General features: G+C 38.0%; 3 protein-coding genes and 1 pseudogene across 3 annotated transcripts; all 4 read left to right on the top strand.

Moving 5' to 3' along the window:
- Positions 1–12,999: 12,999 nt before the first annotated feature.
- Positions 13,000–14,939, top strand: LOC112165668 (berberine bridge enzyme-like 18). The gene is made up of 2 exons (XM_024302271.2): positions 13,000–14,661; positions 14,692–14,939. The coding sequence occupies exons 1-2, from the start codon at positions 13,074–13,076 to the stop codon at positions 14,697–14,699; spliced, it is 1,596 nt and encodes a 531-aa protein (XP_024158039.1). The 5' UTR covers positions 13,000–13,073; the 3' UTR covers positions 14,700–14,939.
- A 27,021-nt stretch (positions 14,940–41,960) lies between these two features.
- On the top strand, positions 41,961–43,877 carry LOC112163702 (berberine bridge enzyme-like 13). The gene has a single exon (XM_024299982.2). It carries the CDS (start codon positions 42,010–42,012, stop codon positions 43,645–43,647), a length of 1,638 nt encoding a protein of 545 aa, XP_024155750.1. The 5' UTR covers positions 41,961–42,009; the 3' UTR covers positions 43,648–43,877.
- Positions 43,878–45,335: 1,458 nt separating this feature from the next.
- LOC112163703 (berberine bridge enzyme-like 13) lies at positions 45,336–47,200 on the top strand. The gene has a single exon (XM_024299983.2). The coding sequence runs from the start codon at positions 45,460–45,462 to the stop codon at positions 47,080–47,082; it is 1,623 nt and encodes a 540-aa protein (XP_024155751.1). The 5' UTR covers positions 45,336–45,459; the 3' UTR covers positions 47,083–47,200.
- A 15,030-nt stretch (positions 47,201–62,230) lies between these two features.
- LOC112203172 lies at positions 62,231–66,107 on the top strand (annotated as a pseudogene).
- The last annotated feature ends 5,982 nt before the right edge of the window (positions 66,108–72,089 follow it).

Genomic DNA, 72,089 nt, shown 5'->3' with positions numbered 1-72,089 from the left:
ACGTGAACCCTAAATTCTTTTAGGTTTTGGATTTCCTAACCTCTAAGCATATAAAAGGAGATCAATCTGCTGCAGCTCGCTCTCTCTTCTTCTTCCTCCCTTTTTCATTATTTTGTGTTTTTGATTCCAATTATGTGTAACTAAATTTCCAGTAGTTAGGGGGCAGTTGAAACCCCTAGACATGATCCATAACATGCTTTGACATTCAATTTATTTTCCAATTAATAAAGTTGAGGTTTTGTTTACCGTATTTCTCATTGATGAATTCTATGTTTGTATGCTTTGGAGGCCTACTTAGTATGCATGCTAGGGTTCTAATACTTTGATTGTTTGATGCCTGGATCAATAGTTGGATTCCTCAAATTGTCTAGAGAAGTAATTGGTAGTTTTCACTAGCAAGTAAACAAAACCCTAGGTTTAGCAAGGCTCTAAGTTATTTGCGATGCCTAGTGATTGCTCAAACTCTTTTCAAACTTAATGATCTCTGCATGTTTAATCTAATAAGAGTACCTTTAGGTTGCATTGCTTGGGAATAGTCTAGGTGTAGAGCACTTCCTGCCTAGCGTACAAAGTAAGAAAGAGTAATAGGTTGTGTTCAAGCGTACCGAGCCAATCTGAGTGTCTTTAACTAAGTTAATTGGAAGTAAATTGGACAAAGTGTGTTGTGTGTGATTGTTGGGGGTGGATACTTCCTTCCTAGCTAGTTTCATCATCTTGATATCAACCAATCTTAAATCAGTTCAGTTTCGTTTTTCTTTCTGTTCTCTGTCTTGACGTATTTTATTCTCATAGTAAAAGAACTCTAAAAATTCCCAAATTTTGTGTGCCGGATGCCTTGTGTGTCTAGTACGTCTCTGTAAATTTTCATATTTTTCTGGGTTGTTTTGGTTAGGATTTTAGTTTGTTTTTCAACTGCTGTTCAGTAGGAGTTGCAGTCACGTTTTTGTGATTTTTGTTGAAGCACTTAGTTTAACTTAATCCTCTGCGGGAGACCCTTATTTCTCTGTACTACGATTGACATATTTGCAGGAGAATAAGGAAAATCAATAGCTTATAAATTTAGCTATCAAAACTCTCCCTAATTCTCCTCCAACGCCATCTTCCATATATTCTCTTGATTTCGACATTATTCTCTCTTGATTTTCACGGCAACCACACAATTATCTTTCAAGAATATCTCTTTTCCCTCAAAACTCTCTCCCAGAAAATCTCCAAGGCAATCCTTCCTTTTGTGGCGTCAATCTCCTTGATATTTTCTGATTTTCACATTATTTTCCCCATTCCTCCTTGGCATTTAACTGCAAAGCACAATTAAATCTCCAAGAATATGTCTCATGCATCACAAAACCCTAACTTGTTGGGTTTTCATCCATTTTGCCGAAATCCATAATACTCTAGAAGATTCTTGGGCCACCTTGCGTCATCTTCAAGCTTTATAGTTTCCTAGTGCTACCAGGAATCTTCTTCCAACGTCAACTTCCTTTATTTTTCTGCTCATGCTTCCTTGTTTTCTCAGGAGTCTTGCTGTGACAAAATTTCCTTTTCTGGACAAGGTTTCCTGGTTGAAACAGGATTTTTTGGTTGGACCAGGAAAACTTCATTTCTTCGTTTCAGCTCACTTAGGCAGTCCTTGAGCTCTTTCCAGCGTTCTCCAGCTTTTTTTCCCTTTTGAGCTTATTTCAGCTCATTTATTCCAAGAACCTGAAAATAGAAACTATTACTAAAAATAGAAACTTTCCTAAAACAAGAAATGGCAACTTTCCTAAGCTAAAATGGGAAACTTTCTAAAAATGAAAATAGAAACTACAAAACGGAAACTTTCTACAATTAGGAACTTTCCCAATCGAAGAATGTAAACTTTCCTAAACAGGGTTTCTTTAAGGAAATAATGCAGGAAATGTAGGGAAATAGCAGTTAAAACGTCGCATTAAAATGCTCCTATCACTCCTCCCCTCCATCAAAGACAACGATGTCTTGATGGGTTTTGCTGATGCAGGGTATCTCTCTGACTCTCACAAAGGTCGCTCCCAAACGGGTTATGTCTTTCCCATGGGAAGTACTGCGATATCTTGGAGGTCTACAAAGCAGACCCTTGTTGCTACTTCCTCAAATCATGCAGAGATTATTGCTCTACATGAAGCCGTGCGAGAATGCATATGGCTAAGGTCTGTAGTTAGACACATTCGAGGAACTTGTGGTTTGAAGTCTACCACAGATGAACCTACATGCATTTATGAAGATAATGCAGCTTGTATTGAGCAAATGAAATTAGGTTTCATTAAGGGCGACAACACCAAGCATATATAGCCTAAGTTCTTTTACAATCAGCAACAACAAGCACTTTTAAATATTGAAGTGAACCAAATCCGATCAAAGGATAATGTAGCGGACTTATTTACTAAGTCGTTACCTAAATCCTCCTTCGAGAAACATGTGAAGAGCATCGGATTAAGAAAGTTATCCGAACTCCCATGATTGTAGCAATCAGGGGGAGATATTGACATCAGGGGGAGGTATGATGTCTACATGTTCGATCTCGAAGAGTGAATGACGTGTTGTGCTCTTTTTGCCCTTCGACCAGGGTTATTTTTGTCCCACAGGGTTTTTGTTATGATGTCTATATGTTCGATCTCGAAGAGTGAATGACGTGTTGTGCTCTTTTTGCCCTTCGACCAGGATTATTTTTGTCCCACAGGGTTTTTGTTACCTGACAAGGTTTTTAGTGAGGCAACGATCAAAGCGTCATCAACAAGTTTGAGAGGCACAAGGGGGAGTGTTGAAGGATGTCGACATAATGTGTGCCTCTACAAACTAGGGTTTAGAGTTGTAATAGGAAAGTGTTCTAGGTATTCAATTGTATTCGGATTCTATTACCTTTTGGGTACCTTGTAACTCCCTATTTAAAGGGCTCCTATTATCAATAATAAACATAATTACAATTCTCCTACAACAGTTCCATCAATTATGTATTTATTTTCTTGTAAAGAGAACTGAGGGGAACCTCAAGATCATTATATTATATGCATTTTATCCTGAAATCATGGCGAGAAATTAATGTGTTGCATGTATTATTTTCATGATCAACACATATATACTGTACTCATGCACCTATTATAGTACTTGTATGAAAAGAGAGCTATATCGTTGCAATAATTAATGGAGGAAACTAAATATATACTCATATATACTGTACTCATGCACCTGTTATAGTACTTGTATGAAAAGAGAGCTACACCGTTGAAATAACTAACGGAGGAAACTAAACTAAATTTTAAAAAATTTAAAAGTTAGCTTTCATGTATCAATCACAATAACAAATAGGGTAAAAGTTAGAAATGGTCCATGTGATTAGAGGTGATACACAATATTAACCTTATTGTTTCAAAATGTTTAATTTTACCCTTGTATTTTGCGAAATTGATCAAAGTTGGTCCAAAAGCTAATTTTAACAAAAACTTGCCATGTGCAAGTCATGTGTAAGGACAAGTTTGTCATCTCAATAAAAAAATAAAACGAAAACAAAATAAATTAGAAATTTTATAGGAAATGAAATTGAAAATAAATAAAAACCAGAATTCCACAACCTCCTATTTTTTAAATTTCAATTTTCAAATAATATTTAACTTAATTTCTTTAACTATTTTAAATTGAAATGATAAATTTATCCTTGCACGTGAGGGGTTTTTGTCAAAAATAGCATTTTGACCAATATTAATTAGTTTCGCAAACCACAGGGGTAAAATTAAGGGTTATTATCATAAATGGTACCTGAACTATACCTCAATCTTATCGATGGTACCTGAACTTCAATTTTGATCACAACCAGTACCCGAACTTTTCGATTTCATTTTAAATGGTACCTAAAGTCACCTCCGGTCACTATTCCGACTAAAAATGGCATGGGAGGCAATCATAGTGATGATTTTTGATGATTTCAAGGGTTGCAATCATATATAGTGATGATTTTTTTGGTAATAGACTTGCCTTGAACTTGGTTTTTTTTTTGAATTTGGCTTTTTTGGCCGGAATAGTTACTGAAGGTAGCCTTAGGTACCATTTAAAATGAAATTGAAAAGTTCGGGTACTGGTTGTGATCAAAATTGAAGTTCAGGTATCATTTGTGATAATAACCCTAAAATTAAATATTTTTAAACTACAAGATTATTTTTGAGCATCATTCCAAACCACCCCTTGTTGGTCCCGAGGACGGAGGAGGCTAAGGACTATTTATAACTTTTACCCAAACAAATATAAAACATAAATGGTCAAAGAATGAAAATAGGAGTTAAAAAATTACGAAAGCATTTTGTCTTTAACATTCTAGCGTTGTTTTTTGTAGAAATTTCAATATTAGCCTAATACAATTTTTTTTAATGAATAGCCAAATTACCCCCTAACTTTTCCCATAGCTATTAATTTACCCCCTGACATTTCAATTTTGATTATTTACACCCTAACTTTTCTAATTCTTACCGATTTACACCCTACCGTTAACTTTTAGATTTTCCATCCAATTCCCTGTTAATTTGCTGGGCGTTTTCGTCTTTCCAATTTTCACCAAAAAAAAAAAACTTAATAAACCACTTGCTCAAGAATATCAGTACATTCAAAACATAATTACATGAGGGTAATTTTTTTTTTTACTCTTAACACTAACAAAAAAAACATCAACCCTAAAACTGTAAATCATACTCCCTCTCATCCAAACCATAATTGTTGGTTCCTCAATGCGATTAAATAATAAATTATTTAATAGTTCATTACAATTAGAGCTATCTCAGCCAAAATAATCAAGTCTAAAATCCAAATATTCAAGTCATGATTAACTTTCAAACAAAACAATACTAGAATTTTTACATAAATAAATTAATTTGCTCCCTTCACTTAAATTAAAGAGCTACATCTACGATGAACGCTTCATTTCTTCTCTTTATCCTTTGATTTCTCTCGAAAAGAAAAGAAATGATTTATTATTTACAAACCTCGCTCCTTATAAAACTTTTGTTATATAATATGATGGAGTGTTATGGCGACATCATCCCCATTATGCAATTTTATGTATGAATGATTTGACTGATGACTTGCATGTAATATTTTCATGATTGCATATTTGCATCATATAATTTCTAGTTATTTTTGGTTATATATTAGTCCAAAACTCCTAATGCTATAGCTAGAAACAATAAAATCATAGGATTTTCTAACTTTTTCTTGGTTGAGAGACTTGAAATAATGGAGAAAATTAATATGACAATATTTGTAAAATCAGAAGCTGTCATTACTCCGCTTCATGAATCTCATGTTCAAGCAGCAATTATATGCTCGAAGCAACAAGGCATACAAGTAATGCAGTTCCTGTAATGATGATTCCACCGTGGAGGCTTCGCAAATTGATTGAAGACATTAGAACCATTGCAGCTTACTTTTCTCAAATTACCTTTAAGCATATATATAGGGAGGCAAACTTTGTAGCTGATGCTAGTGCAAATTTAGGACATGATGTTGCTTCTCCTATGTCTTGGAGTGATAGGGTCCCAAGTGAGGCTTCTAGAGCCTTAATTTTTGACGTTGTAAACTTTGCTTGCCCAAGAGGCTTCCTTCTTTAAATAGTTTTCTTTTCTTATAAAAAAAAAAAAACAAGGCATACAAGTAAGATTCCCAAGCGGGGGGCATGACTACGAGGGCCTATCTTATGTATCTGATGATCCTTTCATCATTATTAATCTTGCCAACCTTCGTTCTATGCATATTGACATAGAAAGTCAGAGTGCTTAGGTCAAGTTAGGAGCTACTCTTGGAGAAGTGTATTACAAAATTGCAGAAAAAGGACAATTCTTAGGTTCGGGTGAACAAGCATATTCACCCCATTGTCGATTAACATACTTTTACTTAAGAAAATTATAATCCAACGGTCTATATCTTAAATTATCCTTTAAAGAACATTTAAAAAAAAAAACAATCGAATTGGAAATCGTTTAATTATCTAATTGAATCAAACAAATGGATGGTTCCAACATACTACCATTATGATAAACCGTTCATGTATTTCGTAGAAATAAATAAAAGGTCGTCAATTTAATTGATTTTTTACAAATCTAATCTTTGTATTTTGTTATACAACATGAATGGTTCGATTAGAAAATTATAAATTTATTATGCGTTGATCGCAAGAGAGAGTGAATATGCTCATTCACGCTAGGGGTGAACCTAAGAATTGTTCTTCAGGAAATATGGTCTAGCAGTTGACAATGTTGTCGATGCTAGGATAGTCGTTGTTAATGGAAAAGTTCTGGACAGGAAATCCATGGGAGAAGATTTGTTTTGGAGGCTCAAGCTTTGGAGTCATTCTTGCATGGAAACTTACACTGGTTCCAGTTCCCCCATCTGTAACTGTTTTCCAAATTGAAAAAACCATAGAAGAACGTGCTACCAGACTTCTTTCTAAGTGGCAAGTCATAGCATATAAGCTTCATGGAGACCTGTTCCTCCATTTATTGATAGGTGTTGCAGATAAAGCTGGCACCACTGGCGGCAAAACTATCTCAATTTCATTTGATGCATTGTTCCTTGGACCAGTTGAGAAACTTCTTCCTTTGATGCAAGACAATTTCCCATACTTAAGTTTAAACTGCAGTGATTGCACTGAAATGAGGTGGATTGAATCTGTTATGCACCATGCTGGCTTCTCAAGAAGTGAACCTCTGGAAGTTTTGCTTAACTGGGCTCAACCATCTAGGTACTTCTTCAAAGCAAAATCAAACTGTGACCTGTTTGAATTTTAGATATAATATTTTAAAATAAAATATTATTTATTGAGTTTAATCATAGCCAATTATTTGGTGCTTTGTTTTCCAATAAAACCTTCATTGCATAAGTTGATATATCCTTTATTGCTCATTACATCCGTTACAATTGTGAGACATGTTAATTGCTTTATTATCCATTATTGACCAGTAAAGTTTTTCATATCAGTTACAAAAGCCAACATTATGAATATTGATGATCATTACCATACCTTAATTACTAGTCTTCTTTACTGAGCTATATATATACCCTCGTTTCCTTCCTATTATGGATGTATGTTGTACATACCTCCAACAATATGGAGGATTTGCTACATCACCAAGCATAAGTAACATCCTCTTAGGGAGGCCCACAAGCCATGGTGGGGCCCAACGAGACATGCATCCTGTAGCCCGATGTCCAAGCTACGCCACGGTAGTTAGAAGCGACCAATACCTCGCCTGGAAGCCACCTTCTCGGCCTTGCCAACATACCTTCACAATATGACTTAGAATAGTGGTTTTTAGATCCCACATTGAAAAATATGTAAAGGAGAGGGGTTCCCTTACCTATAAAAGGGACCCTTCCCACTTAAACACCATCCCATTACATCTCATGTAATCCTCTTGGGCCGCAAGGTCCAACACACATAGTTAAACTTTCAAGTGGACGTAGTCTTCCGCTAAGGCGGGAGACGAACCACTATACTTCTTGTGTGTCTCTCTCTCTCTCTCTCTCTCTCTCTCTCTCTCTCTCTCTCTCTCTTTTATATTAATTAGATCCCCACGGATCCAAACATTAACATTGGTGCCGTTTGTGGGAAGCCGACACAAAGGCTTTGTCACTTACCATTGAGTTAAGTCATCTTAAGTCATTATTTTTCTTTGGGCTCAAAATAATTTTTAGCGGCAACTTGTGCCATCTGCCAAGTCAACGCTTATAATACTGGTCAACGCGGAGCTATCCTGGTCAACGCCAACTCAAAAAGGTCAACCCTGCACCACTAAAAAAAAAAAAAAAAATCTAGGCAACTTGGGTGTTTAGCCTTATGCGAAGATCAAACGGTGTGGACACTAGCTTCCAGCGGCAAACGTTCTTAGCAGTAATCAAAAAGAAAATTTCGAAATAAAAAATGTCGATTTACTTTGGACACCCAACCTTCCTCTTTCTTTTGCACCCTGCTCTCTTTTTTGGTGCATTAATCGCTGACCACCAAGCGACACCCTTAACAACCAAACAAAAACTTTCAACCACCAGGCATCATCCGCCAAGGGCCCTCCGCCAACCGCAAACCGCTGATCAAGCACCGCTGACCAACCAAAAGTTTCCGCTGAGCTCAGAGCCTCCGCTAAACTCCAAGTATCCGCTGAGATTAGAAGCCTCCGCTGAACTCCAACTCCGCCAAGCTCTGAGTCTCCACCTAGATCTGTGTCTTCACTGAACACCAAGTACAGCTACCTAATATTCGTGGTACCACCAAGCTTTGAACACCCAGAAATATGCTCTGGGCACCGAGCAGATCTCTCGACTCGTTGCTCAACCTCCGCCAAGCAAGCACCGCCAGACTGTACACTGCCAAATCATAAACCATACGAGGCAGGGTTCAAGCATGAGCATCATGCTCAGCGTCGGCATAAAAGCCAATGCATTTTTGCAGCAGTTATGCTCAGCGCACAGTAGTCACGTTAATACTGTTATCACGGCCAAACAACTGTCCTCATGATTCTGCGTCTGACCATAACCTGACCTCTACAGGCATCGATCTTGAAGCTCCGCCAAAAGTGCAATCTTGATGAACCGCCAAGGCATGCACCGCCAGAGAAACCTTGATGCAGTGCCAAGTCCGCCAGTGTCAAGAACTGGAGATTCTTCATATGTTCACATCCACATGTTCAGTGACCACATGATTCTCGGAGATTGTTCTCACTCACCATCTACTATGGGCACCCATGTATTTCATCTTGACAGTCAACTTGTTTCCTTCAAGGAATTCAACGAGTTGCTCTGACCATTCGACGGTAGTCCGACGCTTTGCAGCTAAACCGCCAAACAAGATAAGTTTTCTTGCAACAATATAAAATCAAAGCATGTTCATGCCCATTATAATTATGCAGAGCATGTTCACAAAGCTACATGTCATGTTCTCCTTATTGCATATCTGCTATGCTCACAGTATTGCCCCACGTACATATCAAAGACGTGATACACTTGCTATCTTTCACATACAATTATCAATGTCACTATCTTGTCTTCTCCTGGAAACCAACTTAATTGTATAGCTTATATGAAAAACCTGGCTCACCAACCTTATAGGCAATTGATAGGGCGTCACCGGTGACCTCACATATACTACATATTCATGTCTTTCACTTTATGCAAAGAACCTAACTATCCAAGCATGCCTCTTATTCTTCCAGTAAGAATAAGTCGAAATTCTCATAAATGCTTATGGCCCATGCTTAAATGGTCTGTCTAATCCACTTGCCAATATTTGACATTCATGCTACATGTATATCCATGGGCTCCAATTGATTCAGGTCCACTGTATCTCACGTATATGCTCCTACGGACATATCTTGTTATCTATTACACATACACATTTGACATGTTAATTAGCAAACGAATCATATATAATAACTTCGTCAAAAATTCTTCTCCAAATTTCATTGCCAAATTTGAAATTTGTATATTAGGCAGTCAAACAGGTCATCTGTTGACAACTTATACACTTTGCTTACAATTCTATCAAAGTACATATGCAGGCTATGGGTGTTGATTTTACAAATCCACATATTAATCACCTATTTTATTCTAAGGAAATTCAATTATTTCTATGGAGCATTTAGCCTCAACTACAAGTTGACATACATTATCGGAACGCTTTATCCGCCAAAGCAATGGAGCGTCATGCTTGGACAACTCCAACATGATTTGGGTATTTGTATTGATTCCAATTCCAACCTACTCCAAATCGGCATAAGATAAGTAACTATATCTTATCTTTTACGCGCTTGTAATTAGAGCTATTGCCATGTCTTTACATGGTTTTACTACTTTTAAGCATGCCTACAACATTTTGTACATTTACAAAAACCACTTGCTATGCCTTACAGCCAATTCCATGCTTTAAATATTGATCTCAATGACCTTAGCATGTTTACAACAAATACAAAATGTTATTAGCAACTTTACTACAAGTACATGATATACACATATGTCAAGCTTTTATTTAATTCCAACTCAATTAAATAACCATGTAACGCTTAGCTAAACAAACTATGCCATGCTTATTTGTTGTTCATACAATTAAGCAAAACTTTACATATACTCTACATGTAAAATATTTTGTCTAGCCTCTTGGCCACCATATTTTGTCAAACTTTCCCCACGGTAAAAAGACCTAAACGAGTCTATGGTCCACGACCAACCGCCAAGCGGTAAGACAACGCCTCATGATGACAATGACCGCTACACGGCATTGCAGTCAAGCTTTTCTCCTCTGAGAAAGAGTAAAGGGATCGGTTAACGTAGCCCACGGCAGCTATTGATCCTGCATTTAACCCCCGACACTTAGGTATCAAAGATTAGGTTCGCTACCTAACACCCACTGCTTCAACGCAGCTCCCCTCATCAAACAATTTTTCGACCATACGGAGGTCTAAAGCCAGGAGTGGGGGACTTCTTGGAGGGCCTAGCAGGGGCCCACCCGAAAGGGCATCAGCATTCGCTTCGACCAATTCTAGATTTCTAGATGGACGATGCACCTCCACTAATTATGCTCGCAATACGGCACAAAGCCACGCTTTGGTATCAACCCAGCTGAAAACCCTCCTTGATCAGGGACTTCGGGGACTTGTATATACAGCCTAGCATAATTAGCAACTGTCGCGCTCTTGCCTCAACGGCACCACCGAACTTTCACACTCTTACCTCAGGGCATCACCTACGAGCTCCGCGCTGACGCACCCCTGAGCTTCCCTCTCACGAGCTTCCGCTCACATATTCCCGGCACCTTCGAGCTTCCGCTCACGCCTTCGCGACACCTTCGAGCTTCCCGCTCAAACCTTCGCGGCAACCCCTGAGCTTCCCGCTCAAGAGCTTCCGCTCACGCCTTCGAGGCACCCCTGAACTTCCCGCTCACGCCTTTGCGGCAACCCTTGAGCTTCCCGCTCACGAGCTTGTATTGGGTAAAGAGGGAATTAAAAAAACTTAATGGGGTTAGTGGGAAAAAAATCTCTAGAAATTGGGTAAATGGACAAAAACCCTTCTTTTATTTTGACTACTCCGCCACCAACTTCATCAATTTTTCAAGAATTCAAAAGGAGAAGCCCAAGCATCAATAGCTTTATCACAATTAAATTTGGGTAAAAGTGGGGAGCCATAAATCAAGGCTAGCTATAATTGCTCTATAGCAATTTGTGGTTTGTTCTTGTTACTCCTTACTTCTCTTCACTTTTTCCTCTTTAAATTATGTATATTGATGTTAGTTTAATGATGGTAGTGAATAGTTTTATTGCTGGGGGCTAGGGTTGTGTACCCTAGTCCAAAACTTGTGTAAAATATGCTTATTTTAATGTAATGATACAATTTTTTTATGATGGATGTTTATATCGATTTTTGTTGGATTAAAATGCATGTCTAGGAGCCTAGTCAACTCTAGGGTGTGTATTTTGAGCATGTCTAGGATGGAGTTAGGGGCTTAACCTCTTCTAATTCCTAAGCTAGAAACCTTCAATTTCATATTTGAGTGGTTATAAGCATGGCGATTTACACCCGTTGTGTGATTGCGCTGGCGGGTCGCTTAATATTTTAATTCCTCGATCTCTAGGCCTCTTGATGTGAATTAGTGACCCCTTGAATCGGCTCTAATTCATGTCAAGTGAGTTCCTACGACCCTTGAACCGGAGTAGGAATACAATGAAAGAGAATTTTGGTCCTTGAACCTTGAACCGCCTTGGATACGACTACCGCCAAAGGAGGAAATTTGCATCTACATTAGATTAGCTTCCGACACATGAGATTTACGTGAAAGAACCTCCTTAGCACCTGGCATTCTCATTCATATTGTTTACACTTTTATTAATTTCTTTGCATTTTTAGTAATAGCTTTACACTTTATTACTTTTTGTTAAGTTCAAATCAATTCTCAAACATTGAATCCATCAACTCATTTGTGTATACCCATCTTGAGGCTACAAGTTTGTGGCTTTGAATAGGCTTGGTGAGAGTTAAGCTGAGCATTGTCAAGACTTGATGCCTTGATTGTTTATAGTTTTTATTTTACTTTATATTTTTCTTGTGTGCTTTTAGTATCATACCGCTAATTATCTTGATTAGGTCCAACACATAATCCCCAAGGTACGATAAACTAAGGTCCAAATATTTCCCTTACTTGACACGATTCGTACGCTTGCTAGAGTTTATAATTCAAGTCATTGATCCTTGTAACTTCTTTAGAAATGAACAAAGCATTCCTGTGTTCCCGAAAATAGACTGTCCAAATAAATTGATTGGATTGGCCGAAAGAATAAAACAATAAACAGGCCAAAAGAAGAACAAGGTTTCAATTGTTTACTGTTCTTCACAGCATTTTGATCCACCAATGTGCAGAAGAGCCAGATGATATAATTTGGCCATGGCTGCCTCAACCAATAAATAAGCTTAACCATATGCCAATCCAAAAGGAGTTGTGCTCTAGATGGTTTTCTTGTTTATTTAGACAAGAATAACATAAGATTAAGGTATGTACATAATCAAATACTCACGTTGACTTTTAATCTTCGCAACTTTCACAAGTCTTGTATTTCATTTTCCATTACCTATATATTAGTGAATAATAATAACATTGAAAGCAATCATGCAAGAACTAGAAAAAAGAAATATTAATTCTCATTTGAATACTGATGAAAGCACCATGGATTAGATTTCAACGATGAGATAATTCATAATTCACATTCCAATTAATTGAACAACTTCTTATGAAAAGTACTGTAAATCGTATAGGACTTATCTTTCGGTCTTTATGCAATCTCATACTTTAGTCTAAACTTTTATAATATTCTTTTTGGTATTGCATTCTCTCACGTAGTGTAAATTGTTGAAAACTGACTTGTGGATTTTTCCACCGAGTGGGACAGAAAACATACAGAAGCATTAATTGGACGTCATTGACTTGTCTTCAGCGGACTTCATATGGATGAAAGTTCTTCGAGTTCGTAGCACCACATAATCAGATAAACGTGAGCTCAGAGCGGTTCACATATTCATCCAGAGGATATTCATTTCCGGAAATGAATATGGAGACCTTTCATGTAAAACTGTTTTCCCTACTTTTCATCCTTCTCAACTCAGTTTGGTCCACAACTTCAACATCAAATTCTGAAAGCTTTGTTCAATGCTTTTCCTCCCACATACAGGACTCTAACTCCAGTAATGAAATCATTCTCACCAGAACCAGTTCTGCTTATCCCTCAGTCTTAGATTTTTCCATACACAACTTCAGATTCTTGAACAATTCCACACCAAAACCAGAGGCCATCATTACTCCTTTTGATGAATCTCAGGTTCAAGCAGCTGTAATTTGCTCCAAGAAAAGTGGCATACAAATAAGAATCCGAAGCGGGGGGCATGATTACGAGGGCCTATCTTATGTATCCAGAGCTCCTTTCATCATTATTGATCTTTTCAATCTCCGTTCCATCGATGTTGATATAAAGAATGAGAGTGCTTGGGTCAAATCAGGCGCTACTCTCGGAGAGTTGTACTACAACATCGCACAGAAGAGTAGAGTCTATGGCTTTCCAGCAGGGACTTGTCCCACCGTCGGTGTTGGGGGACACATCAGTGGGGGTGGAGTTGGAGCCATAGTCAGAAAATATGGTCTAGCATCCGACAATGTCATTGATGCTAGAATTGTAGATGTTAACGGCAGAATTCTAGACAGAAAGTCCATGGGAGAAGAGCTCTTTTGGGCTATCAGAGGAGGAGGAGGATCAAGCTTTGGAGTCATTCTAGCATGGAAACTTAGACTGGTTCCTGTTCCCCCAACTGTAACAGTTTGCGACGTTACAAAGACAAAAGAACAAGGTGCAACCAAACTTCTTTTGAAATGGCAAAACATTGCAGACACGCTTCCTGAAGACCTTTACCTACATTCAATTGTAGGAAGTAGTAACAACACTATAACAATTGCATTCGGTTCCTTGTTTCTTGGGAGGGTCGACAAAGCTGTCCAGGTGATACAGGAAAACTTCCCAGAGTTGAATTTAGAAAGCAGCCATTGCAGTGAGATGAGTTGGATTCAATCGGTTTTGAACTCTTCTGGTTACTCAATGCAAGAACCCTTAGAGATTTTGCTGAACCGCCGGCAACTCAGCTACTACTACTTCTTCAAAGCAAAATCAGACTATGTGACTGAACCCATCTCAGAAGCTGGCTTGGAAGGCTTATGGCACATACTGCTTGAAGCAAACACATCCTATATGATATTGACACCATATGGAGGAAAAATGAGTGAGATTTCCGATTCAGAAATTGCTTTCCCACATCGAAAAGGAAACAAATATGAAATCCAGTATATGGTTACTTGGGGTGATGGCAAGGACACCAAGAAGTATGTTGGATTTATGAGAAGGTTGTATGCATACATGGCACCATATGTTTCAAAGTCTCCTAGAGCTGCCTATTTGAATTATAGGGATCTTGATTTGGGGAGGAACAGTTATGGCAATACAAGCTATGCACAAGCAAGCATTTGGGGTTTGAAGTACTTCAAGAACAACTTTAGGAGACTTGTTCATGTTAAGACCTTGGTTGATCCTGGCAACTTCTTTAGGAATGAGCAAAGCATCCCTGTGTGTTCGTCAGGAAAAGTAGAAGGTCAACAAATATATGGGCTTGGCTTCCAGGATAGATAATAAATAGATGGGTTGAACTCTAGTTTCTCATTCAATGTTACTAATAAAGAATAATACCATTCTCGAGTTCTGAAGGCCTGAAAAAATGAATAAATTTGGCAATTGGCAAAGATTTTAGTACTTTAATTCATTGTTCCATCAATTATGTATTTATTTTCATGTAAAGAGAACTGAGGGGAACCTCAAGATCATTGTATTGTATGCATTTTATCCTGAAATCATGGTGTATTTATATTAGCATGATCGAGTAATTAATGTGTTGCATGTATTATTTTGGGACGAAATCAGGTGTCTCAACTTTCCCTATCCCTATTCTGTCACTTCATCAAACTTTGACACATGTCCTCCCTCTAGTCTTAACAGATAGTTAACACTGTTAACTATTTTAATCTTCATTATTTTTTAATTAAAAGCTAATATATCAGCAAAAGAAAAAACAATAGTGAACAAAACCAAGTCCAGGTCTCTTGTCATCAAAAAGAAAAAGTTCAGGTCTCCACTTCCGCCTCTTGGTATCATTCCAAGACCAAATCCATTTGATCCTAGAACAAGTTAGACTAGCACCAATCACACCAGTGTCCTTAAACCAAACCAAACCAAAATCATAGATCAATGAACTTTAATGCAAAACAAAACCCACTAATCGATTCGCAGACAGTGGTGGTTCATCTTCCTTTGACGATTCGTCATGCTTTTGAGGTGTAGATCTAACCCCTAAACATCGATGAAGAAGATTATAAGGCTCAATGGGTCATGAAGAAAAGCAGAAGGCGAGGTGGGTGGAGTAGTAAAGGGAAAATCGGGAGGTTATAGAACACCATTGTATGGGTGAAAAATGGTTTGTAAAACCAACCTAAACTTTCAAAAATTCAAAAGATATCGTAGCTTTCATGTATCAATCACAATAACAAATGTAATACATAAATGGTCAAAGAATGGAAATGGGAGTTAAAAAATTACGAAAATATTTTGTCCCTAACATTCTAGCGTTGTTTTTTGTAGAAATTTCAATATTAGCTGCATACAATTTATCTAGTTCTCCAAAAGTTGCATAGTTTGACTTTGTTATGATGATATCTTTATTGGCATAGGGCTTCTGGACTTTGTTGTACTTCGCTCCATATAAAACTTTTGTCATATCGTAATATTGAATGGGGTGTCGTGGCGACATCATCGCCATTATGTGATTTAATGTATGAATGATTTGAGTGATGATTTGCATGTAATATTTTCATGACTGCATATTTGCTTCATATAATTTCTTGTTATTTTTGTTAGATATTAGTCCAAAACTCCTAATACTGTAGCTAGAAACAATAAAATCATAGGATTTTCTAACTTTTTCTTAGTTCGGAGACTTGAGATAATAGAGAAAATTAATTTGAAAAGTTTGTAAAATGTATTAAGGTTACTGATAAAGCTCTATTATGAGAGATACAAGTATTGTTTACCCTACTACAAATAAGAATTTTAAGTTAAGGCATATGGACTCATATGCCCAGTTTTGGGAAGGGATTTTCAGCCTTATGTTCATTTCTGTACTTTTTTCCTTTTAATGAATTATCTTTTGTTCGGAAAAAAAAAAAGTTAAGGCATATGGAAGTATATTATTAAGGGCAAAATATTGTTTAGTCTCTATATTATGCCTCTCTCATCGTTTCAGTCCCTGACATTCTAATTTAATCTGAAAAGTCCTTGACAGTCTAAATTTCCGTCTAATAGATTCTCACCGTCTAAATAGTTTGTTAACTAGCTGACGTGGCACACAATTAGACGCCACGTCAGCGCCATGCAAGCGAGGTGGATGGTAAAATGTCCACTATACCCTTGTTCTTCCTTTTTTTTCTTTCTCTTTGATTTCTTTCCGTCTCTTTTCCTTCTTTTCTTTACACCCCAAATCCACCACCACCGAACAGAGCCATGCGCTGAACAAAATCCACCACCACCGAGCTCTCCACCACCACTACCAAGCTCACCATCCAAAAACATCCTCGGATTTGCCCAAAACCCTAAGGTCTTCGGATATGGTGATTTGGGGTTGAGGATTTGGATTCAGATTACCCAAATCCAAATCAAGCCGTTTGTTACCCAAACCCAGATCCAAATCAATCTGATTCGCACCAACCGACGTTAGGGTGATTGGCGGAGTTGAAGATGTGGGTGGGCATGATGGTTGCAATGTCATCTTTGAAGGAGCAGCGATTCTCGAAGTGGCCGGAGCCATACTCGAAGCTATTACTGGCATATCTTGATGAGGAGACTGCCAATCCAGCCTTGCTGTAGATCAGGAACATGAGCTGCTGGTTGGCGGTGGCGCCGTTGGTTGGAACGCCGTACGCGCCATTGCCGGAGTTGCAGAATCTATGCTTCTCCATTCACCAACCTCCAGCTTGAATCGAGCTAAACCACTTCCATAATTAGAGTCAGCACCTTAATACCCACACGCTTCCAAGACGCCGCCTCTCGATTTAGATCAGAGCCTCCACAAGCGCCACCGCTGGCACGTGTACTGCCATAGCTTCGCTGTGTATGCCGGTGTAGTCCAATTGTTCTGGTAAGCTAGCCCTGAAGCCTCTTTCATTATCTGATTGACTTCCAGCCTTGAAATTGGTGGATTTCTGATGTTTAGTTATTCGATTTGCAATATTTGAATATTGGTTTGGAGGAAGCAATGGATTCATATCGGAAGGAGAGCTTCTGGTCTTGATTGTTATTAAGTCTTAAGGGAAGGATGACGATCTGAGGAAAATAGCGAGTTCCAGTACGTCGTGGAGTTTTGGCCTCGGAAAAACATTGAAATAGGGTCAAAAACCCAAGACTTTGAACTGTGAATTTGATTTTGTTGGGAAATTGAGATTATTGAGAATGTTGTTTTGTGGTAGAGATGAATACATGGAGTTTTGGGTTAAGGAAAATTAGCCGAGACTATCACCTTGAAGGGAGGAATTGGACTGATTATGAAGAAGGTAATGTTTTGATGAAAGATATGGATTTCTACTTGTAGTGGTTATGTTGTATGCCTTGAGATCAAAAGAACTGAACGAGAATGATATGGTAACTGATTGTGTTTAATTATGTTTGAATGGTTGTGCGCGCATTTCAATTTGGAGCTTGATTTTTCTGGTCACGGCCAAGTCTGAGTCTTATTTGATTTTGTTTAATTATGTTTCTTGCTAGAGTTTCAATAAATGTTTTATTTGTTATTGCTGCAATTGGGGGTTTGGAGTGAAAAATTCAATCAATTTGGACAAAATTTCTCATGAAGAATGGGGGAAAATGTAAGGGGGGTATATTGGACAATGTACAGGTTACATAACATGCAAATTGCTGAGGTGGCGTAGCTTGGATTGCCACATCAGCAAGTTAACATCCCAATTTGACGGAATGTTAACAGTGAGGACCTATTAGACGGAAATTGAGACTGTCAGGGACTTTTCAGATTAAATTAGAATGTCAGGGACTGAAACGATGAGAGAGGCATAGTATAGGGACTAAACAGTATTCTGCCCTATTATTAATGATGCGTAAGTTAGAATTAGATTTGTGGGTATGAAATAAGATGGTCAAATTGTTTGATGAATCATTTCATCATCATTCGGTAGTTTTATATCTTCACTATAATAATCAAGGTTTGAAAATCGCTAGGTGCTAGTTGGGCGGTGGACAGGGGACTGGCACCCAGACGCCTAGGTGGGTGCCTAGGCAGCGCCCAGGCAGTTTTGTATTATTTTTATAATATATATAAAGAAAAATAAAATAAGAGGAGGAAAAATATATATTTAATTAGATTATTAGATTTTATTTCACACAAACATTTATTAAATTGAATATTTGTTTAATTAAATAAGGAACACACATAAGCAGTATTCAATTATGCTTCTAATTATACTTTGGCCTACACACACGTTACACCACTTGCCCATCCAGCCATCCTATCCCTCTTCCCTCTCTTGACAAGCAACAGCCACACATTTTTTTTTTTATTATATTATTCTCTCCCTTTGAAACAATAGAGACTACCCTACTCGTGTTGTGTGTTCAGACTTCATTCTCCTCTCTTCATATTCAGACCTCCATATTCTCTCTCATCTCTCTCTTCATCAGATCTAAATCATCTGATGCATTCCAGTTTCTAGTGCTCCTCCCTTGCTGTAACTTTTGGCGGCGTCGACGTTATCTATCGAGTATGAATCTCTCTCCACCTCTCTAAAGATGCACAATTTGGTAAGCTCCGGAAGTTCGATAACCGGAGCGACGGCTCTGATCTAAAAGGGAAGCATATAGGGAGTGCATCAATGAACGCCGTTGCTCCACCGAGTTGCAGCCGACGAGCTAAGAAACCTCTGGGTGGTGACGATGTGTGATGGCTTAGGTAGCGCAACGAAGAAGGTTCTGGACAAGGTCGAAGTGGAAGAGAAGAAGAAACGTTTCTTAGAAGCTTTTACAAAACGCCCAAACCCACCTAAACTCACCGCCCAGATATTCTGCCCAGACACCTACGCACCCGTCTAGGCTGATTAGGCGCCCGCCCAACATGAAGCCGTCTAACACTATCGATTAGTCATTAATAGAGTCAGAGACTCACCGCCCAGGGCCTAGGCGCCTCCTGAGCGGCCGATTTTTAGAACACTGATAACAATTGATTAGTAATTTAGTATAGTTGTACCCATTGTGATACACTACTTCCTTCTTCTGGTGTGCCTTGGTAGACCAATATTTTTCATTTAATTTAGGAGAGTGAAATTCATACTCTCTATTTTACAATCCACACTTCGTTTTTTTTTTTTTTTTTTTTTTTTCCAGTATTTTAACTTCACATGTTTTACAAACCACACTACAAAAACACAAAACTTAAGATATTAAAAAAAAGAAATATGGAGTGTGGATTGTAAAATGGAAGTGTGGATTATATTTTTCTTAATTTATTTTTGGCCTCGATGAGTGAAGAAAACATTTACAACAGTAAATTATAGGGTTAATTACATATAAGTGCATATTTCAATGTTTTTTTTGCCATAAGGCCACCAACTGTTTTTTTCCCCTCATAAGGCAACTAGATCAAAAAATGTGTTAAATTTTGGATATAAAAAACCAACATATTTACATAAATGCCACTAGAATAAAAAGTCAACAATCATCCTCTCTCTCTTCTTCGGCGAGGTCTCCGGCCAACTCCGGTCGACCTCCAGGCAACTCCGGCGGGTCTCTGGCCAACCTCGGTGAGTCTCCGGCCGACCTCCGGCGACCACAAAATCTACTGTCACTAACATCAAAAGCTACTATCGCTGGCAACAAAAGCTACTCTGGTGAAATTTCCAGCAACCTCCGGTGAGGTAGCAAAAGCTACTGTCATCAGCAACAAAAGCTACTGGCAACTTCCGGCGAGGTAACAAAAGCTACTATCATCAGCAACCAAAGCTACTGTTACCAAAAAAAACTTTTCTCCCCAAAACCATAATCTACTATCCCCACCAACAAAAGTTACTGTTACCAACACCAAAAGCTACTGTAACCAACAACAAATGCTACTTTCACAAATACCAGAAAGCTGCTTTCACCAGCACCAAAAGATACTCTCACAAATACCAAAAGTTACTGTCACCAATAACAAAAGCTACTATCACCAACACCAGTGAGCTACTCTTACACTAAAGAGCTACTCCAGTAACAGAATCTACTTTGACCATCAATAAAAGCTACCATCACCAACACAAAAAAGCTACTGTCACCAGTAAGAAAAACTACTATCACTAATACTAAAAGTTATTCTTAAAGACTTGCAATGCTCAAACCGAAACTACGATTAATGTGTTAAAAAAAAACTACTCCAGTATAACAAAAACTACTGTTAATGTGTTAAAAAACTACTCCACTATGACACACTAAAACCAAAAGAAATCAAAACAATACAAACTAACAAAACCATCCCCCCATCATACAAGAGCACAACTCTTTTTCTCTCCCCTGCAAAATTCCACAACATATGAATTCAAACAAATCTAAACCGATTCATTCCAATAAATCACAATCAAATCAAACCAAACACCGTCTAATTTTTTTCCGATAACAAAAATCAAGCTAGATGCCGGAAATACAAAATGAAAATCAAGCACCTGAAAACGTAAATAGAAAGAGGGAGCAAAGGGTGAACAGATTGAGAAGAAGATTGGATTTAGATCTGAGAGCAATTTGCAGCTTCTGCTACTTCCATGGCGTTCCAGATATTCTTAACCACTCCGTTTTCGCCTTGCTAGGATTCAACGGAGCTGAGGCTTAGAGACAACAGAGTTGTGGCTTGGAGACGACGGAGCCGAGCTCATTATGACTCAATTTCGACGCCTGCCGCTTGCCGCTCGCCGCCACCGGTTAAATTCTTCGATTAACCGGTGGAGAGAGATTCGTTTTCTATCTGAGCTTTGGGGCCGCCGCTGAGGAGTTTGGAGGCTTGACGATCGGAGCTTTACTCCGGAATCGATGACGGCGTTTTCACGCCGGGCGGTTCTGTACTGCCGGAGCCGAACGAGTTGGTGTCGAAGGAAGGGTTTGCTGGAGAGGGAGAGAGAGAGAGATTCGTTTTTGATCGGAGCTTTGGGGCCACCGCTGAGGAGTTTGGAGGCTTCACGATCGGAGCTTTACTCCGGAATCGATGACGGCGTTTTAGCACCGGGCGGTTCTGTACTGCCGGAGCCGAACTAGTTGGTGTCAGAGGAAGGGTTTGCTGGAGAGAGAGAGAGAGAGAGAGAGAGAGAGAGAGAGAGAGAGAGAGATATATATATATATATATATATATATATATATATGTAATTCTGTAAAGCGATCTAATTGATTTCGTTCGGTGAAAGGGCAATATGGTCAGATATGAAATATTTTGAAGAAGCAAGTGGCCTTATGTGTACAAGAACATATGGGTGGCCTTATCACAAATTAAAGTTTCAAACTGACACTTGTGTGTAATTTTCTATAAATTATATGACCTTATATGATTTGTGGAGAAGCAAATCACATGAAAGAATCAAATTGTTGTCGTAGAAACTTTCGAGAAGCTTTGTTTTAGTTTAAATGAGACAGTGAAACAAAAGACTGATTATAAGGAAAAATCTCCAAATCTCCACTATGATCAACAATGGCAAAGTAGAAAAAACAAGATGTTCCTCGTTAGGAATGAACAAAGCATTGTCAGCAAGATGGGCTTGGGTCAACTAGATAAATGGGCCCATTAATTCTCATTCTATTTGAGCTCAAAATAACATTCAATAAATAATAGTGATATATTCCCATCATTGTCGATGTTGCCCTCTCAGGTTGTGAAAGCCGCCTAAAAAATGAACCCATTCGCAAAGAATAACGATCTTGACACTTTATGGGTATTATGCTTATTTTTGGAAGAAATGAAAGACTTATTTGTTAAACTTGATGTATTTTGTCTTTTGTTGAACCGAATTTAATATGTTTTGTAATATTTATCACATTTGGGAAAAGAAGAAACTTAATTACAGAATTTTCATACAAAATTTGATTAGATGATACACCATGTGAATAATTTTACACCAATTAAAAAAATGCGTAGCCGCACTGGGCCTCTTTCATATATAATGCCACTATGTTCCAAAAGAACAAAACATCCTGGAGCTAATTGATTGTTAAACAACTCAATAAACACTGTATCACCTCAATCCTATCAAATCCACGAATCTCGCCTCTAAACTATATAGGTTAGGGTCAATATGTTTAAAGGTGTTTTTGTAAAGGGAAAGTTAGTAATATTGTAGATTTCTTTATATCCCACATCAGATTAATTATCTAACAAAGATATATAATCACATGGGTGCCTTTCTACTCTGTATCCACTAAGAAATTACTAATACTTAAAGCTGTGTTTGCTCTATGTCTTCTTCGGATGAGTATGCATGAAATCATCATTACGAGTCTGCCTGAGATCATCAAAAGGTTTCCATTTACTTATCTTTCAGTATGTAATTAACTATACAAACGAAGAGCTCTAAACTCTAAACAGACAGAACAGAACAAACAGATATCAACAAACCTAGAATGCTATTTCACCAACTCCAAGTGAAATAGTGAATAGTGGATCCTCCGATGAAGCCAGCAAAAAAGCAACTAATTTGGTAAATAATTGAGTTCGAACTTCGAAAGCTAAGCAGTATACCAAACCATACCAGAAATTTAGAAACTAGTTATTGTCTGTACTCTGTAATCGTAATACTTTAGCTAATGAGACCACCCAGATTTCTTCTAACTAGGCGTGCATGATTTAACACATCTCAGTTGGAATTGTGTTTACAATAACCATCCACCAGGTATTATTCGAACGTGTCATTCAAACTTGTAGCAATAATTTAGAGAAAATGACAGCTCTAAAATTGCACTAGCATAGTGTTCTTTTATCATGAAATGATGGTGAAAGGGTTGAATGTATTCTTTTCATGATGCATGGTCTAGTCACATACGTTTTACTTATCCCTTTTTTTTTTTTTTTTTTTTTTTTTTTGAGAATGAGATAGAACTTTCATTCAATCAACCAAAACGCATATATTGGGGGGACATAAGTCAATACCCCAAAAAACCACGGTTATAGATACCATTAGGCTAATGAGCCCAAACTCTAACCAAAACACCCATTTCCAAGGCTACCCTGAGTATGTGATCCCGAAAGTCCCAGTAATACCATGTAGTCAACAGCACAGAAGACGTCGTCATCTTCAACACCGTGTCCAAAAAGTACCAGATCACGTGTAAAGGATCGCTCGTCGGCAAATTGACAACGAAAGTAAACCAGAGTTGAACCAACTCGTCCACGGGAAAGACACCATAGTAATGGCACAACCATGAAACCAAGACAACCAAACCCTCGCTCAATTGAGGAGAAACTTATTAGAACTAACCAAAAATCAAAACCTAAAAACCTAATAAAACAAAGAATTCGGCCACCGCAACATGCTTCCAATTTCCACAACGTCGGACTCCAACCGCTAGCAAACCACTGCGCCGAGCCCATCCACACCGGCTCACCCCATTGCAGACACCCAAGCCTACCGTATGGCCTTCCACCACCGCTCTCTGCATCGTCTCCAGCCAAAAACAAGACCAAGCCTGGATCATTGACAACGCAGAGGACCATAAAACATGAGAGAGAGAGAGAGAGAGAGAGAGAGCGGTCTACATCGCCACCGTAGGCCTAGATCTACCATCCACCACCAACCTTTGACTCTCAACCTTTCTGCCCCTTTCCACCCTGGCTTGAAGCCTGCCCATCCACCACCCGCTGTCTTCTGAAGGTAAAGAGGAAACTGCTGCTGCCGCCTAAATCCCCTCAAGCCAAAAGAACCAGATTGCTCCACCAAGGCAGAGCCAACCATCCCATCGCCCTGTCCGGCAACGCCCACCACACACCGACGCAAGCAAAAGCCGTCATCGATGCTGGGACGCCGCCGGACAAGCCACAACCCCGCCCCTCTGTTTTCCAAACCCTACGTTATGCTCCGAGTATTGCGGAGGAAACTTTGTCCATGAATAATTGACTCTTACTTATCCATTTATATATATAGTAGTATAAATGGAGACCTGAAATTATCATACTTTTTTTTTTTTTTTTGAATAAAGAGCTGGTGCGGCTGCCCTCAAGCCTTGATTAATGAAACCGTCAAATACAAGGGGGGGACATTGAGCCTAAACCCCTGATTACAATAAGCATCTAGAGTATTTTCCGAAATAATATTAGAAATCTCTACAGGAGACTTGTATTCTAACAAGCACCAACTAGCAAAGAGTGCACAATTAGTTACTCCAATTGCTTTAACATAGCAGTGACACACCGGAAAGACAACTCGATATGTAACCCAATTACAACATAGCATAATTACCAGCTTTAGCACAGCTTTCCTCCTATGTTGCCTCCGGAAGATAAATCCGACAACACGTAGTTTCATCCTGCCATTAGGAGGTTGCGCCCATTTAACAATGGATCGTCGCCTCACTAGGCCAGACAAGGCACTTAGAGTGCACACACAGGCATTGAGCCCGACTAACCCTACAAGATACATGTAGGGACTTATTACACACCAGAGGCGAGACAAGATTAAAATACTAAAGTAAATAAAACTGATAACAAAAATAAAAAGGCCAGCAGCCCAGGTTGGGCCCAAAAGGAGGGCCCAAGCCCAAGCAGCCACACAGGAAGTAAGCAGATCGCAGTCGGCCAACCAAGCTTGGCCCAGCCCCGCCACCATCGACGGACCACTCTCAGTGCCGCACAACCCCCTTCGCCGGACCGTCGTCATTGTGGCACCACGTTCCCCTTCGAGCCATGGAGAAACTCGCACCCTTCCACCCAAATCATTCCCCAGATCCGAATCATGGGACCCAATCCAGATCAAATCGTTCTGATCCGATCTAGACCATGCCGACATAACTCTGACATTTTTTAATTTTTTTTTTTTTTGTTACATGACATGATACTGTACTTTGAGATAATAAAAACTAGGGCAAACTACTGTTTAGTCCCTGAAGTATGCCTTCGTCCTCGTTTCAGTCCATGCCTTTCTAATTTAATCCTAAAAGTCCCTGAACTCAAAATTTGAATGTCAACTGGTCCATTCCGTCCATTTCATCCAGCTGCTTGATGAGGTGTCAGTTTTGTACTTGCCAGCTCAGTGCCACGTAAGACACTGATTATGTAAAGTGACGAAAATGCCCCTGCTTCAGTTTCTTCCCAAATTTCCTCCAAAATGGTTAAGTCTCCTGAGAGAACTCAAGGAGAGAGAAAGTAGATCTAGATTTCTCTCTCTCTCCACCAGTGAATATCTCAGCACCACCGTGCCTCACCTCCACTACCACGATGTCCACCAGTCTCTGGTGACTCAAACCCAGCTCCCACATTGTCCGGAGATGCCGGAAAATGACTCACGCCCCGACGAAGCAATGCCCAGAATTGCTGTGGACACCCAAACCTTTCTGGGTGTCCTTCGCTCTCTTCTGGCACACCCGGCTAACCCAAATCGTCACCAACGACTCCTCTCTTCTCCAAGTTGTCACCACCACTTTCCATTACCGTGAATTTCTTCAACCTGCAAAGTTCATGGTATTGGGTTCATAGAGGAGACAGCAGATGAGAGAGAAAGAAATCGGGAACAAGAAATTCAATAAACCAAGAGCCAAATTCAAACGCAAATTTAGACAATTTCATATATCAGAGATGAGTACCCGACGGCTTCAGAGGAGGAAGAGAAGAGAAAGCTCCGGCATGCCTAGAAAGCGACGTCGGCGGTGATGTAGGTGGAAATCAAGAGGAGGAAGACGGCGTTGTCGAAAGCGACGCTGGCAGTGATGTTGATGGAAATCAGGAGGAGGAAGAGAAGAGGAAAGCTCGGGCATGAGGTTGTGAGAGTGAGCGTGACTGATTTGTCCACTGGCAAGAAGCCCAAGTCTGAAAGATTGCCCTCACGCACTGGGAGGTTGTGGCTGCTCCCTCTGTTTTCTTCATATTCTCCTCTGACCTCTTCTGTGTCTACTTGACCATGCCCGCCGTCGATTACGATAACTCAAGCTTCAAAGCACCATTGCTGATCTCCGCTTGCTCAAGTACGTTCCCTAATTCCCAATTCCCATTTCCCAAACTCACTCTTATATATTTTGTTTTTTTTTCATTGATTTTTCTCCAGAGATCATCTTGGGACCTATGCAAATGATTATCCAACCCAATTCATTCTGGGTTATGTTCTACATACATCTTAATGTAGACAGAGGGAGAAAGAAGATAAGAAAGAAGGGAAAGGAAATTTGGGAAGAAACTGAAGCAGGGGCATTTTCGTCACTTTATAAAATCAGTGGCTTACGTGGCGCTGAGCTGGCAAGTACGAAACCGACACCTCATCAAGCAACCGGATGAAATGGACGGAAAGGACCAGTTGACATTCAAATTTTGAGTTCAGGGACTTTTGGGATTTAATTAGAAATGCAGGGACTGAAAAGAGGACGAAGGCATACTTTAGGGATTGAATAGTAGTTTGCCCTAAAAACTAATAATTTGAAGACATTTTCTGAAATTGCTTTACTAATTGACATACTTCGAAGATAATTTGCATTGTGACTTAGCTTAAAACCTTTAGATTGGGAGCCTCCAATTTTATATGGATAATTAACCTTGTATTATGAAGCTGATTCAGCGTTTAACATGAAATCATCCACATTTGTTGAATCGTTGTTTGACATCAAAACTTGTATTATGAAATAGCACGTAATATTGCATGGAACACGTTCCATGTAATATTTTTGTGACTCAGTCCTAATATGTCTAGTTATTTTCGCTCTCTCTTTTTTTTTTTTTTTTTTTGGTGGTTCTAGTTGGACCTCCAAATTTGATATGGGTGCGGCTATTGCCACCCTACCATTTTCTTTGTTCACCCTACTTGCTCATTATACCCTACATTTTAATTTCAATTATTAAATTTACTTATTTAACTCATTTCTCTTTCCAAGAATATCCTTATATGACATATCCAATTAGAAAATAAATATTTTTAACGAAAATCTCTCATTTAATTTATACTCATAAAAAATTTAAAATTTATTAAAGTTTCCTAATAAAATCATAATCTAATTTACTCCCATTTTTTTAAATTTTTTTCTTTCGAATTTTTTTTTTTTTTAAAAGAGGATCAAAGGGTTTCACTCCTGCCCCCATGGTGACTCAAACCCATGACTTTGTACATAGGTAGTGGGTGCTCTAACCACTGAGCTAACACCACTTCGTACATATTTCAATGTTTTTTTTTTTATCAGGAATTTCAATGTTCTCTATTTCAATCTATGTAAAAAGATTAGTAAATTTACAACTATGATCAATGAAGAAGAGATTGATTTTTTTTTCTTCGTGTTTTAAATTTTTACTTTCGATGTTCACAAAAAATATTGCAAAGATTTTGATGAAGTCAAAGGTAATGGTTTTGTGTATTGAATAACGAATTAACGATAAGGAGACAACAAAAAGACAAAAAAATAGTAATAAATTCAAATTTGGGTTGAGAAGATAAAAATTAATGTTATCCAATGAGAAATTAAGTAGTCTTTATATTTAATTAATTACTTATACATTTATTTTTTCTTACATATTTGGATTTTAGAAAATTAGTGTACTTAGTAGTCATTTTGCACTTGGGTAATATAGTCTTTCAATAATTCAAATGTTTGTAGGGTGAACGAAGAAAATGGTAGGGTGGCAATAGCCTCACCCATTTGATATTTGGACCCTTCAACTTTTTTCAATTATTAATTGACTCTGTCAAGTCATATGAAATGATAAATAAGGACAAAGTGAGAAAAATGAAAAAAAAAAAAATTACTCCTCTTACCTTCCCAAATATAACATTCAATGAAATTGTTTTTTTCTTTTTCCGGAATTTCCTTATATTGCCATATAGTTTTATAATGGGTCTTTCTAAATGTACCCAGCAAATGTCTATGTAAACTCAGCAAATTTTTTACACCCAGTAAAACTATAAAATCTCTAACTACACCTAACAAGTTTTCCAACATTACCCTTACGTTTAATTAAACCTAGCAAAACTCACACCCAGCAAAACCTTGATTATCTCCCTTGGTTGAGTTAATTTTATGATCCGTTCCGCATCAATGAGCGATGCGCCAAGCTTGTTGCCCGAGTTAAGAGGACCGACTCAACCTCAGAGGATCATGTTGATTTCGTTGATGTTAGATATCAACACGAGAGACATGATTGAGAATTTCTCTTTGATTATCCAATGACATGCCCGAATTTCTGAGTCCATGTATCTCTGCACAGAGGTAATTCAACATACAAAATTTTAGGATCACCATGTAGCCCAAAGGGATGGAGTAAATAAAATAATACTACCAATGTCTTTGTTCAAGACTTGTACAGTGAACTGCATTCACATATGTATATGGATGAAGAATTTTGGGGGTAAGAAAACATACTCGGGTTCTGTACTTGTAAACTGCATATCCTCCAATTCCAACACCACCCAAACATAGAATGATAACCCAAAAAAAAAACTCTAGCTATACTCTGTATTCCTGGCATAGATATTTACGTGCTTGCCCACAAACATAGCATCACTAAACAGAACATACGGCAAATATTCTTCCATGTAGTTTGAGTCTATGAGTAGGTAAATTTCAATTCTCAATCTCTGTTGTGCCTACGTTTAAAGGATATACATTCTAAAAAGAAAACTATAAATCATATGTAACTACCGAATCTTTAATATGTTTCGGTATTGATCGATCGAAGACACCCTTGAAGCAATTATAATGAAATCTGAGATTTGGGTTTAAAATTTTGCCAGAAGAAATAACGTAACAACGTGAAAACAGTGAACTGCTGGTTACAAATAGAAAAAAGAGTTTCAAATTTTATGGTTTCTTTTGTTATTATCTTAATTTATCATGGCTTTTTAAGTCATTTCGTATGAGGATGAAACTGTTTTTTCATACAAAATTGGTTTGCTGGGTTTATATAGGAATTTGCTGGGTATATTTAGAAAGACCATTTATAATTTACCTAAAATAATTAAGTAAAAATAATAATTTCTATACATGGCCCATCATTTAATACAAAAATAAATTCAAAATAATATGATTTCAAATTTTCTTAAACTAAATTAATTGAATATTATGATATAGTTATTACTCAATCTTCCAACTCAAAACCCTTGAAATCCTTCTTTAGCAAATTCAAAGGAATTCTAGCAACATATCAAGATCAAGAACCAACCCTCTGATTAATTTTGGTGGAGGAGAGACATACTCATAAGAGAGCAATATCATGTGATTTTGACTCATTCTTCTTCTCGTGGTTGAAGATAGAGATAATTAAAAAGTAGAGTAACAGATTATTGTATCTCATATTCAAGATCAAGAACCAACCCTCTAATTAATTTTGATGGAGGAGAGACAGACTCATAAGATAGCAATATCATGTGATTTTGATTCATTCTTCTTCTCGTGGTTGAAGATAGAGATAAAAAGTAGAGTAACAGATTATTATATCTCATGTTCAAGGGTGATTTGGTAAAAATAAGGAGGTCTACTTAGATTTTCAAGTATTCTAAAAAGTAAATTAGAAGTGTACTAAGTATAGGAGGTCCAACTAGAACCACCTTTTTTTGAAGAGGAGTTGTTTTCATTAGACAATCAAGCCATAAAACAGGCCAGAGTCTAACAAGCACTTATACAAACAATCTGGCAAAAAAACTAGACAACCTATCTAAGCCAAACTAAACTCATTAAAGTCTATGGGACGCTCGCATAAAGCAAGCCTAGCTAAGCAAGAACAACCTCGCTTTCTCAGGAAAATCATTCATCTAGTCTAATTTGCCGGTACGCAATTGTGGTACAAATAACAACTAGAATCATCTTAGAAAAGCTCATAAAGATTATCCCTACCTCAAAAAACTTGCAGCCAGATGTCTAAAAGCAAAAGAACTAGAATATAGCAGCTAACAACCTCGGCAACATGTTGGCCTTCTTACTTGTCTTTAAAATTTGCTGACTTGAATTGAGCCTAGGCCCAAACCCAAGCTATAGAACCAGATTCCCAAATCCCTTGCCTGGCCATCGCCGCCGGCATCAGCTCCGGCGGTTGGCCCTTCCACCACGCCATCTGTCGTCAATCAGCGAACCACCAAACCCAGACAAATTTGGGTGGGAAATCCTCTGATCTGCCTGTTGACCTTGATTTCTCTTCGACCATGATTCGCACAAGTCCTCCGGCATTCAACCGAACAACGATCATGGATCCAGGCGAATCCGGCCTGCCATCTGCCTCGCGACCTCGACTCCAACCGAAGACTCACTGTCGTCAAACGCCGCTATCATAACCGACAATCAAACCCATGATAGACGCCAAAAAAGACTGGATCGAACCCAAAAAAGAATGGTCTAGTTATTTATTTATTTTTGAAAGGGGTTTGGAACCCAGCCTAGCTGGGAAACTCAGCCCCATGCCCGGTTCCATTTATTATATTAATAGTAAAATTTTGCTTTGGGGGGACATATCACCTATACCCCGAGCTACAGATAAACAATGATAATAATCCTCATAGAGAACATCCTGTATAATAGCAGGTGTCTCCCCTAACCAAACATCGATCATCAACAGAACAACTACTAGCAAGATGTGCAAACCTATTTGCAACACCATTGATTCTATAAATACAAAAGCAGTCCGTTGTTTCTATTTTAACAACTCCCTGACTTACTTTAGCTAATTAAGATAATGGAGGAAACTAATATGAATAATACAATGGACTATTGTTAAAACTTTACTATGAGTCTATGACTGAAACAAGTAAAGGTGAGATTTTAACCATAATGTAGTGTGTTAAGTAGGTTAAAGAATCAAGCTAGTATTCCAAAACAAAGTGCTTCATAGAAGATACGACAAAAATATAACTTGCTATTGATAATGGATACGTACAAACAACTCTTCTCGAAATTCACTAACTAATGTAAAGAATTACTGGTTTCAATCTTGTTCTATTGGGCTCCAGGAGACAAGGAAAACATATAGGTATTAATATAAGGTTATCTGTGAAGAATTATAATTAAAATGGAGGTCATGTAAGAAGATTGTTGGCTAAGTCTATAGTCGTTAACTCGTTAATCGTTATTAATTGACGATAACTACGTTGTCGTTACTTAATGTTTGAAAAGACTACAATGCTTTTGGTGTTTGATATTTATTTGCTGACGGGAAGTATTGTGAAAAAAGAAAATGAATGTATAAATTGATATCGAAGACTTTTTAAAGAATACTGAAACATTATAGTACTGGTCTTACTTTGTTGAATCCATTGTCTAAAATGTTGAACTGTCCACGAGTTGTTGCAGAATTGCAGAATTGAAGTGAAAAGACAATTGTACATATGATGCGCAATATGTGCAACAGTTAATGGAGATTTGACGGAATAGAGATGGAGACATCGAGTGATTATTTTTTAGAATTTGGGTAGCTAGCTAGGTGATTATTTTTCAAAGTCTAGGAATAAACGAGTATGATGCAAAAAAGTCTAGCCCCATCTCATAATAAAAATTCTAAATTAAAATGTCTTTAATATAATAGCAAGTTAGCAACCTCAGAAGCTTGACTTGAGTAAAACTAATAGGGTTTTTGTCCATTTACACCATTTTTAGAGATTTTTTTCCCACTTACCCCACTAAGTTTTTTTAATTCTCTCTTACCCAAAACACTCTAAGGAGGTCTTCCCTAATACCCCATTAAGATTTTTTTTTTGTTTTTATTATTTTTTTAATACCATTTTACCCTCACCATTGTTACTTAGAGAGAGAGAGAGAGAGAATGGAAGAGAGAGAAACCATAGGGGACTTCGCCGGAGTCCGATCACCGGCAGCCGGATTCCGGTCACCGGCCGCCGGAATCCGGCCAACTTCGCCTGAATCCGGTAAGCGGTCGCCGGAATCCGGCCAATTTTCGCCGGAATCCGATCACCGGCCGCCGGATTCCGATCACCGGCTACCACCCACCGAAAAGTTTTTTTGCCCCCAATAGACGTCTATTGCCCCCTAATAGACGTCTATTGCCCCCCAATAGACTACTATCAGCCATGTATTGCCCCCCAATAGACGACTATCAGCCATGTATTGCCCCCCAATAGACGTCTATTGCCCCCCAATAAAGGAGCATTAGACGACTATCAACCATGTATTGCCTCCCAATAGACGTATATTAACCATGTATTGCCCTCCCAATAGACGACTATCAGCCATGTATTGCCCCCCAATAGACGTCTATTGCCTCCCAGTAGACGTCTATTGCCCCCCAATAGAAGTTTCGATTACCGAAATGAGAACTAATTTTTCTAAAATTACACAAATATAACTTTGATTAAAAAAAGAAGAAGGAGATTACATTAATTTAAAACGTCTATTGCCCCCCAATAGACCTGTATTGCCCTTGACATAACACATTTTGTATCTTATTACTCCAATAATTTACATTTTATATTACCACAATTTCTCATTAAAAGGCAAAAAAGATGAAAAGAGAAAAAAGAGAAGAAAAAAAAAGAAGGACCCGGTGTTTAGAGGTACTAGTCACTGGGGCAGGTGACGAAATTGATTTGGGCACCCTTCTGCCTTCTGTGAAGCTGTGAAGTTGTGAAGTCTCACAGGAAAACAGCCTTAGGTGGGCTCGTTGGTGAACTTTAGCCGGGGGAGGGAGAGAGTGATGTCGCCGTCGACCCCACCGGAGCTCTATCACCACCCCCGCCACATCTTCGCTTATTCTCAACAAATCAGCCGAAGATCTACTCCTCCGAAGCTGAGTCAACCATAAGCAAACTCCAAAAAAAAACGATTGCCGTCGCTGGCGATCCCAATCGGAAAAAATATGGACGAAAATCAGACGAATCCTCAAGGATGCTAGCGCAGACCTCAGAGAGCTCGGCCTCGACCTTGGATCTGTACTCCTTGACGAGCGCCACGTCCTCCTCGTTCTTGCGGCCCTCCTCCTTCTGCTCGATGCGCTCCTCGACGGTGAGCTCCGACGCTGTGGTGGATCCATCTCCTCGTAGCGCATGGCTACGACGACTGAGCCGGGGGAGGAAGCACATGGCTAGGAATCTGGCGTCGGCGATCTGCATCGAAAGTAAATCACAGCGAGCAAAACCGAGGGGGAGATGAGGAGAGAGAGAAACGCTGGCAATCTACACGGTGAGAAAATCATAGCGATCAAAAACACAGGCGGTGATGAGGAGAGAGAGTCCGGCGCCGGCGATTGCACCGAGGAGGGAGAGGGAGAGAGAGAGAGAGAGAGGGAGAGGGAGAGAGAGAGACTGCGTCGTGACTGGAGAGAGAGAGAGAGAGAGAGAGAGAGAGAGAGAGAGAGAGAGAGAGAGGAGAGAAGGGATGTGGTTGTAATTCATTAATTAGACTAAGGGTAAAATTGTTATTTCATTTCAAATTGGGTTAGGGGGAATAAAAATCTTTTGCTGGGGTAAGTGGGATAACTTTGGCTCATTTTGGGGCTTTTGGTCAAGGACCCAAACTAATAAGCAATTACCTCGGGAGTTGACGCAAAGTGGTGCCGTACCTTGGTTGAACCAAGAAGTTTTAGGAAATTAACATTTTCATACGTCCAGTATGACAATGACTAATTAAGATGTAAGTAAGATATGCATGCAAGTGTAATAGCATTATGCCACCATTGACATATAGACACTTCTCCTAGACTGCTCTTTCCCAATGTTCAAGATGATTTTTTTTTCTTTCCCTTTTTAAACTGTATACCAAACAAGAAAGGTAGTTTTTATAAAGGGAAAAGTAAAAATATCTGCAAGAAAGAAAGGAAAAAGTACTCTTATCCATTAGGTGCCCAAAACCCGAGTTCATGTCCAAGCTGCCATTATTTGCTCGAAATAGCTTGGAATGATGGACTCCATCTCAGGGTCCGAAGTGGAGGCTATGTATTCAGCTATCTCTACTATATATGTGTCCGAAATCGAAACACGTTCCATCATTGCAGCCCTTGCCAGTGACTAATTGACTTCGGAAGCTGGCTCGGAAGGTTTATATATGGCAAACTGGCAAAGGGTAGTAGGGCCGGTACTACGTGTTATTGTTCCCCTATGATGGAAAAATGCGTGGGATTTTCTAGTTCAGAGTTCCCACATAGAAGTGGGAAACTGGGAATATATTCAAAATATAGTATATATAATATTATAATTGCTTGGGATTGATTATGACAATCAAACTAACAATCATAAAACATGATTTTTTTAAGATTGGCTTTCGAGTGACAATTCTAAAAAATATTAATGATTATTTTGATTTTTTGACTGTAGGAAATAGTAAAGAAAACATTAAGTAAATATTTTTTCGTATTGTTAGTTTGAGAATTGTTTGAAAATTATGATTTTAGGAGTGAAAAGATTTTGATAAAAAAATAAAAACATAGGATTTTGGACAAATTTTTTTGAAGAGATAATTTCAGGACTGGTTCGCATGGGTTGGAGAAACACATGATATCTTTCGGTATGCTTAGCCTCACTTAAAGAGACATTATTTTTAACCTCGCTTGCATAGACGTGAGCCTGTATATGTAGAACAATAATAGAACCTGTTATATAGTCTCGTGCAGCTGCTTGTTTGAACTAAAATGGATCGATCTTGACCTGGGCAGCTAGGAACGTACAATGATGGCAATACAAGAAAGCATTTAGGGTTATAAATATTTCAAGAATAATTTTAGGAGACTTGTTTATATTAAGGCCTTAGGATGATCCGCGTAACTTCTTTATAAGTGAACAAAGCAATAGACGACCCAACAATCTCTAAGAAGAAAGTGAAGAGTGTGATTAATCAAAAGAACTGAACATATAAACCTTGGAGCTTCGTTATCAAGAAGTTGAATGAATGAACAGGCTATTTTATCCCATCACATGATCCTAACAAATCCAAGAATCTCGCCTCTACACAATAATTAGACAGCGATCGATGTTCTAACTAAAGGAAAAGGTTGTAATATTTCGATTAAAGATGATATACTTGATGATTCAGATTGATTAGATAACGAAAAGGTTAATAAAGATTATTATTGATGATCACATAGGTTCCTTTCTACTTAAAGTACAGACCGATCCACTAAGAAAGTGCATGCAATCATGTCATTATGAGTCTGCATAAGATCATTAAAGATTAATAATCATGTACTTAGCCTTTCAATGTAAATAATTACTTTAACACAAGCCATAGACCTAGACTCCCAATTTCATTAATTTGAAGTTTCGTGATCGATCGCACCCATGGACAGCAGATCAAAAGCAACTAATTTGATAATTTATTGGGCTGGAAAGCTGAGCAGTACACCAAACCACCAGTTAATTAAGAAACTACTTGCTGTCGGTACTCATAATTCAACTAATTATTCACCAAGTCATGGATGGTGTGGACATTGAGACCCACTGTGCCACGGTGGTTACTACACTTAAAGGAAATATGGAAGATCTTTCGGAGGTAGGTTATATTGTGGAGGATTGCAAAACTTATACGAGTGCAATTCCTTCCTGCAATTTACGATCTATTTACAGGGAAGCAAATGGTGTGGCTCATAGATTGGCGCACATTGCTAGTGTTAACTATTTAGATGATTACTGGTTAGATGAGACTCCTGTGATTATCCAGGATGTACTGTATGAGGATTCTTGTACTAGTACTCGAGGTATAGGTATTACGTCCCCCTCGCTGTACAATCATACTTCTACTAGTGTTAACTATTTAGATGATTACTGGTTAGATGAGACTCCTGTGATTATCCAGGATGTACTGTATGAGGATTCTTGTACTAGTACTCGAGGTATAGGTATTACGTCCCCCTCGCTGTACAATCATACTTCTACTATTATTAATAATAACGGGCATGGGGCTGAGCCTCTCAGCTGGGTTCCAAACCCCTTTTCAAAAAAAAAAATTCAACTAATGTCACCATTGATTCCAAATTAATTTCCTGAATTTGAGGTTAAATACTATTCCTCTTTAGGTTTGATCCAAAGTCCAAACTATTAGTAGTGGACATTTTCTAAAAAGAATACAATACTCATTCATATCCTGTACGTACTAAGCTAAAAAGTATGTGCACGGTGACCGGATGGATCATCTGGAAGACTCACCCACCCATGGCTGGCCCCGACTTGTGGGAGGCCTGAGGCAAACAATTGAAATGAGGCTTCCACATAAAACTTGAAATACAATTTTATTTTCTTCTTCAAATATAATTACTTAAAAATAAAAATATAACCAAGAACGATAAAATAAAATCATATATTTAAAAACTAAATTGGGTGTCAAATACCCAAAAAATTAAGGTAAGAAAACATATGATCAATTAAGTATAAACAACTCCAAATACAAAAAAAAACTAAAAAAAAAAAAAACTTAAAAGAAAAGATAAAAAGGATTAAAAATGCATATGAATGACCAAATAAAAGGAAAAACTACAAAAACTAAAAATAAAAGGTCAAAAAACAAAACAAGCCTTGGTGGGAATCGAGCCTTGGTATTTTCAGGGCCACCTCAATCACTTACCAGTACAACAAATATATTTAAATTGTAATTATCGGCTCGAAATATTATATATACCTTATTCAAAATATGAGGCCTCTTGTATTGGAGGTAGGCCTGGCCCAGCTTGCTTCGACCCAAGGCTGGCCCTGCACCCATCTCACCAATGACCTAACGGGGACTCGTACCACACAATTAGGTCGATGTCTCATTACCGAAAGGTTTTCTAGTATACCTTTTAGACTTGCACAAGACCAATCTTTTTCACATCTGAATTTTTTCGAGCCTTCCTAATCAACATTAATGGTAAACATTTATTCATTAGTCATTACCTACAATCTGTCAATATTGATACAGTGATACTAACTTGGGTATCGAAGGAACAAAAACCGGCCTGCTCAATCTATTTGTTGACGCCTCGTCTATTATATTTAACAGGTATCAATATATACAAATATCACCCCAGCTCTCGACTAACCCTTGCTTCAGGTTACCCGCACGGGACTAGGCATAAATAAGTGCTTAATAGTAATATTGGTGAACTGATATGGTACATATACAAACAATATTGGACATTGATATATGATGAATATATGTGAGAAAATCATCACCTAGTTAGAGAATTTCAAAGTGGTAATCAAAGTAGCACATATTTGACAATTTTTATAAAAGGGCAAAGCATCCATTTCACTATTGTTGGGTACTTGGGTTGGTGCATGATTTGAGTTGCTTTATTTGACATGGGTGAAATATATTATGCAGATCGTGGCTTAAAAGAAATTAAAGCTTCCTCTAAATTTGGACCCTCCAGTAACTTATATTGTGGAGCACATTCAGCGTTTGAAAAGAGAAGCATCTTCCAAAAGTTTGATGATGGAGCTGATTGAGCGGCAGAAATAGCTCTCAGTTCTTAATTGTATGATCGATGTAGTAAATCAGTATAAGTTTTCCGGTCAAACAGGCGTTTGTGATTTCTGACATTCATGTTTGAATAAGTAATAGTCCTTTGTGGATTAATGATATACTTTCTCAGAGGTTTCACCTCTATAATGAAATGTTCGGTTCTAACAAAAAAATAAATTGTAATTGTATGTTGATGTGAAAATGAACGTTTTCGTGAAAAATGAGGGGACACCTAATGTTTCATGTACTGCCATATTATGTTTCATGGTAAATTTTCATGATTCAAATCCTGCACTTTTTAGTTATCCCCTTCATTTATGTACTATTTGTATAAACTGAAAACAACCAAATAATTGATTCTTTTCCGATCAAAATCTAATAATTGAATCTTATTCTAAAATTCTATTTTATTCAAATTAGTGGAGATAAAAGAGAAAACTAATATAAAAGATTTGTTAGTGTCTTGACAGTATTAATTGTTAAAGCTTTACCACGAGCGATACAAATCTCTCGGGAAGGGAAATGTTTGTATTTTCTCATACTTGAGATTATCAAATTACCCAATGTATCTAGTTTTCAAAATAAATTAACAGATAACTTGTATGAGTTACAATTTTTTATGGAGTTAGCACAATGAATTCTTCTTCAGTGGTAACTAGTTAATTGAAGTATTTCCATCACCTTATCTTTTATGATTGAGAAAATTTTATATGTACAATTACTCTGTTGAAGAAAGTTCGATTTGTGCTATAGATAGTTTTTTTTTTTTTTTGGTCAATAATGAAGAGATTCATTAAGCCACAAGGGGGAGAGAAAGAAGCAACATACAAAGGAAATAAAATCCAGAAAGAAACATGGATAATAGCCCTGGTCTGCCAGTCCTAACCAATCACGACATGTCTCTTTCGCAGATCGACACGTGTTCCAACTATACTCGCTATCGGTGTCGGGTCAAAATCCAAGGCCTTCTTCAACAGCTCAATTATACTTGCCAATTGAGCCGTCTGCTCCTCAACTCCGGCCACCGCGCATAGTTTCTTCGCTGTCAGTGCCTGCTCCGCGTTGGATCTTGGCCTTCTTTCTTCATTTCTGGTTTGGATTCCGGGGCTGGCCTTGGAGTAGAGTGATGGTAATTGTGGATTTTCCTTATGCTTTGAGAAGGAAGAAGAGGGCTGGAGGAAGCGAAGGAATTCACTCCATCACTCCATTCAGATGGAGGGGAAAAAAAAACACGTGTTGGGGTTTGAGAGAGCCACGATAGCCATGGTTAGGATTGGATGACCATGGCCTCCAAGAAACATTACAAAAGAGACACAAGACAGGTCTCAAATAGAGCTACTAGGGGGCCCTGGGAGACCATCACTCCTCAAGACAGACAACAGAGAGGTTGGAGGCCTATTGGCCCGGTCCTGGGAACACAACCTCAATTATGCTAGCTTTGCTGCTGCATTCATAACACGGTTAGCTTCATGGGAGATCTAATTCCACTTGATCCCGTCAAAGAAAGTTTTCAGATGAGTCACATTGTTGAGTATTGGGGAAATTCTCCAATTTGGGGTGATTTCCGAGTTGTCAAGAGCACTTCTTTACAATCACTTTCAAGAATGATACTCTTGAAATTCATGAACTCAGCCAGCTATAGCAAGTTGGTGGAGGAGATTATGAGATTCTCGATCCTGAGTGATTGAGATGTTTTTTCTTTAGTTTTGATTTTTCTTATCTTGCTTCATTATTATAAATTTATAATAGGTAAAAAATTTGGTACTCCCCTATATATAATGAAGAGTTTGTTAAGCTTTCATATGTGAATTATCCTACATCAAATTGTATTTCTTCGATAAAAGTGATATTAATACTTCACATGCATTTAATATTAGACAAGATCCTCAAGCAAGAAAAGCTACTTGAGCAAACTAATAAGCAACCTTAGGAGTGAAAGCAAAGAGGTGCCTCTAGCTTCAAGTCATCGCCAATGAATTTTAGGAAAGAACGGAGTCCCTTTGTCCAATCTGATAACGACTGTCGATTTAGAAAGAAAAAGAGGTAGAAGAAGAGTCCCATTATCGAGCAAGTAATCAAGTGCATCGTGTAATAGCACCAGTACAGTTTTCATCCATTTTGAGACATTCCACCAGTGACATATAAACACCTTTTCCTTTCAGACATTTCAGACCACCCTTTCCCAATGTTCAAGACGATCTTTTCCTTTTGAATCATCATACCTAATTTAAAGAAAGGTAAGTTTTGTAAAAGGAAATGAAGAATATCTGCAAGCAAAGATACGTCTGTCACATAAGGGCAACAAAAATGAATTGTGGCTTGACAATGATTATAAGCTTTTTCAAGATGAAACGTGGTGGTGATACGATAGTCTATTGAACCTAGAATTATGAATGTTCACATTTTAAAGCTTTAACTGCTGCACTATTTTGTTATCAAAAAACTGCTGCACTATTTTTGTTTCCTTTCCCATCTTTTCATATGCTTCTTTTTAAATATTTTGGTTAAAGGCCGGTGCTGATTGCAACTTTACAAGCAAGATATGGTTGACTGAATTTTTTTTGCCTTTACTCTTTTCTCACTTTGACTGCGATAAAATTTGTCCCAATCCAGAATCTACAAAAATAGTTATAACTTATAAGCAGTTGGTTATATTCTAATAACAATGATTACGAGTAGGTTTCACAAGCTAACTTGATTTTTGAGTAGTGCGTATAATGTTCTGCGTATCATGTTTGAGTTGGTTCATATAAATAATATTCATGCAAAAATTGTTGAGTTGGTTAATAACGATTGTTGTTCTGCATATCATATTTGAGTTGTGTCATATAAATAATATTCATGCAAAAATGCATATTAATTCTAATTAATATGAATGAGATAGATAAAAAAATAAAGCCCTCTCAATTTCTAGCCATAAACTACTGAGCATATAGCATAAATTACAAACCATTTGATCTAGATGCTATCAAGCAAAAGAATTCGGGTACACTCCTTTTCCTCAAACAGAAAACAAAATTGTTTTTACTCCAAGTTTCCATTTCGTTTATTGTTTTGCTTAAACAAAATTAAGTACCATTTGCAAAATACCCGCGAACTTGAATTCAAAGGAAGGACAAACACAGTGATTTTTCTTGGGTAGTTGGCACATTAATTCTAAAGGTGCATGAAGTAAACGAATTGACACAAGGAGGAATCGAATGCTGAATTGGTCCACGTTTACACAATGCTGGCAGTCAATGTTTTGTTGTTTTAGAGTCAAGGCCAATTAATTTTGGGGTACCCATGGGGTTGGATGTTGTTGGTCCTTTTTTCAAAATTGTTGGTGCTCTACGTTGAAATTGACCAACACAAAGAAGCCAATCTCATCAATCTTTCGATGATAACAAAATAATAATATTAATCTCATGTAGATCTATAGTTCACTGATATAATTTTAAATTTAAAAGTCTGGCTCTAAATAGATTTGATGTTTCATCTCAAAAGTATTCGATACAATCAAAATGAAGTCTCCCACCCACGCGTATTAGCTTGGGTAAGGGAGTGGAAGCATATTTAGTTGGAAGTTGATTCAAAAATTAGTTCTTAAGTTCCTTCGCTCTCCTACCTTAATGCCTTGGCAACTAAGAGTAGAGTGGATGAACTGCTTGTACCGGATTTCACAGACGGAGTTTTGCTCTTCTCATATTTTTTTGTGAAGGTAACCGAGTTGCAGATGCTTTGGCAAATGAAGGGATAAATTCATCAGGTTTGACATGGTGGGACTTGCCACCCGATTTTGTTCCGTCTTTTTGTAATTGCAATTGGTTGGGGTTTCCCAACTTTTGATTTTGTTAGTTTTCTTAGTTAGTTGCAAGTTATATGTTTGTTTTTTGTTTCGGGTGGGCTATAATTTAGGCCCCTCCTATTTTACTGTACTTCTTTTTTCTTTTTAATAAATTATCCTCGCTCCGTCGGGATTTAACGAAAAAAAAGAGTCTCCCGCCCAAAGCATACACAATTCAGATGGAAATCCGACTTTTTGACATGTGAGACGATTGTATAGTCCTCGATTGCTAACCCATACTCGAAATCCTTTACAATACACTCAATAGTTGGTAATCCATGCTTAAATCATGGTACAAGTAGAGAAGAGCTCTCTTCACACGAGTCACATTCAAAAACAGACGCAATTGAAATGGTGACCACTGGCCCCCAAATGATCACAACTGACGTCTCCATTACCTCATCAGACACACTAACCTGAGACACCATCTTCATGCTTCTATAAAGCCACACACACCAAGCCACTTCTACAACACAGCCCCATACCTTGAACAAACCAAGCAACATAATGATGCTTCCAAACACTTCAAAATTTGCCCTCTTTCTTTTCCTTCTGCTATCATCGGCTTCATGGGCATATTCCAAAGCTTCAACCCTGGACAGTTTCAGCCAATGCCTCTCCGATAATACCGAGATTTTGATACCATTCTCTAAGGCCTTCGTCACCCCAAACAATTCCACATTCCTTCCCACCCTACAGTCCACTGCACAAAACCTCCGGTACTTGACCCCTTCGGTGCCAAAGCCGGAGTTCATCTTCACTCCATTGCTGGATTCCCATGTCCAAGCTGCTGTCATTTGCTCAAAACAGCTTGGAATTCATATGAGAGTCCGAAGTGGAGGCCATGACTATGAAGCACTCTCTTATGTCTCCCAAACCGAAACACCTTTCATCATTGTAGACCTCGCCAAGCTTCGATCAGTCAACATTGACATCGAAGACAACAGTGCTTGGGTCCAAGCCGGTGCCTCCATTGGTGAAGTTTACTACAGAATTGCAGAAAAAAGCAAAACACATGGCTACCCTGCCGGACTCTGCACGAGTCTAGGTATTGGCGGGCACATTACTGGAGGGGCATATGGTACCATGATGAGGAAGTATGGCCTTGGTGCTGACAATGTCATTGATGCTCGGATTGTTGATGTTAGTGGCAGGATTCATAATCGAGAATCGATGGGAGAGGATCTGTTTTGGGCCATCAGAGGAGGTGGAGGAGCAAGCTTTGGGGTTATCCTCTGGTGGAAGATCAAGCTTGTTCCTGTTCCATCAACCGTGACAGTTTTTTCAGTTGTCAAGACCCTTGAGCAAGGCGCCACGAAGCTCCTCCATAGGTATCAACAAGTAGCTGCCACTGAGCTTGATGAAGATCTCTTCATTAGAGTTATCATACAACCAACGGTCATCGACACCAAAAGTGGTAACAAAACTGTCGCGACTATCTACCAAGCTCAGTTTCTTGGAGGCGTTGATAGACTCCTTGATGTTATGGGAACAAGTTTCCCTGAACTGGGTCTGACAAGGAAAGATTGCACACAAACAAGTTGGCTCAAATCTGTGATGTTCATAGCAGGTTACCCAAGTGGAACTCCACCTGAGGTTTTGCTTCAAGGAAAATCCACTTTCAAGAACTACTTCAAAGCCAAGTCAGATTTTGTCAAAGACCCAATTCCGGAATCTGCACTTGAGGGGTTATGGAAACGGTTATTCGAACAAGCCTCTCCTTTAGTGATTTTCAACCCATATGGAGGAATGATGAGCAAGATTTCGGAGTCGGAGATACCTTTCCCACACAGAAAGGGAGTGCTCTTCAAGATTCAGTACCTGACTGCATGGCAAAATAAAGATGAAGATGAAGCAGAGCATATGGATTGGATTAGGAAGCTATACAATTACATGGCTCCTTATGTTACGATGTTCCCAAGGCAAGCATATGTGAACTATAGGGATCTTGATTTGGGGATTAACAAGAAGAGCAACACAAGCTTCATTGAAGCAAGTGCTTGGGGTAACAGGTATTTCAAGGACAACTTCAACAAATTGATAAAGATCAAGACCAAAGTCGACCCTGATAACTTCTTCAGGCATGAACAGAGCATCCCACCTCTTCCACTCCCTCTACGAACATCATCTACAACTGTGAGGTGATCATTATGAAAAGCCAGAGCCAAGTGATCATGCTGTTTGAAGCGTCGTAAAAATGTTATGGGTTCTTCATTAGTGTGTTTTATTCAATAGAATGTTTGCCTGATTATACTGGAATAGAATTCAAATAAGTCTCTGGGTATTAATATTCAAAATTGTTGTAGAATAGTTATGTACTCCAATTTACATGGGACCTGCAATAATAGATTTGTTACAGGAAAGAGCTGGAATAATGGGTACATAACAAATCTATTATTGCAGGAGATGGTTTAATATCCAAATGAATTGATAATCTATTTGTTTTTGCATTTGCATTTTCTATGTAAATGGATTAGGTGAACTTTGTCAGGTATCTAGCTAACAAAGCAACCAAAACCAGACAATATCGAATCCTTTACAAATGGAAAAGCAATTGAATACATATCTCTTTCAGATTTTTACAGGGTATCAAACTTGAGCCTGTATGTGGCACCTGTAAGTCATAGTCCCCTGTTGCAATACTTTGAAAGGTGTAAAGCAATTGAATAAACCATAGTGTATTGCATAAAGAAACCACTCATGCAGTGGACGGGGAGAATTGAATGAGGGTGCATATTCATTTTAGTTACATCAGAGAGGACCGAACTTAATCCCATGAGTTTAGGGGTGCAATTTCCCTTAAACTTGAACAAGGCACCCTGTTGTCGAAACATTAAGGTTTCGTTCTTCCAGAAGCATTGTGCTTAAACTCAAGGGTACTCGTGTAATAAATTTACAGATCCAAAAAGAATTTGTCTCCAGTATTTGTCGGCCGGGGCAAATTGGTGTCTCCAATAACATGACTTTGAAGCATAAATTCTAATTTCTACTCATTAGTCATTACCCATGCTTCAACACCCATGATTTGAAAGAAATTTTGGGCTAGACGCACTAGTCTCAGTTACATTAACATTCTAATATGGAACACACGGCATAAATTCTTTGGAACTTGAGTTTTATGGCTGGATTGACCAGAATGATATAAACAAGTACTCAATTCTGAACTTCTGACCAAAAAAATCTCTGTTTATGGAGAGAGTCAAACCCCAAACCCAAGTTGAAAAGAAAATGATCAGTTCTTGGACCTAGTCTACACGGTGAAGAAATTATTGCATAATTAATGGAATCGTAACTAACTTATACTAAAGGTCAAAAGAAAAGTTACACATTTATTTAAAATTTTCAATCAAAGAAAATTCATGCTCAGTTCATAGATCATAATAAGGATGTTATAGGAGTTTTCAGTTTCAATTGCTTCAATACATCCAGTTTAAATTTGTGGTTAAAAGAAAGATGACAATAAGCTTACAACAAATAAAAGCAGTGATAGTGCAAAAGAGACTAACCTACGAAATATTTTCTGTCTTCTCGATTTCCTCTGCAGCATTTGACCTTCTTCATTTCTAGATGTTTATTCATTGCCGTACAGCAACCCTTCATTTCATCTATCTTTAGTCCTCTTTACAAAACCTCAGGTTTAATAAAACCACAGATCACTAGCCTCGCCATATCTTTGCACCATATGGTCTAGGTTTCCCACCAGGTCTTTGCCCTACTGGTGGTGCAGTGAACCATATCAGTGACGGCAGGGAAGACTACAAAGAAGATTTAGGGTTGAAGTCAATATCCCACAAAACACATTAAAATGGAGACCATTTACCCCATGTGATCCCAACATCACATGACATTTGCATTAGCTCATCAAGAGGACACTAATACAGCTTCATGCTTCTATAAAGAAACACAGAAACTAAGCTGATTCCTCAACAACACCCAAAGAGACTTAAACAAGGCAACATGATGCTCTCAACTTCTTCAGTTTTTTCCCTGTTTCTTCTTATTTTGTTATCATCTTCATCAGCAAAACCACCATCTTCAAAACAAAACAGTTTTATCCAATGCCTCTCATATCATTCTGAGGCTTCTATTCCATTCTCTAGTACCTTTTTCACTCCAAACAGTTCTGCATTCACTACCGTCCTAAATTCAACTGCACAAAACCTTAGGTGCTTGATCCCTTCAGAGCCAAAGCCAGAGTTCATTTTCACACCAACAGATGATTCCCAAGTTCAAAATGCTGTTATTTGTTCAAAACAGCTTGGAATACATCTCAGGGTCCGAAGTGGAGGGCATGATTATGAAGGTCTCTCGTATGTGTCCCAAATTGAGACACCTTTCATTGTTGTAGACCTCGCCAAGCTTCGATCAGTTAATGTTGATATCCAAGGCAATAATGCATGGATTCAAGCTGGAGCCACTATTGGTGAAGTTTACTACAGAATTGCAGAGAAAAGCAGAACCCACGGCTTCCCAGCTGGTCTTTGCACAAGTTTAGGGGTGGGTGGCCATATAACTGGAGGTGCATATGGTACTATGATGAGGAAATATGGCCTTGCAGCTGATAACGTCCTGGATGCCCGAATAGTTGATGTCAAAGGCAGAATTCTTGACCGAAAGACCATGGGAGAAGACCTGTTTTGGGCAATCAGAGGTGGTGGAGGAGCAAGCTTTGGAATCATCCTGTGGTGGAAGATAAAGTTGGTTCCCGTTCCATCAACTGTGACGGTTTTTACTGTTTCCAAGACTTTGGAACAGGGTGCCACAAAGCTCCTCCATAGATGGCAACAAGTAGCTGCTACTAAGCTCGACAAAGATCTCAACATTAGAGTTATGATACAACCAACAGTAGTTGACAGCAAAAGTGGCAAGAGAACTGTCACAACTCTTTACCAAGGTCAATTCCTTGGAGGTGTTAAAAGGCTCCTCAATGTTATGCAAACAGGGTTCCCCGAACTGAATTTGACAAGAAAAGATTGCACACAAACGAGTTGGCTCAAGTCTGTGATGTACATAGCAGGTTACGCAAATGGAACTCAGCCTGAGGTTTTGCTTCAAGGAAAACCCACATTCAAGAGCTACTTCAAAGCCAAATCAGACTTTGTCAAAGACCCGATTCCTGAAACTGGGCTTGAGGGGCTATGGAAAAGGTTGTTGGAAGAAACCGCTCCTCTGATTATTTGGAACCCATATGGGGGAGTGATGAGCAAAATTTCGGAGTCAGCATTACCCTTCCCACACAGAAATGTTCTCTTCAAAATTCAGTACCTGACTACATGGCAAGCTGCAAATGAAAACGAGGCAAAGCACATAAATTGGATTAGGAAGCTCTACAACTACATGGCTCCTTATGTCACAAAGTCCCCAAGGCAAGCATATGTGAATTATAGGGATCTTGATTTGGGGATAAACAAGCAAAAGAACACTAGCATCACTGAAGCAAGTGCATGGGGTAACAGGTATTTCAAGGGCAACTTTTACAGATTGATAAAGATTAAAACCAAAGTCGATCCTCATAACTTCTTCAGGCACGAACAGAGCATCCCGCCTCTTGCGCTCCAGGCAAGAAGAACCAGGAACTAGTTCTGATGGTAATAGTAAGTCAGCTACGACTGTAGAGGCTCCTTTTTTTTTTTTTTTGGGTTTCCCTCCCTTTCCTTAAATAAAAATCTCTTTGCCAAGATGGCAACAGTGGCCAAAACATGGGGTGAGTAGAGACTAACTTCTCAGCAAACGGGAAGGGCTTAGCATCTACTTCTCAGCTAGTCTTGAAATTTTGTTCAAAAGACTGTTATTTCAAGAGTAAACTTTTGCTAGTTTTGAGAAACCTCAAGGCCTTGATTGGTTTTCGAAGTGTGTACTCTCTTACATTGATGTTTCGCCAAATTTATATGAATGGAAATAGTTCTCAAATAACTGAAGAAGGCTTGGTCTTAACATGCAACTGTATTGATGGGTTATTGTTTATTATATAAGAGAAAACTTAAATACCAAATCACCATTTTTATGAACATTAGTTAAACATAACAGGGATAACATAAATAGCAGAATATTCAGCAAATTTTCTGTAATTTTGTGAATTCTAATAGTTTGGATTATTATATAAAGCTGAAGGAAGGAAAAATGAAAAGTAAAGAAACAACCCACATCAGGCTTAAGTCAGCAGAAGAGTTCAATTCCAGTGCCCATTGGCCATTGCAGTTCAAACAGACAGATTCTAGTTCCTGAAATCTGAACTTAATCTAACCCTAAATTAGAAATTGAAAGAATTAACTTTGGGAGTGGAGGTGCAAGTGAATCAAATTGAGTTCATTTGCGATTGTAATTAGATGAAAAAGAAGCCAAGACTGAAGCTTTACCTCAACTACCGCCGGAGAGCATCGAAGAAAGAAAGAAGTGATGCACCTTCCGAATTCATATGGAACTGCCCCAATTGTTTGGGTTTTCCCTCTAATTTTGATTCCAAGAAGTCAAATCTAACCCATAGTTGTGTTGGGACCAACCTCACTGGGAATGGGTTGGGCTTTGGATGGGCCGGCCCATTGACGATCCCTGATCCATTCAATCAGATGTGAAAAAGAAAACTTTTCAGTTTGACAAAAAAAAAAAAACAAGACCATATTTTCATGGTTGTTATTGAGGTTAGTGAAAGTTATCCAAGCATTGGAGAATGACAAGCTAGTTTTTTTTCTGAACTGAGATTGACTAGAAGAGATTGTACGTAAGCAGTGTAACTCCTCTCAAGGTTTTGCTTCAAGGGAGATCTGGCACTCAATTTGGGAATGCTTTACTCTTTTCTATGTAGGCACCTTAAATTTGAAGCATTATATAGGCTTCTTATAGCTATAATTGTACTAGCTAGTTTGACGATCGAAAATGAACAGATTCAGCAGTAGTGTATCTCTGTATCTACCAAAAATGTCGACCCAAAACAACAACACAATATTCACACTTTGTGGGTGCTCCGCAAGCATGTCAAATCTAGCAATCTTATACAAACTTGAGTATTTCTGGTCAGCTTCACTTGTGGACATTAGACTTACAACTGAAATTCTAGCTAGAATATTCTGTACAAAATTATTGGCTGGACGAGGATTCTCCTCTCGTATCTTGATTGTTGATTCTTTTTTGGGTTGGTATCATTGGCCGGCTCTTAGTGTGTTTCCAACTTTCTTGCAGGATTTACAAGACGTGGTCTGTAAAATACAGTCATAGACCATGATATCATCATCACATGAATAGTCACCTTGGTCTTCCATCGATCATTAGCCGTGGCGGATCCAGAATGTAACTTTGGGATGGGCTATTTTAAGGCTTGCTTATAATTTTTTTTTTCTTTTGTCAATAATGCTTCCTAGAATTTTAGAACTAAATTTTTAAGGAAATATTAATAGAAAATGTTGTAACTAAAGGAAAAAAAGAGAGAAGAAAATGGGCGAAGAGCATAAAAAACAAGCAATAAAACTTTAAGAATTTCTAATTAAAAATGCTGTAACAAAAGAAGAAAAAAAAGCAAGAGAAAAGGTAGAAAAAATGGGTAAAAGTAAAAAAAAAAAAGAATAAAAAGGGAAAGAAGAAAATGGGGAACAACCGAACAACAAAGAAAACAGGCATGAATTGCCTTAAAGGAGATTGAAACCATTGAAACCATTGAAACCATTGTTTGACGAAGTGGTGTTAAGCTGTTAGCTCAGTGATTAGAGCACCCACTACCTATGTACGAAGTCATGGATTCGAGTCACCATGGGGGCAGGAGTGAAATTATTTGATCCTCTTTTTAAAAAAAAAAAAAAATTCAAACCATTGTTGCCATAAAAATAAGACAATGTTTTGCCAACTGAACCAAACTTGGCTTTGAGAAAAGGTTAGTACATGTAGTATATAAATATTGAAAGAATTTTGGGTTGGGCTATATCCAAACTAACCTCTCAAGTGGATATGCCACTGATCATTAGTGTTCTCTATTTCTCAACTTGTGAGTCTTGATCTCTCAATCAGAAAAGATACTTTTGAGTAAAGGGATATCATTTGGTAAGTTAATGCACCTGAATATTAAAAATGATGTCGTTTTCGATTCCATTTACGTGACGTTCATGTGCAATTATGACTGGATGTAAACAATTAAACCGTTCATTTGGTTTGAAATTTGAAATTTAAATAGATAAGGTTGCTTCGATTGCAGCGCCCACTTTTTCCTCTTCTTCATCTCCTCTCTGCTCGTTTATTCTCACTTCATTTGTCTCTTTTTTCTCTTCCCTTTCTTTCTTTCTTCATTTTCTAAATCCCAACATTCCTCTAAACCAAGCATGGTGCGGAAGAAGCCGACATCCAAAAGGCCGAAACCCAGCTCCAGCACTTCTGATAGAGGTACCTGAAAAAGTGCTAGAATTGCTAACTCTAAATTAGTAAACTGTCAGTAACACAATGGACTCTGTGGTTTCCAACTAAAATTCTCCAATTTTTTAGTCCATGAGGTACATTCTGTTAACCGCAGTGTAGTTGAAGAGGATAGGGAGGAAGTAAAAAGTATCATGCTTGAATTTGTGGTAGAGGCACCGAAACCTGCTTCGAATGTGACACCTGCGCCAGAAGATAAGACATCATTAAAGGTCCAGTCGTTCACCTCATCCAACAAAGTCAGACAGGTGGAGAATCCAAATAATATTTAAGCCCATCATGCTCAAGAAAAGTCTCTGGATGTTCCATTGGCCTTTTGAACTACCTGTAAGTAGTGAAATTTATACTCATATTAAGTGATTCACATTGTGTGAATTTGTTCGATGAACTAACTTTGGCAGGAATATTCAACACAAACAAATCAATCCCCTAAAGCTAATCTAGGATGTGAGTTTTAATTCAAATACCAAGCACAATTATTGGGTCTCTTTGCAAGTGGTTAGACAAGTGTAATTACATGCTCATTTTTCAATTACATGAGATACCAACTTAAGTAATTGGTTTTGTTTCAGTTTCGGGTTATGATAACTCAAAAATGGAAAGAGCTTTCATTGGAAGAGATCGAAGGAGTAGTATGTAGGGACTGATCTGTATGCTAAGGAAGAAGGTTCTGATGAAAGGTCCACTGGAGATGGTTCGTATTGATACTCATTGCTCTTCAGAACGGCGGAACGCTTCAAAGCTTTGGTTGCAGATTTTACTAATGAGTAAAAGGCCACCCTATTCAAAATGAGATTTAGTGTTTCGTTGAAGATTACTGGAAAGAAAATGCATCACTATGTTACGAGTTCTTGTGGACTCCATATATGGACCTCAAAGCATGTACCGTAAGTCTGTAACCATGCACGAAATGAAGATTGAAATGGGTGAAAGTGATCTTTGAGCATGTCATGGGTATGAAGAATGCTAGTTTGGACATTGTATTCGAATGCTTCATTAGCGATCACCCCAAGTTGATGGAGATAAAGAATGTAATGTGTGGGAAGGATAATAACATTAACTTAAGGGACGTGCAAGCATATCTGAAGGAAACAGACAAATTGAACGACAAGTTCAAACACTTGTTTGTAATTTTTACAATGAGCGCCATCCTTAGGCCAGCCAGCCACTTCACTCACGAATTCGAAGAAATGGTTGCTGGCCCTGAAGGACACTAGCCTGATTAGTTCCTTAGAGCAAGTCTACCCGTTAAGGTTGGCTGGTTAAGACTATTCACTGCTTTTTGCCTTTCATTTCCACTTTTTTTCTTGACCAGTCAGATACTGTTCACAAAAAGTCACTCTGGGTCACTTTCTAGGTCAATTTCTTGACCTGCCAACTGACATTTGGTGACTTTTTGTGAACAGTATCTGACTGGTCTAGAAAAATGATAGAAATGAAAGGCAAAAAGCAATGAATAGTCTTGACTAGCCAATTTCAACGGGTGGACTTGCTGCTAAATATTCATTCAATACTTTGATAGAGAGCATAGCTTCTTTCCAAAAGGAGTCTCAATCATGTTGTAGCGGCCGGTTGTGTCATTTTCCGTCAACTCTTCTATTTTGATTGTGCTTCACATGGGAAGGCTATTGTGGACTAGTCCTTATATCTAGTTGAAGCTTGGGAGGTACATGAGACAGACAAATTGCTTAATCAATCGGTGACAAAGGATGATAATTTGTAGTGTCAACACTACTAGAGAAAACCCATTTAGAGACAAAACCAATTTGTCTTCAAAAGCTAAGAATTCGTCCCCCAAAAAAATTAGAGACAAAACCGTTTTGTGGCTAAAGTCGTCTCCTAATCCTCGTCCCTAATTATCAATGGCAACAGATGATAAGTTCCGTCTCCTAATGCATTTGGAGAAGAAATTAAAATTGTCCCCCAATCAATGAAATTTTATCCCCCATTTTCTAAGATCGGCGGGAAAATTAAATATAAAAGACACCGATGATAGGTATAGGGGACAAAACTCAATCCATCTCCTTTTATTTTCAAATTTTAAATGTTTCCAAATTTATTTTTAATTTTCAATAAATTATTGAATGATAATAGGCGACAAATCTAGTTTGTCACCAATTAAATAGAACTTTTTTTTTTTTTTACAAAAAATTCAATATTTTTACGCCATTATTATGGATAATCTAGTGATAAACAAAGACATAATATCAATGTTTCCAACTACACTAACATAAACAAAGTAGACACTTCCATAAATATACTTCATGAGTCTTCAACTAAAAATACTTATGCAAGTAAGAAGATTCGTATGTTAAAATAAGATAAATAACGTCCTAATAAGTAGTTAGCTTACGAAAACCTAACAAGATTAATACATATAGCCAAAATTCTCCTCATCTTCAATATCTATTTCTTGGTCATTCTCACCAGTACCATCATCATAAGGGGGACACATTTACTTTTGCATACGCCGCAAACTTGGCTTCCAACCAGTTCTTCTATCTTCAATGCCATCTTACCCATTGCACTCAACAACTCTATTGTGTACTTCTCTGTGCTTGAAGAATTAGCAGAAATACAAAGAGTCTCCCTTTGAAGACCATATCCTAAGCCTCAAATGGTCTTGCCCTTCATGACAAGCAATCACCAATTTCTCACCTGCAATGAAACAACCCACATTAAATCAAGCAACAAATAAAAAGATGAATTAGCAAAACAGAATCAAAGTTTAGAACAAATAAAATCAGTCTCCAGAAAATAGAAGTGAAGTTGAGAATTGCAGGTGCACAATAACATGATATCTATACACACACACTTTTATATTACCATGGTTCATCTAGGAATTGGAATACTGCCAATATGTAATATGTTTATATATATATATATATATATGTTAATTATTCACGTTAGTTCTTAAGCAGACCCAAAATAAGAACATCCAAGAAAAGAAACCCCCTAAGACAAAAGCTTTCAACACTAGAAAAAGAAAAACAGAAATCATTCGGCAACACCTCTATCAAATCTCCTACTTCCATCCATAGCCTGCTTCCCAAATCACCAAGCAGAACGAACACAACCAACCAACCAAACTTCAGAGCATCATCTCAAGAACTTGAGAACCTCTTCTAGTCTCTTCCCCGTCCCTCTCTCTCCCTCCTCTGTTTCTTTTCTTTCTTTTCCATCTTTTCCCTCTCCCTTCTGTTTTCTATCCTCCTCTTCTTCTTTTTTTCCCCTTTCCCCTTCTCTTCTTTATAACCCACCGTCAACAACCAACCCAACCCAAACTTATCTCTTGACAACAAAACCCAAAGATACATAATACTGATAAAATAACAAAAGAAACAAAACAATCTAAACCAATTTTGTTTTTAAATACCTCGGTAAATAAATAAGCAAATAATAAACAATCATACCCAGAAATTTTCAGTCACTTGGCAACACACATTGTGAATCACAGGAACAAAACTGTTATAAAAATAAGAGTTAAAAGGAAATCATAAAAGAAACATAGGGAACCAAAACAGAGATGTAAAATAGTTTAAAAAATAAGTGACATTGTCCAACACAACAATCACAGAGTAAATAAAACATCAGAATCAATTGCAGAAGAGAAATCCCACCACAAATTGACTGAATCTTCCTGAGACAACTTCAAGTATGTGACAATTCTTAGATGCTTCATCCTAAAATTGACTGAATCTTCCTGTCTGCAAAAAGAAGAACTAGAGTTTTAGGAACTGCATAGCTGATGAAAATACATATCCAGTAAAGCAATTGTAGCTCCGACTAGTGAGACAGAACAATTAGTGTCTTGAACTGCTCCTCCATTTGCTGATAAGGAAAGACATAAACAAAGGAGGGGATTAGTTGATCACTCTCAAACTTTTGGTGAACTCAATCAACCAAATATAATGACAAACAAACAGTGCACTACTCAATTGTTCATGGAAACAATTCAATTGTAAATCGGTAGAGAATAAAAGAACAATACCACTCTTTCTGGAATTTGGAAGAGACAAGGCTGAAATCGGAAGCTGGCACTGCCTTCAGTGCCTACACATTAACATACAGAAAACTTCAAACTGATTTCTTATTCCACCACTTAATCAATAACAATCTAAATCGAAAGTCGAAAGCTTTTCAAGATTGAAATGCAAACCTTAACCAAAATACAAGCAACAATTTGGGTTCCAATACGCTCTGGCTCAAATTATACCAAAAAATTACAGGAACAAACCATCACAACAAAGCACAGAATCCAAACAAAAACTAGTCAAACCCAGAAACTCTATTCCTAAACCCTAAATCACCTGATAGAGACGAAGAAGGCAGAGGTTCGCATCGAGATTGTAGGTTTGTGACGAAACCTAAACATCGAAAACAGAATTCACTTAATTAAATCAATTAAAACCAATTAATCAATGAATCAAATCGAATAGAAACAAAACCTGCTAGTTGACATAGCCTCAAATGGATCACTACTGTGGTCTCCTCCGCCTCTTCTGAAATTTGCGTCAACCTCAAACTACTTCGACGCCGTGTAGCAACCCTAAAACAGAGTGAATATCAATTGAAGGACCCAGTTCATATTAACCTACCTCGTCGATGTCGGAGGTAGGTTTCGGTTTCGGTTCCGGTTTAAGGAGCTGCAGGGAGAGAGAGAGAGTTGTCGCTGATTATTGAGATTATCTAAAAATAATAAAAGGGAGAGGCTACTTAATTACATATGAGACCTAAATTATACTGTTTGATTTTTGCTAAATCCCGCCCAAATAAAAACTAAAAAACAAGGGCAAAAAGTTTAGCCCCTATTTCTCTTGGTTCAAATTTTGGAATTCAACATAGTTGGATTAGTTTCCCTCTTAAATCTTTACTAATTATAGTTTGCGAAAAAAAATATAGGAGACCAAATTAAATTTCGTCCTCTATTAAATTTTGGGATAAATATTTTTTGTCCTTAATTGAAATTTATTTGTCTCTGATAGATTCAAATGGAAAATTCTGAAAAACAAAACTTTTAGGGATGAAATTAAAAATTTTGTCTCTAATTACGTGTTTGGGGGACGAAAAATTGGTTCGTCCCAAAAAAAATTGTCTCCAAATAGGTTTTCTCTAGTAGTGCAATTGGTTGCTAAGATCGGTGGGCTAGAAAATTCTTTTGGCAATCTGAGAGATGATGTGGTAGGAAAGATGGACCAGGTGTTGATTAAGCTAAACTCCCTGAATTCACAGGGTGTGAATGCCAATGACAACATACACTCACACTGCTGGTTAGCAGAGAAAGTGATCCCTAACAAAGTTGACCAAAATACAAATCAGAAGCAACCGGAAGTAGTTGAACAATCATGAATGGAGCATGACAGTATCGTGCTTTGTTCTTTATAGTTGATCAATAAGCATTTCAATTTCATATTTTTATTTCCCATTTATATGTGCTGCCTAGGTTGCAGTAGATCGCATGTGCTTTGTAATAAGATGGGTGATAAGCTATGGACTTTGTTATTTCTGAGACCATGGGCCATAGACCTAATTAAGCTTGATGATTTCCCATTTATAGCTCAATTACTTTAGCACAAGCCATAGACCTAGATTCCCATTTCATTAATTTGAAGTTTCGTGATCGATCACACACATGGACACACATGGACAGCAGATCAAAAGCAACTAATTTGATAATTAATTGGGTTGGAAAGCTGAGCAGTACGCCAAACCACCAGTTAATTTAGAATCTAGTTGTTGTCCATGCTCATAATTCACCTAATCGCACCACTGATTCCAAATTAATTTCCTGAATGGCTGAATCTGAGGTTAATTTTAACTTGGTCGGCATGCCGGCCTTAACATATTCGAGTGTGTTAGTCAACGAGCGGCCATAATTAATTTAGAGAAGTATTAATAGCATGATTAACATGAAATTATCGTGTATGGCACTAAATACTATTCCTCTGTAGGTTTGATCCAAAATATGGCGAGTTGGCGACAGACTTGAAACATAGAGAAGCAATGATAGTGCCTTAACATATTCGAGTGTGTTAGTCAACGAGCGGCCATAATTAATTTAGAGAAGTATTAATAGCATGATTAACATGAAATTATCGTGTATGGCACTAAATACTATTCCTCTGTAGGTTTGATCCAAAACATGGCGAGTTGGCGACAGACTTGAAACATAGAGAAGCAATGATAGTGCAAGAGAGACTAACCTAACAAGTAATTTCGCTCTTCTCAATTTCCTCTGCAGCGAAAAATTCTTTTATGCACTGATAGTGCAAATGACCCTGCATTTATTAGGTGATCTAAGTCTTTAATATTTGTAGCCAATTTTTTTTATAATCAAAAAGTTCACTAGCTTGATTTTATTCAGTGGTCCATTCATGTTGATGTTCACTTAAATCTCTTTCTCTCGATTTGCATGCAGCAAACCTTGTTCATTTTTGGAAGTTTCTTAATTGTTGTACAGCAACCTTCATTTCATCTATCTTTTTAGTCCTCTTTACAAAACCTCAGGTTTAACAACACCATAGATCAAAAGCCTCGCCATAATTTTGCAGCATATGGTCTCAGTTTCCCACCAGGTCTTTGCCCTATTGGTGGTGCTGAGAGATTGTAAGCAGAGAACGCTACTAAGAAGAGATTTGGGGTTGGAGTCAATATTCCACAAAACTAATTAAAATAAAGATCATTTATCCCATGTGATCCCAACACCACATGACATTTGCATCAGCTCATCAAGGGGACACTAAGGCCTTCTCCAACCCAATGGTTTAAATGGCTAAAGGGGTAAAATTTAACCCAATTCATGTCCCATCTATTAGGTTGCAACTAAAAGAGTTAAACATAACCCTTCAAATAGCCCTTTAGCCCTTTAAAAAATTGGATCAGAAAGTGGGGAGGCCAACATTGGGGTCAGCTGATTTGCATGCATGACGTCAGCAACGACTAGTTACTAGTTGCTGACGTCATCTAGCCTTTTTATTTTTATAATTTTTTTTACACTATAAATACATATCACATCAACAATATTTTTCACATCTTCCTTCTACTTCCTCATATATATCTCTCTATTCTCAATATTTCATTTTCTTCCCATTTTTTAGCTCTCATTTATTTTTTCTTTATCGAAAATGGCTCGTTCGTCAAAAAGACGTGTGAATTGGTCACTGTTGGAAGATGAAGCTGACAGGACCCGCTCCGGATTGCACTTTAAAATCCGAAGTGGCCCTGCGGGGCCCACCTTAGAAGAAAATCTACCAAAGATTTGGCGGAACTTCCTCTAAAAGTGGACTACCCAAAACCTGTAGAAAGACATTTACACTTCTAAAATAATTCACCCTTATTCTTCTGGAGCCATCCTGCTCCCTAAATCACAACATCTCCCATTTCACAAACAATTCAAAACTTAAGAATATTAATCTCATGGGTTATCAGAGCAATCTAATGTACATGATGTACAAGATAATAGAATACAAAATGAAGGACCGATACTTTTATAATGCGGAAGCTATGACAGCTATGCCTCAACTCCATGTACGCTCGACCCCAAGCTAATCTGGCCTGCAAATTGGGCATTTGAAACAGAAGGGCCCAGGGGAAAAGCATTTGAAAATCGTTAGAGTGGACGAAAAATAAGTAATTTCGAATGAACAAGTGAAACTTAATGCTTTCCCAAGTTATTCTCTAAAACCTCGCATGCAGTAACAATCTTGAAAACACTATTAATCATCATCTTTACTACAATCTTAATCATGTAAAATATAACATCTCAAAATCTCTTAAAAAACTCCAATCCCTCATATACGTAATCATATCTCAAAATGGACGATGACTAAAGGGGACTGCCGATTAGTCATCTCATGCCACCTGGAGGGGACTGCCGACCAGTGACGCATCGGAGGGGACTGTCGACAGGACGAGGAGGTGATGGTTAGAGGGGACTACCGATTAACCATAAGTAGTTAGAGGGGACTACCGACTAACTACCTCATGTCATCTGGAGAGGACTGCCGACCATATGTCGCATCGGAGGGAACTGCCGACCAGAATATTGTCTAGAGGGGATTGCCGACCAGGTAATGCATGCATGCTCTAACTTATTTACCTCCTCAATAAACTGGAATCAACCTCTTTCAAATAATTGTTTTCGGAGAGAAACTCGATATTAATTCAATAAATCACCGAAAACATAACTCAGAAATATCTCGATAACTCAAAGCTCATAAGACTCAATATCTCAATAAATCCTCGAAAACATAAGTCAAGTACTCGATAAATCAATAAATGCTTTCGGAAAGAAATCTCAATCTAACCTCAAAGCTGATAAGTGCGGAGCTCAAAACTCAAGAAATCTCGATAATTCAATCATGCTCAAATATTCGATAAAACATTCGTACTCGTGTATCCTCATATAAATCGATATTCGAAATCAATAATTCTCATAATATTTTCTTAATCCATCACTTCCCGAAATCATTTCCCAACTCAATAACTCATAAATAACTATCTCGAAAATCTACTAAAAGCCCTAGGGAAGGAATTTCAATACTAACCTCGTAACTTATAAATAAAACTCAATGAGTCAAGCTCACAAACCATAAAACTCAATAATCCAAATTATAAATTAAATCTCAATTAGAAAATAATAATAATACTGCATGCATAATTAATTTAAAATAAATGTCCACTCACAGTACTATTTAGGCGACCACGCTACCAGTTTCCTACGTCGAGCAGTAGCTCGGCTCGTCGCCCTGTACACAATTACAATTCGTCAATAACAATTTGAAAATTAAATACGATTCCCACATCAAACCCTCATAAATCAACATTTCTATTTCTTCTCTGATTTAACCAAAACTTCATCATTAACACCAATTCTTTAATTAAAAGTTTCTATGGCAGAATTGAGAGAAATTTGACGGTGGAATTCTCGTAAATCAATAACCAAACTATTAAACTTCGGAAATTTCGATTAATATCCAGACCTCCTCCAATTTCCACCAAACACCTATCCATAAATTTGTAACAACATATACTACCCAACAGACCAAAACAACCCACCAGGAACGGCCGGACGCTCCCCCACGCGCCACCACAGGCAGCTGCGCTTGGGTCCCACGTGCCGCCGGTCAACCACCATATATGGCTACCAAATTTCATCCATAGCATCATCTCATCATCCTAAACATCTTTCATAACTTTGGCCAAGTGAGATTTCAAGTCTAAAGGGTCAAAATTACCTCAAATCCGTACGGGGTTTCTCCCCATCGATCCACCTTAATCCGGCCAAATCGTTGATACCCACTGCCAAGGATCGAACTAGCATGAAAACTGCATCGAGGAGTGGGTGGTGGAACGGCCTGAAATAGCCGGAAAATGAGAAAATGCAAGCGACCCGTAATGCCGGCCAAACCCCTCGCATTCACAGCCTTGCTGCACCTCCCACAGCCCAAATCGCGCCACCAAGCTGCCACCAACATAAAAAGGATGAAGAGACGAGTCCATAGCCTCAGACAACACCTCAATCGGTCACCGGACGAGGGAGAAACTGCCGGCCAAAGACGACGGGGTCGGGGAGAGAAAAACGGAGAGGAGAGAGAGTGTGGTAGAACTGATCTACCACAGTAACTTTCCATATATATATATAGGAAATTATCATGAACAGTAACTTTACCTTTTCGCTTATAACTTTCACATAAGAACTCCAATTTTTACGAACCACATATGCACACGTTCGATTTAACGCCCTCTACGACTTTGATGAAGAAAATTTTCCTAAATTTTGACCCAAACAAAAAGTCAACTTTTAGGGCCCCCTAAAAGGTTGAAACGGAGCCAAAAAGTAAATGTAAATGTCGTTTACCAATCGAAAGACTCGTAAACTAGTAAATTTAGGTTCAGGACGTTACATAAGCACTCACCGTTGCTTTCGTGAAAGTATCCCAAAATTCTGTCAATGGTACAAGTCAATCGGAAGATGATCTTTGGAGCCGAGTCCAACAAAAATTCATGGAGATCCAAGATACATTTTGGTATAAAGGACGTGGGAGAGTTGCAAATCTCGGTGGCAAAGATTTATTTTTCCTCAAATGAACAAATGACACTCTTGCATCAAACGTACCGAGAGGAGGAACCAAAGTGGAGGCAATCTTCAAGATCAAGTGAATATTTCTTCAAAGAAAAATTTATTTTAAAATACAATGTGATTTTTTTTTATATATTTTGTATCATATTGTTATGTAGATTATATTTAATTTGTGGTCATAATTTGAATATACATTTAATAGAAATGCCAAACCGAAGGTTATTTTCGGGACGACAACAAAGGAAAATTTTTTAATTTTCTCAATTGTTACAAATTGGCTATAGACTGTAATTGGGTGACTTTTGAAGATACACCACAAGTTATTTACAACACAACAAAATTCTTCATTCTCATTAGATGATGATGTTGAACCTATCATCACAAGTTCAACCCATTCTTCAAGTCCAACAACTACTCCAACCCAAATCTTAGGCCAATTGGGCGAAATGCAGCAAGAAGAAGACTTGTTAAGAGAAAAGAAGCCGAATGTGCCATTGGAGAAGAAGTGGTGGCACACTTAAATCAACTAAGAGAAGACCTCAAGAAATCAAAGGAGGAAAAGGCAAGAAGAGATCAACTCAAGGAAGAGAGAAGAGAGCGTGATAGGGAATAAAATATTTTAGCAATGCAAACCATCAATTTTACTCCTTTGAGTAAAGAGTATTATGATGGAAAGAAAAGAGAAATAATGGAGAAAATTCGGTGTCGTGAGTTGTTTCCGTCATCCGGTTCGACATCGAATGAGTACCCCCTGGAAATGTCATTCTATGACTCGGATGAGTAATTAATGTTGCTCAAATAAATTGTTATAATCTATTTATCCTTTATGATTGTTTTCATATAATTTTAGTTATTCAATTTTCCTTGTAACTTTTTTTTTTGAATAAATTTTCCTTGTAACTTTAAGTTATTATGAAACAAATGTTTGATAAAAACAGTAAACCATGTGTCATATTTTCAATATTTGTTTTATTCATGACAAAAGCATTTAAAAATGAGGATTTCTATTGGGACCTCCAAATGTGCTCATTTGACCTCTATATCTTTTGAATTAATGAATTACATATATATCCTCTTGTAAAATGACAATTATAGACAATGAATTATAATCAACTAGTATATATTTTCTTTACAAACCTCTCCCCCTAGTTTTAATTGTTAAGACTAAGAAATTGTTGCAGAACTTTTCTTGAGTTCCTAGTCTAGACTTCGTTCAAGGTTTGGTTGGAGGATGAGATTTGGGTGGGAGATGGTGGTTTTTAGTTTATTTATATATATATATATATATATATTTTTTTTTTTATGTGTTCTGAGTTTTTTTTTATTTATATCAATTTTTGTAACCTTTCATTTTTTTTTTTTGAATTACCTTTCATTTTTTATAAGGGTTAGAAACATAGGAATCATGTCTAACCGTTTGATTTATGACTGCTTGATCAATTTCTGTGTTATGACCCATTTGATTCATGATTAAAGTTCTGGAAATTTATTTTTGGCATTTTTTAGGTTTACATGCAAAAAATAACCAAAAAAAAAAAAAAGGAATGGAGGTGTAGTTAGTGAATTAGAGGTATAATGAGTATTTTATTTTTTTGTATGTGAATAATATAACTAAGGTTATTTGAGGAATTCAAAATGAGGTATAGTGAGCAAATATTTGTACTTAAAAGCAGAAAGGAGGTGGAAAGAGTATGAGAGGTCAAATGAGCAAATTTGGAGGTCTTAATAGAAACTTTCTTAAAAAGGAACAAAAGAGAGTAAGAAAATGCAAACATAGACATCATATCCACTCCAAAATTTGATAATCCAATGAAGATGGAACACATGTCATTCAAGAATCTTATCCAAAAATTTGATAAGATTCGATCAAGCCAAAAACAGCTTTATATCCATTTCGAAATTTTACAAACAAATCAGGACGAAACACGTGACCTCGAAATCATATCAGAAAGTTTGACAAGCTGCGATCAAGCCAAAAATTGCTTTATATCCATTTCAAAATTTCACAAACGAATCACGACGAAACACGTGGCCTCGAAGTCATATCCGAGAATTTAAAAATATTCCATCAAGATAACCTATGCCACATATATAAAATCGTATAACAAATCTACAACATTCCTTGTGAAGCAACACATGGAATTTGAAAAGTACAACTGGAAAAATATTTTTTATCATAAAAATGATTTTAATTACTATAAATAAGAATCTGATAAGAAAATAAGAACATATACACACACACACACACAAGCGGGTTATGGGGCGAACGTCCGCATTGTCGCTAAAGTATGGACGTCGACGTTGCAACACCGTTCAGGCGACTGCGCGAATCATGCCGGATGGAGGCCGGAGGCATCCCAGACCACTTCTGGGCAGCGATCAAGGTCGAAGGTTTTGGGCAGCAACCTCACCTGCAACTTTAAGGTTCTAGGCAGTGCTGCAAACTAGTTGCGGACAGCTCCACGGGATTGTAGACTGGTCTGGGATGCCCTTGGCATCCGTCCGATAAGAGGCATTGAGTCGTTGACGCTTGATCGAGCAGAAATCCCGGACGTCTGCACTTTAGCGACAGTGTGAACGCCCTCTTCAGAACGCCTCCGTGTGTGTGTGTGTGTGTGTGTGTGTGTATAACATATTCAAAATTTTAAAATATATTTTAGGGCTATAATTTAGTCTTGACTGGTTGGAGACGGTTGATGCCATATCAATGAATAGTAAAGAAATCAGGCCTAAAATTTAGCCCCAGGACTATTTTTAGCCCTTTGAATTGGAGAAGGCCTAATGCACCTTCATGCTTATATAAAGAAACATGGAAACTAGGCTCATCATTCCTCAACAACACCCAAAAAGACTTGAACAAACCAGCATGCAGCTTTCAAACTCTTCAGTTTTTTTCATGTTTCTTTTTGTATTGTTATCATCTTCATCGGCAAAACCACCGTCTTCAAAACAAAACAGTTTTCTCCAATGCCTCTCATATCATTTTAAGGATTCTATTCCATTCTCTAGTACCTTTTTCACCCCAAACAGTTCTGCTTTCACTACCGTCCTAAATTCAACTGCACAAAACCTCAGGTACTTGGTCCCTTCAAAGCCAAAGCCAGAGTTCATTTTCACACGAACGCATGATTCCCAAGTTAAAATATTGTTATTTGTTCAAACAGCTTGGGATACATTTCAGGGTCCGAAGTGGAGGGCATGATTATGAAGGTCTCTCATATGTGTCCCAAATTGAAACACCTTTCATTATCGTAGACCTTGCCAAGCTTCAATCAGTTAATGTTGATATCTAAGCCAATAGTGCATAGATTCAAGCTGGAGCCACTATTGGTGAAGTTTACTACAGAATTGCAGAGAAAAGCAGAACCCATGGCTTTCCAGCTGGTCTTTACAGAAGTTTAGGTGTTGGAGGCCATATAACTGGAGGTGCATATGGTACCATGATGAGGAAATATGGCCTCGCAGCTGTTAACGTCCTGGATGCCCGAATAGTTGATGTCAAAGGCAGAATTCTTGACCGAAAGACCATGGGAGCAGACCTGTTTTGGGCAATCAGAGGTGGTGGAGGAGCAAGCTTTGGAGTCATCCTGTGGTGGAAGATAAAGTTGGTTCCTGTTCCATCAACTATGACAGTTTTTACAGTTTCCAAGACCTTGGAACAAGGGGCCACAAAGCTCCTCCATAGATGGCAACAAGTAGCTACTACTAAGCTTGATAAAGATCTCAATATAAGAGTTCTGATACAACCAACAGTAGTTGACAGTATAAGTGGCAAGAGAACTGTCACAACTCTTTACCAAGGTCAATTCCTTGGAGGTGTTAAAAGGCGCTCCTCAATGTTATGCAAACAGGGTTCCCCGAACTGAATTTGACAAGAAAAGATTGTACACAAACAAGTTGGCTCAAATCTGTGATGTACATAGCAGGTTACGCAAATGGACCTCGGCCCGAGGTTTTGCTACAAGGAAAATCCATATTCAAGACCTACTTCAAAGCCAAATCAGATTTTGTCAAAGACCCGATTTCCGAAACTGGGCTTGAGGGGCTTTGGAAAAGGTTGTTGGAAGAAACCAATCTAGTGATAATTTGGAATCCATATGGGGGAGTGATGAGCAAAATTTCCGAGTCAGCAATACCCTTCCCGCTTAGAAAAGTTCTCTTCAAAATTCAGTACGTGACTGCATGGCTTGCTGAAGATGAAAACGAGGCAAAGCACATAGATTGGATTAGGAAGCTCTACAACTACATGGCTCCTTATGTTACAAAGTCCCCAAGGTACGCATATGTGAATTATAGGGATCTTGATTTAGGGATAAACAAGAAAAGGAACACTAGCATCAATGAAGCAAGTGCTTGGGGTACCAGGTATTTCAAGGACAATTTTTACAGATTGATAAAGATCAAAACCAAAGTTGATCCTCATAACTTCTTCAGGCATGAACAGAGCATCCCACCTCTTATGCTCCAGGCAAGAAATTCATGATGGTAATAGCATGGTAAGTCAGCTAAGACTATTGAATTTTATTAATTTTTTTTTTTTTTTATGAATATGATTTAATCATAACAGGATAACATATATAGCAGAATATGCAGCAAATTTTCTGTAATTAATATTGTGAATTCAAGTAGTTTGTATTATTATATAAAGATGGAGGGTTCAATTTCCAGTGCCGATTGGCCATTGCAGTTCAAATAGATAAATTTAAGATTCCGAAATCTAAAACAAACCGAACCCTAAATTACAAATTGAAAGAATTAACTTTGGTAGTAGGAGTACAAGTTAATCAAATAATTGAGTTCATTTGTGATTATAAGTATATCACGTAGATGAAAAAGAACCCAAGAGTGAAGCATTACCTCCGAGAGAGTCCAAGAAAGAAAGAAAAGGAGTCTGCACCTTGAGAGATGTCATAATGGTTGGCCATTCTTAAGTAATGTCAAATTTAGGAAACCAAATCCCCAAATTGAATTAGCCCTAATATTCCAAATCCTCAAATTGAATGAGCCCTATTTCCAACAATTTTTTTTAAAAAATAAGTAATCAATTACGATCGTATATAACGGCATCCAAAACTAAAGCCGGAGTTCAGTAAACAAATTGAGTTCATTAATTTGTCATTGTAAGTACCTAGACTGAAGGTGTACTCAGAGGCAGAGAGCATCTAAGAAAGAAGACGAGTCTCCACCTTGAGAAATGTTGTAATGGTTAGCCCACTGATCATATTTCCTCTCTAAGTAATGTCAAATTAGAAAACCAAATCCTCAAATTATATTAGCCCTAATTTTCCAAATCCCCAAATTGTATTATCCCTAATTTCATTTTGTATGTCCAAAACAAAATGAAATAAAAATCCACTGGGGCTGTTTAGTTAGTTGAACCTCAGCTGATTTGTTCACTTTAGCTTAAACAGGTTTCTTTGAACTAGGTTATACACAATATTGTTACGTAGACCTTAGGTAAGGGCCAATTTGACATTTTATATCAATTTACTTTGAGATCCAACCTAAACCATGTAAGGATTAAATTCAGTTTACCCCCCTGAACTTTGGGCCTAAAATCAGACTGGTCTTTAAACTGTTTTTTTAATCAGACTGGTCCTTGTACTCTTCAATGACATCACCCTAGTCCAAAATTTGAATTTACCTCCAAATGTGACGTCACTATAGCTGTTGGAGCAGACAAGGGGGCCCACAGTTCAGATTTTTAAACCCTTAAGGAGGGCAGAATGGACAATTTGATCTATTTGCCTCCAAAATTTAAATTAAATCCTAATTTAATCCAAAACATGGTTATTTGACCAAAACTTGTAATGGAAGATCAACAATTGGACCCTAACCATTATTAAAGTTCCAGAAAATGAACAAAATCTTTGGAAGCCAAATGAACAAAATACTTGGCTATTTGACCAAAATCTAGAAATTTTGGAGAAAAGCTTGTTCATAATTACCATAATTAGTAGCCAAATAGATGCATAAATGTGTGTTTACATCCTCGCTGCCCCGCAGCATCCTCGAGACCTCGCAAATCTGCGACCCCGCAACCTCGACTCCGCAAACCCGTGCCCTCGCGACTCTGCGAACCTGCTGTCTCACGACTCTACGAACCTGCGACCCCGAAACTCCGCGACCCCTGAGACCACGCTGCAATCCTACAAGTCTGCTCGCTTGCAATAAGACTGAAGCTCGTCTCCAAATCCTACGACAAGGACCAAATACATTCTGCAATCCTAAGAGGTAAACTTTTCTAAAAGTTTCCGTTTTTTTAAGTATTTATTCTTTTCTCTTCTTCTTCTTGAGGACTTATAACCTCCCTTCTTCTACCCCCATTTCTTCTTCATAGGGGAGACCAAATAGCCAAACTGTGAGGCTTCGTGCTCACTCCAAGCTTAGAGATTGTAGAGTTCTCCAAACTTAGAGTTTGTTGAGAAGAAAAACGATCGACCACATACGTCATTGTTTCGATCTAATCCAAAACCCCTCTTAGAATCGGATTTTCTTGGAAGCGGCTACGCTCAGAAAATCCCTAATTTCTTGGAAGCGACTACGCTCAGAAATTTTATATGTTTTCGTGGTAGCCTTTTACGCTCCGAAACTAACCCTAATTTCTTGTTCTCTTTCAGGATGAGTAACCTGAACAAATTGGACTTTGCTTCATTGGGAACAACTGGCTCTGGATATCACAGGTGGGTTCGTGATGTCCGCCAACATCTCAAGGACGATGGAATCCTAGATACGATTCTCGAGCCTGGCCAGGACTTGCTAACTGTTGAGCAAGCTCTAGCTTTAGAAGCAAATAGAGCAGCCTTCGAGGCAAATAAGGCGAAAGCCATCATCCTAATGACCAGTCATATGGATGATTCTCTCCAGTACGAGTGTATGGATGAAGAAGACCCCAGAAGGTTGTGGGTCTCACTCGAAGAAAGATTTGGCAACGTCTGTGACTCCATGCTTCCTGACCTAGAAGTGAGATGGCATAGCCTCCGCTTCTATGATTTCAAGTCAGTTCTTGACTACAACTCTGAAGCACTTCGCATTGAATCCTTAATGGAATTCTGTGGTAAAGAAATCACAAATGCGATGTTGATTGAGAAGACTCTCTCTACCTTCCCCATGTCTGCATTGATGGTTGCTAAGAACTATCGAATCGATGTTACTACAAGATGGATCACAAGATTTCATGAGCTCATTGGAGCTATGAATGTCGCTAAAAAGCATGACAACATCCTTGTGAAGAACTATAATTTGAGATCCGTGGGAATATAGCATATTCCGGAATCCAATTATAGTTGCGCCCCAAAAAGAGGGCGCCAAGAGCGAAACCCTAATCTTAGGGATACATTTGGACGTTCTGGTCCATATAATCGCTTTACTTGGGAAGGTAACACTACTAGAATTATGGCCTCAGACATCGGCCAAAAACCGATGAGAAACAAAAACCCGACCGATGTCTTTGTGGGTGATGAGAAAGATCCGAAAAATGCAGACATCGGTTTTTAGCCGATGTCTAGTATTCGTGTAGACATTGGTTCCTAATTATAAATCGATGTAAATAGGTTTAAATGATAACAAACTTACATGTTTTACTATTGTTAAACCCACATTTTATTGTATTTAATGCTTAAAGAAATATAGATTACACAACACAAGTTTGCGTTTTAACATCGTTATTGATTTAAGAACCGATGACTGATACTGTTACAGACATCAGTTCCCATTTTGGAACTGATGTCTGGCACTCAGTAACATATCGTTTTCGACAAAAAATCGATGTCTGTATATTTTAGTAACATCGATTTCCATTTTGGAACTGATGTCTGGTACTTAGTAACATATCGTTTTCGACAAAAAATCGATGTCTATATATTTTAGTAACATCAATTTCCATTTTGGAACTGATGTCTGGTACTCAGTAACATATCGTTTTAGACAAAAAATCGATGTCTGTATATTTCAGTAACATCGATTTTCATTTTGGAACTGATGTATCTGTATTACTAGACATCAGTTTTTATGGTTAAAACTGATTTCAACTTTATATCTAGATATCACATTCTATAAAGAGGATGATGTCCACAAAATATGTAGCTGCTGTTATAAATTGCAATTTCAATAGTTGACAAGAGTGATTTGAATATTGGAGTATTATATCTGAAATCATCATCCTTAACAGTTTACAAAATGAGCAAAATAAAACCCCAATTCACCTACTACAAGGCTAGCCTAGCAATTAGTATTCATGTTTGTTCATAATTGCTACAAAAAAGTTAATTAAAAGCTAGCCTAACTCAAAATCAAGAAACTGGTCAGAACCTACAGCAGAGTCTGTAAGTAGTCGGCTACTTCAATGCAGACCTCGTCAAGTTGTTGTTGGGTATGCCATCACCAACCTGCGAAAAAAAACAATTGTCACAGAAGAGGTATAGCAAAACTTACGATTTATATGATCATGTCATGAGAATGAATTAATGAACAACCACCTTGATGCAAAGAAGAGCTCTAAAAGAGCTATTTGATTGCATGTATGGTCATATGGTTTAAACTATTGTCTATTTACCAAAACCACCAGTTAATCCCATTGCTGAAATGTAGAGTATAAAATGGATACAGTGGAGTGAGGCAGCCACTACACTTGGATTTCAATGTTACAACAGCTTTGGCATAGCTAAAAACATATGAAAAAGCAAAATTCACAGAACAAATTGGAGATGGTTACCATTGCAACATGATGCCCTGCAGCTTTAAGACTAGAAATAGCTCCAGATTTTCCCTGTGGAGTCAATGATGACTTGATAAATTCCTTTTCTATTCCAACTGATTTTGCTATAGTTGCAACTGCCTCTTCCCTGTCCCCAGAAAACAGGACAGTTCTGATACCCTTCTGGACAGTATCTTTATATTCATTTGTTCACCATACTCACCAAGACATCCACAGCTAGTTTCAAGCTTAACAGCAATGAATCTCCATCTGGCCCAGCAATATCATTGAGCAAAACATCAGGAAAAATATGAGTTCCAATGTAGTACCTGAAATGAATTCAAAGCATAAGCATGCCTAGTTGAAAAGAACCATAAAGCATTTTCTTAAGCAAAAAGAAAGCACACATTGCCCTTTAAGTTGATTAGATTTATAACCAATTACAACTATCTAAAACTTCAGGTTCATTTCAGTCTATAATGACATTTTCATAAACATGTATTATGTGAAAGAAAAATCACCACCTACCAAAAAGCAAATGTTGTAGCTGAGAGAGTCATTATAGTGTATACAAAAGGTCCAGCTATTGAATCAACAAGCCTTTGAATTGGTGCTTCATGGCCTTGAGTATCCTCAACCTGACAAATATGAAATGCATGCACTGTCTAATGAGTAAAAGGTGCTGACTGATTAAGATATCAAACAGAAAACTTCCCTGCATTGCAACCCCCTTCCCATGGAAAATAAACAAAAGAAAGAGATATTCCTTGAACAAGTACATAAATATCCTTAATGAATTAGTGTTTCTGCACAAACGCAAGGTTGCTCAAAACAATTGTCTGTGTCATGAGTAAAAGTAGTTCACTAACCATGCGATCATGGAAATCATTGAATTGGAGCCAGTTGAAGTTGCTTCAATTCTCAGAGGACCATCCTGAAATATATAAACAACTCCCTTCTGTTTTAACTATGCAAAAACTATATATCAAATGAAATTGTCTTCTTCTTTTCATAATAAAGTCTTCTTTTCTTTTCTTTTTTCTTCTTTTTTAAGTAAAGAAAAAAAAATATATATATATATATATATATCTACTGAAGGTAACTATATGAAGGAAGTAATAGTTGGAGCTCTTAATCTCATCACTATATTCCCTGTTGATCATGATAATATGGGAACTCTGTCCAACATTAAATGTAATACATGACTGAGAAAGCTCTCAAACTTGAGAAACTGCCAAAAATAAGTGATACATGTGACAACATATCACTCTCCAGTTTAACAATCATACCCAATTTATTGTTCCAGCTGAGATGGTAAGTTCATTTTCCTTAAATACAGGAAGCGATTCTCCTGTGAGCATGGACTCATCCACAACACTTCTTCCAGCCAAAACTCTTCCCTGTGGAAGCAGTTTATATTCAGCAAACATTCATGAAAAAATAAAAGTATAACAGTTATATATCTAAGACACCAATACGAGCCTTTGGTCTAAAACAAAGACAACAGCAAACTAATTAAGACATCCAAGGATTCACACCATTTCAGCAGAAAATTTCTAGTTTTTGCTCAAATCTTAATTTGGGGCCATGTCAATCTGATTGAGCAGTGCTCAAATCCTAATACTCAACTCCAATGATTTGGCTTTGTTTAAGATAGCATCAGCAATTGGATGTGATGCTGTACTCTCTACAGCAGCAGCTATTTGAAGAATTTCCGAGTCTTTATACTTGAAAGAAGCAATGCTAGAAACAGCAGGTTTTCCTTCAGTGAGGGTTCCTGTCTGAAGGTTGAAGCTTCGAGTGAGATTGCAGAGATAACTTCACATATGAGCAAGAGTAAAATGATTCATCTCTTCAGAGCCAGTACAATGTGTATGAGTGAGAATGATTGTGTAAATGAAAATCTACCTTGTCTAAAGCAATATGATCTATACTGGCCAAGCGTTCCAATACATCTGCTCCTCTCACAAGGAGTTCTTGCCTTGCTCCTGCTCATTTTTTAGTGCAACAAAAGTAATATTAGAACTCTCCAGAAATACCTTAGTGTTATAACTAGAAAGAATATTAAGCATGCTTGAATATATGATTGAACCTCTCAAACACCAAATTAACAATATTAAGTAAGGTTGACAGAAGTATGACAATTATATATCCAATACCCAGCACGAGTTTCTCACAGATATACAAAATCAAAGTGAATATAAATGAAGATGGTAGATGGTGTACCAAGAGAAGTGCCAACTAGGATTGCTGTGGGTGTTGCAAGACCCAGTGCACAAGGGCAAGAAACTACCTGCAATAGAACACGAATACTTCATGTTTTGACATGTATGCCTTATATGAGATTTCAATATGAGATCTAATTTTATTATACTTTTCCTTTTGTAATAGTTTGACATGTATGCCTTATAATGAAGAACTATTTATGGTATTTACATCATTACATAAAAATAATTCATCCCTAAATTAAAACTCTTGCGAATAATTAATGTTTAACTATCATAACAAGACTCACAGAGCTTGCAGAAACACCGAATCCAAAACCCAAAAATCGAGCTTGAAGAATCACCACTTGAACCCAGAAATCGAGCGTGAAGAATGAAGAATCACCAAGCTTCGAGGTTGAAGAATCACCGAGCTTGAAGCCTTGAACCCAGAAATCCAACCCAAAATAAAACCCAGAAAACCCTGAAAAGTGTGAACCCAGAAATTCGATTGAGAGTAAAACCCAGAAAGACTGAGAATAGAGTTTACCTGCGAGCTGGAGAGCTAGAGAGCTGGCCGGAGAGAGACTGAGAATCGAGTCAATCGACTGATCGAGAGAGAGCCTGTCGGATAGAGAGAGAGTGACTGGCTGACGGCTGACGGCTGACGGAGCGTGCAGAAAAGAGAGAGAGAGAGAGCGACCGAGCGACGGAACCCAGAAGAGAGAGCGACGGAGCGTTTTAGAACCCTGGATAAGGGTAAGGTGCTGCTCAGAGGCGGAGGAGGAAGACGAGGAGGTCGGGTGAAAATGAGTTAGGGTTAGGGAATGACTCAAAGTCAATGCAAGTGGTGTGGGAAAAAAAAACTAAGTGTGGGGGGAATGAAATTTTTAGTCCCCGCGTTTCTCAAAGTTTTCAACTTAGTCCCTCCGCGTTTTTGTAAATTTTTCGTACGAAACTTTTCTCATCGGTTTCTTTGGTGACTGATGTCCATAATAACAATAGAAATCGGTTTCTTCACAAACTAATGTTAACATGATTTTTAACATCAGGTGCAATCCTGACCAATTTAATAGTGGTGATGTCTAATGACATTATTCTAGTAGTGTAACCGCCAAAATAGGCGAACACGGAACCGAAGAGGTCAACGTGGAAAGAGAGAGGGAGGCAACGCCTCTGGCCATGTTGGTGGCGCCACCAACACTAAGAGCCA

The sequence above is a fragment of the Rosa chinensis genome, chromosome 5 (genome assembly GCF_002994745.2).
Source record: "Rosa chinensis cultivar Old Blush chromosome 5, RchiOBHm-V2, whole genome shotgun sequence".
Lineage (NCBI taxonomy): Eukaryota > Viridiplantae > Streptophyta > Magnoliopsida > Rosales > Rosaceae > Rosa > Rosa chinensis.
Note: the sequence above shows the minus strand (reverse complement) of the source record. Positions and strands in the feature narration are given on the sequence as shown.

What these genes read in the sequence shown, in the direction of transcription:
- LOC112165668 (XM_024302271.2), top strand. Translation starts at nt 13,074, where the DNA reads ATGAATATGGAGACCTTTCATGTAAAACTGTTTTCCCTACTTTTCATC.
- LOC112163702 (XM_024299982.2), top strand. Translation starts at nt 42,010, where the DNA reads ATGATGCTTCCAAACACTTCAAAATTTGCCCTCTTTCTTTTCCTTCTG.
- LOC112163703 (XM_024299983.2), top strand. Translation starts at nt 45,460, where the DNA reads ATGATGCTCTCAACTTCTTCAGTTTTTTCCCTGTTTCTTCTTATTTTG.